This window comes from Eucyclogobius newberryi, unplaced genomic scaffold (assembly GCF_026437365.1).
Source record: "Eucyclogobius newberryi isolate DKJ021-1_F unplaced genomic scaffold, fEucNew1.0.hap1 SCAF_12, whole genome shotgun sequence".
NCBI lineage: Eukaryota > Metazoa > Chordata > Actinopteri > Gobiiformes > Gobiidae > Eucyclogobius > Eucyclogobius newberryi.
This window is the reverse complement of record NW_027315746.1, coordinates 13847286-13907547: the sequence shown is the minus strand read 5'-3', so window position 1 is coordinate 13907547 and position 60262 is coordinate 13847286. Positions and strand designations below refer to the sequence as shown.

At 38.9% G+C, this 60262-nt stretch overlaps 5 protein-coding genes across 6 annotated transcripts; 2 read left to right on the top strand and 3 right to left on the bottom strand.

Annotated features, from left to right (window-relative positions):
• Nucleotides 1-257: 257 nt before the first annotated feature.
• On the bottom strand, nucleotides 258-4148 carry bcl10 (BCL10 immune signaling adaptor). Its single transcript, XM_072440874.1, has 3 exons — nucleotides 3882-4148; nucleotides 2653-2941; nucleotides 258-1890 (listed from the first exon to the last, which is right to left on the bottom strand). The coding sequence occupies exons 1-3, from the start codon at nucleotides 3933-3935 to the stop codon at nucleotides 1502-1504; spliced, it is 732 nt and encodes a 243-aa protein (XP_072296975.1). The 5' UTR covers nucleotides 3936-4148; the 3' UTR covers nucleotides 258-1501.
• A 4988-nt stretch (nucleotides 4149-9136) lies between these two features.
• On the top strand, nucleotides 9137-12590 carry LOC140355674 (CCN family member 1-like). The gene is made up of 5 exons (XM_072440333.1): nucleotides 9137-9376; nucleotides 9849-10062; nucleotides 10726-11046; nucleotides 11473-11675; nucleotides 12106-12590. Exons 1-5 carry the CDS (start codon nucleotides 9335-9337, stop codon nucleotides 12403-12405), a joined length of 1080 nt encoding a protein of 359 aa, XP_072296434.1. The 5' UTR covers nucleotides 9137-9334; the 3' UTR covers nucleotides 12406-12590.
• A 4899-nt stretch (nucleotides 12591-17489) lies between these two features.
• Nucleotides 17490-26772, bottom strand: LOC140356119 (protein BCAP-like). The gene is made up of 14 exons (XM_072440869.1): nucleotides 26669-26772; nucleotides 26471-26599; nucleotides 26232-26306; nucleotides 26091-26162; nucleotides 25892-26008; nucleotides 25226-25411; nucleotides 24231-24340; nucleotides 23787-23922; nucleotides 22556-22666; nucleotides 22047-22151; nucleotides 19208-19308; nucleotides 18070-18232; nucleotides 17807-17932; nucleotides 17490-17679 (listed from the first exon to the last, which is right to left on the bottom strand). Exons 1-14 carry the CDS (start codon nucleotides 26750-26752, stop codon nucleotides 17506-17508), a joined length of 1689 nt encoding a protein of 562 aa, XP_072296970.1. The 5' UTR covers nucleotides 26753-26772; the 3' UTR covers nucleotides 17490-17505.
• A 1707-nt stretch (nucleotides 26773-28479) lies between these two features.
• Nucleotides 28480-31109, top strand: ift22 (intraflagellar transport 22 homolog (Chlamydomonas)). Of its 2 annotated transcripts, none has more exons than XM_072440870.1 (5): nucleotides 28480-28732; nucleotides 29235-29317; nucleotides 29394-29480; nucleotides 30556-30758; nucleotides 30838-31109. In XM_072440870.1, exons 1-5 carry the CDS (start codon nucleotides 28697-28699, stop codon nucleotides 30984-30986), a joined length of 558 nt encoding a protein of 185 aa, XP_072296971.1. In that variant the 5' UTR covers nucleotides 28480-28696; the 3' UTR covers nucleotides 30987-31109. The 2 variants fall into 2 exon arrangements, with proteins under 2 accessions (XP_072296971.1, XP_072296972.1); XM_072440871.1 differs by having other exon boundaries at nucleotides 28487-28732; nucleotides 29235-29312.
• Nucleotides 31036-32716, bottom strand: LOC140356122 (ATP synthase subunit g, mitochondrial-like). The gene is made up of 3 exons (XM_072440872.1): nucleotides 32604-32716; nucleotides 31862-32022; nucleotides 31036-31234 (listed from the first exon to the last, which is right to left on the bottom strand). Exons 1-3 carry the CDS (start codon nucleotides 32653-32655, stop codon nucleotides 31136-31138), a joined length of 312 nt encoding a protein of 103 aa, XP_072296973.1. The 5' UTR covers nucleotides 32656-32716; the 3' UTR covers nucleotides 31036-31135.
• Nucleotides 32717-60262: the final 27546 nt, after the last annotated feature.

The window sequence follows — 60262 nt, the reverse complement described above, 5'->3', positions numbered from 1 at the left end:
CTTTTCATTGAAATGTTGATTGTGTACAATGTATTTGTATTTTTCTTCATCTATTTGTTTTATTTCTGTGTCTAGTTTTTCATTGCTGTGTTTATTATTACGGTTGTGTGTTTTTTTTAAAAGTGCAATAGAAATAAAGTTGGATTGGATTGGCTCTATACCTTCAAAGATATTTTACACTTTTTTTTTTATCAAGCTCTAACTTTTCTTCAAATCAGTCAGAATAATCTAAAACATATGGACAAAACAAACAGACATTTACAAAACAGAGTATATTGAGTGTGTCCACAGCACTAGACACAACCATCCTTTACATGTATCACACAATGAGGCTACTTTATCTAACCCTTAGTATTGCCAAAAATGTGGGTTGACACATAAATACATACACATGGCAATTCATCAAAATAGATAATTTTGACAGTATATCGCAAACATCAAATACAGTAGTTTGAAAACAAATAATATCCAGTAGTAGTAGAAAACTCATACACCTCGGAGAACTTGTGATATTGGTATAATGATATGAATCTGTGTAACGTTCACGTACAGGCAGCAGAATCGAGCAGCGTCAGGTGTTGAAGTTCCATTTCAAGCAGAACTAGTCTGAACCCTGGAAATAGGGAAGAGTTTGTATATGATGTATGTGAGGAGAGGAAATCGTCGTCACAATACAGAGTACCATAATAGGGCAGCTTTGGTAAAATACATACAAGTGCATATGACAGGTTGGACTGCACATTTCAGTAAAACGTAGTGAACATGATAATATTTAAGATTTTACGGAACATTTTAACCATTTCCCCCCATGAGTTGACAATTTGGTGACGTTTCTAATGCTACTTCATGGTTGGACATGAGCAGCAGATGTGACAGACACAAGAGGTCATTCCACAACTGTTACCTAGCAACCATATTGTAAACAAGAGCCAAAATCCCCCATAAATTACACAATAGTTACGATTTTATGAATTAATAATGCCTCATAGCACCTTTAGCTTGTTAAATGATTGTTTGAACTGTCATAAAATGGTTTGGGTTGAGTGTTACTTCACTTACTGTCGCTTATTGATGACATCACAGAAAGATTCACGTTTTTTTAAACTCAACTTCCGGACATTTTCGACTTTTATTTTTAGATTTTTCTTCACAAACTGCAACCTGACAGACATAAAAGGGACTGTCCCACCCAACCAAGTAATTAGAAAATTAGAAAAGCATGCAAACCTGTCATATGCACTTTAAATAAAGAAGAGACAATAAAAAGTACAACAATTATATTATTTTCTGGACTCTTAAGAACACCGATATGATTGCTGTTGTCAAACTTAATTCCCTTGGATTTATAGATAATATATATACTTTCTCCGCTAAAATCAGACTGAACGAACCCCTTAAGACTCAGAGTTAGTTGAACCTGAAATAGCGCAGGTGTCTCTATATGTCTCTATGTGTTTAGCTGTCTATTCATTTCATTGGTCTCTATAGCGCCCCTCGGAGCTTAAAAGAGGCTCCTGTTTGCATTGGGGGTGATAGAGCGTGATCGTAGCGGGTGGAAGTTGGGGTCTCCTCCGGTGCTCGAACATCCCGGGGAGGCAGCGTCTACATTTGAGGGGGACACGACCAGCATTTCCTCCGGCAGAGGTGGGGCCCCGGGGTCTCCTGGTTTGGGGAGACTGGAGGAGGTGGAGGGCAGATTGGCACAGGCCACGGAGCTCAACTCTGCCCCCTTCTGGACATGCATGAGGTCGAGAGACGCTCCCAAATCTGAAGTGGAGGGGCTCTTCTCTCCGTCCGGGTGGAACAGCATCGTGGAGGTATTCGAGAAGGAGAGGTCTGAGGTGGATGTAGTGGCAGGTGAAGTCACGTCAGATGAACTGGAGGCCAAGGCTAAGAGAGAAGCGGAGAAACGTTCATCAGGGCAGTGCAATAAAATGAATGTGAATCGAGATGGAGAGTCAGTCTTTTCTTATTATCAATGTTTGAGCAGAGTGTAGACTTACATTTGGGGATACATTTGACATTTTTGTGTGTTAATGGCAAGGATTACAAGTTAAACTAGAGGAAAACTAATTGTAATTTGTTTTTTTTGTCATATCACCCGGGCCTGTATGTTCATAAATGCGCTGTAGTCAACCCCAGATATGCTCACAATTACAAATAACTGAACAGTGTAGGAGGTTACCAGAAGTGAGAAAATATTTAACCTATATGTCGTACAATGCCATTCGAACGATGTGCATTTAAAACAGGGTAACTATATAAATCCATTATAACTACGGTATCAGATGGCCTACAAACTTTTACAAACCAAGACCCTTTATAACCTGATGAGGTAACGTTCTATCATCGAACAATCTCTGAAAATTTGGTATTGAGAATAAATAAAAGTTAGCTGGAGATATAGGAGTGAATTTTAAATCTTCCTTTAAACAGATAAATACACTGATTACTAATAAGCTTTTGAATAAAATGTGCTTTTGGGCAAACTCCTATGATACATGGTCACACCAGCGAGATGATTGTTTTTAAGAGTTTTGCCAGCACCATTTGTCGTCTCCTTTTAGCACATTGTCTATGTGACTACAATTTCTGGCCCTGTTGAACACACCCAGTTTCTTTATACCGCTGACACGTGATTGCTCTGCTCACCTCTTAGAGACTCAATCTTCTCATTCTTGGCTTTCTGCAGTTCGTCTGTAACTTTGGTGATGATGAAGTTCTGTGAGCGCATTTCCCTGATGGAGTCCAGCAGTGAGTCCAGTCCGTGGGGGTTGTCCATCAGAAAGTCCAGTAGCAGCGCTGTCCTCTTCCTCTGGGTGGTCCTGCAGCTGATCTCCTCCGCATCGTCTCGGGACAAGATCCTCCGAGACCTCAGGAAGTCCAAGTGACGCTCCGCACGGATTGTCTCGCACAGGTAGTGCCACATTCGGATCAAGACCTAAGATCCAAACGATAACGACGACGGTGTTACAAAACTATTACACTTTTTTTTAAGGATTTTTGTGATTTGCGTTTGCACTTGATTCTGATATAGACCAGTTTTATATTTTATTATTTATTTATTTATTTATATTTTTATCTTTATTTATTTTTCCTCTCCATCCCTTGTTGGGAAATGGGAGGTTTTGTCTATAGGAGTCTTTGTTTGAGAGTGTTTTTCAAACTTTTTTCAAACTTCCTATAAGTTATCTGTTCTTTTCCTCTGTATCTAACTGCGTTGCAACAATTAAATTTCCCCATGTGTGGACAATAAAGGATTATCTTATCTTTAGTCCTGGTCTAGCCCTGGTCTGGTACATGTTTAGCTCCAAGTTTTATTTTTACGTGGTGTTATTTGGTAAACACCTGCTGTATAGACCCCTTTGTGTCTGTTCATGTATATTGTTTTATTTCTGATATATTGCAGAAAAAAAAAGTATTATACTACATTTATTTAACTTTTGTGTGCACAAACAGCAGGGGAAGACAAATATCTTCTTTTTACTTCTTCTTTTCCTCCTCCCATCATCATCCCCAGAATAAATAGATGAATAAATAAACTAATACATAAATAAATAACAGAATAAAAATAGGAAAGGGTTTGGTAAAAGCCAGAAGATGTAAATACTGGTGCACTGCACATCAATCTCTCAAGACTGGAGCAAAACTATTTTATCCCCCAAAGCACTCAAGTATATTTCACAGTTTTAATACGTGTAAAAGTGAGAAGTGTGTAGTTAATGTGGTCACAGTGTGGGTGTGGAGGGGATTTCCTCATTTACACAGGCCTAACAGAAGGTCCGATCTGCGGCATGTACAAAGGTGATTATGCATATCATTCAACACCTTTATTCGGCTATTTTCAAGATCCAAGCCTGTTAAAGTCTCTTAAAACTCACGTCTTTTTTAATCTCAGTCATCTCCTCTTCCGTCAGGCAAGGACCCTCCATCATTTGCCCCCAAAAAAGTAAATCCAGGTGCTCAGAGAGGAAGAAATGGCGACTAGAAAAAACGTAAACTATGTATTACCAAAGTTATGGCTCACTTAGACGCACCGGGAGTCGAGTGAGGGCTGGCAAAAGTACGGGATCATGGTAGAAAAAGTTAAACGAGGACAGATCCACGGTTCATTTACGTTTCAAGAGCCCGGAATATTACAAATCCCGGACTTCCTTATTGAAGAAGTTTGTTTTACATTGACGCTCTCGCAGCCGAGAAGTGACGTGCTGACATGATACGTCACAGGTAATGCTAACGAGGCTAATGCTAAAAACATTAGCCCACATGCAGGGGAAATATGAACGAAATAGAATCGTTTTCCGGTTTGAACGGGAAAGTTATCGTGTTAAAGTTATGTTGTTGAATAAGACAAGGGGAAAAGTTGACTAAATACGTCCAGTAGATGGCAGTGTTAAACTACACTTTATCTTATCTTATCTTAACTTATTTTCTTATTTATAAAGCATGACTCTTTTTATTGGATTAGGATGAGATATTGTAACCTAAGGGGAAGGTTATTCAGGACATAGGCCGATCAGTATGTTATATAATGCATCTAAATCCCCAGGCCTATACTGCATCAGGTCTATAATGATGGCAAAATGCAGCACAGGGAAAAGTTTAAACATTTCAGAATAATAATATTCATGTATTTCAGCGTCATGTTATCAGCAACAATTTGGGGACTTTCCACCATTCAAAAGATAGATGTTGTTTTACATTGTTAATCGCTTTGGCAATGGTTTTAATTTTGCATCATTCTGAATTCCATGGATAGTTAAATGACCACCCTATAATATATACATTAGCCTTAATAAAGCAAAAGCAACAAGGTCATAGATAATAATTCAATATTAGCAACTGCTTTGAATTAAGTAGTTACAGCCTGAATCATTCTTAGTAATAAAATATTTGTTAATTATGAATGAAGACTTTATTTGTGCTTGATTCAGGCTAATAAAAAGATTATGATCCTATTGTGTGGAGCTTGATTGTTTTTAATAGCCAAGCTAAGGTCAGTTATACCTACCTGGCATCAGAAAGTCTTATGGATTGTTTCTGGTTATGTAACACGTCTTCTCATCACTAAATCTTGGCATGTGCAGCAAAAAAAAGGGACAGGTTTTAACCATGTAAAATACAAATTAATAAAACTGATAAATGTTTGTCCAAAACAGGCTTGGACAAGAACATTAAATGGGAAGTCATCTACATCCTAACAATCTCAAGGTGTAAATACCTGTCTGTGACTCCAAAAGAGTTTACTTGTGTGACAAATACCTCTAAATATTCAAGTAATACTGACATTTTACTCATTGGAAATATCAGTCTGCTTAAAGGTTCATTATTTAACTTTTCTGGTCTGCCACTTTCTTGTCTCTGTGGAGATGTTAATGCTCTGTCTGGAATGTTCCACAATATGAAATTACATGTATCATAAACATATATTTCATTTCCGTTACGTTTGAAAACCAAACCCGGGCTGGATCAGGACTAAATAAGGACTAGAACAGGACCAAACCAAGTCCACTTCAGGACTAAAATTAGGACCAAATAATGACTAATGTGTGAATGTACTCTCAGTCAATAACAGTGTTTTCAGTGCTAAACATAGCAATTGGAGGATTCGTGTTACCGGCTTGTCCTCATTGAGACAGATCTTTAAAGCCAGACAGTGGAACATTCTGGGTAATCACATCCTCTGGAGACAAGCAGGTGGCGGCTCCTCAAATCGACAAGCAACTTACACCTTCAATTTATAGCTGGCCCGTGTAGATGTGTGGCATACGTATCCCGCTGCAATTACCTCTTGTTATTAATGTTATGTAATATCAATATTTTAATAGTTAGTTTGCACATTCATGAATGCATGAGAATAATGACACGATGTCCATGTGGAGATATCTCAGAGCCTGTCTGAGTGGAACATTTACAAACCGGTCAATTGAATGAAACTGGCCCGTGCTCTATGACATGTTCAGCTAATACTTTCCTAATCCTCCAGCTGTCTCTATCTCTCCCATTATTCTTCCTTACCTAACAATGTTCTGCAAATTCTTCTTATTACAGGCTAAAGTTTCCACTCCAAACCGCAAGAGTCAGCGTTTTCCAGACATCTGCCAGTGCCCTGAGCTCATCCTTCAACCGTCAACTGTCGAGGTTGGCATCCATTCAAAGTCCCCCTCATAACCACAGTTAGGTAAGACAGAGCCTTGTGCCAGTTCCCTTGTTATAATGAAAGGAGATGCCCTGCTAATGCCTATCGTTCTTTTATGTGCCGAGCTGGAGCTGGGTTTTACCCTGGCAACTGTTTCAAAGCAACCTGCAATTCTGATCCTGATAGGAATGTGGCTCGAGGCATTGCTCAAGTTGAAATTTGTTTCATTTTATTTTATATTTCGTAAAGTCTTATTTGGTATCAGGAGGGATGGACAGTAATAGCGTTTAAAATGTTTTTGGAAGAAACTCTCTAAGCTTCTATGGATAGTGTACCTGCATAAGAGTATTAACAGTAGGAGAATATGTAGTTTTAGTACTAGTAGTAGTAGTAGAAGAACTTGTGGTAGTAGTAGTAATTAGGGCTGCAATCAATTATGGTCAAGATTCCGATTTCTAATTGTCAATGAACAGCTTGGGTTATTTTATTTATTCAACAGGTCCACACCCAATACTCTCTGAGTAAGCAAAAAAACAAATACATGTTTTTTCATTTTTGGTTGTTTTTAAAGCAGTGAAAATCATCTGGCCTCACTGTGAGTGGACTTGAGTCTTACTTGGCCTGGGGGAAGCCTCCACCTGCTTGTTTCCATGTTCCAAATGTTGTTGCTTTGGCTTTAATATTCCACAGAATGGCATCAAACTTATGTGTTTGAAGCATGGAAGCATACTGTGGCTTTAAAATGTAATTTTGGATAATATACAGTTTTTGTCATATTGTCACATTTGTTTTATTTCCTTTGATTGTAGTGATAAAAGTGGAAGTAGGACTTTTATTAATAGTACTCAGGCCAGATGACAACACTGACAAGCATAGAGTCAGTACAGGGTCAGTACAGGGTCAGTGCAGGGTCAGTACAGGGTCAGTACAGGGTCAGTGCAGGGTCAGTACAGGGTCAGTGCAGGGTCAGTACAGGGTCAGTACAGGGTCAGTGCAGGGTCAGTGCAGGGTCAGTACAGGGTCAGTACAGGGTCAGTGCAGGGTCAGTGCAGGGTCAGTACAGAGTCAGTGCAGGGTCAGTACAGGGTCAGTACAGGGTCAGTAGAGGGTCAGTGCAGGGTCAGTATAGGGTCAGTGCAGGGTCAGTGCAGGGTCAATACAGGGTCAATATAGGGTCAGTATAGGGTTAGTACAGGGTCATTGCTCTCTGTAATATAAAATGTATGAGGGCTCATTTAGGGAGAAAAGAGTTGACTCTAGAAGTTGCAGCAGAGAGATTTGGGGTGAGATCTTGGTTATGCTAAATTCACTCACACAGAAATAACCAGATGAATCACAATTGCCTCGCACAATGGAAGCATCAGAAAAAGAGATAAAAATAGATGAAAAATAACAGAATAATTCATCTATTTTTAAGAACCTCTTTCATTTGGTTCACCTTAGTTTGCGCACTGTTATTTTTCTGTAAGTGCAGTGCTTATGCCATCCCTGGAAATGGACAAAGGATACCAAGGTTCCCACATACCACAGGACTGCGATCATCTTTTCTCTGAAATACAATATTAAAGTCAAACAAACTGTAGCCGGTGTGCAGCCTCTCCATTGACGGACAGGAGTCTCATCTGTGACTTTAGCACTGTCCTGGGTCTTATTCCAGCAGTGATCTCAGTCTAAACACAGCTTCATGTGAGATACGAGTGCCGCGGTCAGAGAAATGTGAAGCTTCAATATTTACAGGAGAACGGCTGGTGTCCTTATGTTAGATCTCATGGGACGTCCCACGCAGGAGCTGATAATGAAGCCTGTCAGTTCCAGGGCGCAGGTGTCCCTCTGGATCTATGAGTGCATTTGTGACTGTCAATGAGTTTATGTGACCTGCTTGTCTCTGTGAAGATACAATTTCTTTCCCTAGAATGTTTCATAGTATGGCATTAAACTTACTTACATTAAACTTACTTACTTAGGTTACAGGTCAGATCTCTGGAGAGTAGGGCTGGCAAATTAATCAAAAAAATTGAGAGATTGAGATAGTCTAATTGTCACTGATTTGGTTTGGGTTTTTCAATCGAGAGATCCACATCGGTTATTTAGTGAAAACATGTGGTTTGGAACAGAAATCAATCTTTGGAGGAAGAAATATCATTTGTTTTTGTATTAAATAGGATAGTTTAATAGCCTGTATAGTTTATGTTCATTGTGTTTTTGAAAAGACTAAGGTAAATCAAATCAATCCAAAAATGAGATTGATTCATCAATACAAAACTTATTTTTTCTATATTGCCCACCCCTAGGGGAGAGTCAACCCTGTGATAATCAGAATCAGGAAAAGGTTTATTGCCATTGTCTGTGAACAAAATTCACAAACGAGGAACTTGCTTTGGTGAAGAGAATATCTCAAGTCTACGGCGACAAGCAGCCTTTTTAACATAAAAGTTAACTAGGACACTTTTAAAATATAATCTTGCAAAAACATCTATAACACTTTAGGGTAAAATACTTGATTTGTCTGCAAAATTTCTCACTCAGCACCTTTTTATCCAACACAAACGTTGAATGGATGATGAAACTGTACAATTTGTCTTGCACAAAAGTGACATTATAATAGCCATGTTGTTGTTGTTGTTGCTGTTGCTGTTGTTGTTGTTGTTGTTGTTGTTGTAGCCCTCTTACATTCATTTGTAATTATAATAGTTGTGCTTTAGCAAAAAGTTTGACTTTACTTCAAAGCAAAAACTCATGTACGTTTGAGTTTCAACTTCAGCAAAACATTTTCCAAGGCAAACAAATGCATACAACTGTAGTTAATCCAAAAAAGCTTATGCTGAATTTGAACGAAATACATCAGAATTTGACAAAACACACGGGAACATTTTGTCCCAGTCCCTCTTGTCCTGTAAAATAGTATGTTACATGTGTGCAAAGTGGAATCATGCACCTTCTATATACTGCGGTTGGATTTAAGTCACGCAGGGTGGTTTTTGGCTGGCATTTGTAAGAACTTTGAGGGGCCTGGCTTTCGGGCTCAGGGGGGAGAACGCGCCAAAGCATTCCTGTCATAGTTTCGGGACACCTCGTCGGGCCAAGTATACGTCAGGACTGCTAATATAAAAGGCGGAGGAACACCCCATTGTCAGACTATTCAACTACTACAAAGAAGCTCCGCAAAGATATAACAGCCAACATCTGCTGCTGGAGATGTGGACAGTTTTAGTCTTTGTCATCTTGGATTTTGCACTGGTAAGTTGACATCATTCATGCATTGACTGATTTAGTTGTTGTTGTTATTTACGTAACAATTAACAGCTTTGGGACATTATTTTTCCAAATAGGGATCAAAAGATTTTTCAGATAATTGGGATTATTCAGGTCACAATGTAATCGAAATAACTAAAAATAATATCATTTTAATCTTTTTAAAGGCAAAAATAAGTAATTTCAGGTCAATCGATACTCTAAAAAAGTCAACCTGAATGTAAATGGCTGTTTATGTTACCTTAAATATTAAATTATTAACTTTCACATTAAAAAACTGGAGGAATTGTAATCTATTAGATCATTTGAATGAGAAAATTAATGGTGTTACTTAATGACTGTTTTTAGGTGACTGTGTTTCTTCTCACAACATTCGTAACAGTAAAGTGTTATATTGTGACATCCCAACTCTCAGTCCACATAAATATCTTGTTTTTGGATTGTTTTTTAATCTTAGGCATCATCATCCTCATGCCAGAGGTGCCTTTGCCCACCTGAGCGACCTAAGTGTCCTGCGGGGGTCAGCATTGTCCAGGACGGTTGTGGATGTTGTAAAGTTTGTGCTGGACAGCTAAATGAAGACTGCAGCCGGACAGAGCCATGCGACCACATCAAAGGACTGGAGTGCAACTTTGGAGGACAATATGGAGCAGATAAAGGCATTTGTCGAGGTGTGTCTATGTGAGATTTGAAAGAAATGACCAGTGGTTGAAGGAGTACTCAATTTTGTTACTTAAGTAAAAGTACAGATATATGTGCAAATGAAATTACTCAAGTATATGTAAAAGTAACACATAAATACATAAAGTATCTGTTGAACTTTTAAAAGTTAAAGTATTTCACATGGATTTTAAGAACTGTCAAAGCGTTTCATTTAGTGATTTTGAACTTCTACAGCATTAATTCAAATCCTTGTCTTAATATTTCAAGATAAACACTAGTTGCTCAGAGCTGGGACGTTTCACAGAATGTCACCATGAACGTGCCAAAATAACCTCTCAAACGAAGAAAGAACAGATTCCTGCTCTCAAATGTCATGAAGCAAAAAGTTAAAATGACAAAATGTAAAGTAAATAAAGGCCAGTACTTTTACCAGTGGAAATCACATGCTCACACAAAATACTATGAAGAACTCTCTGCAATATGCTTATGCTCAATCCTTATAGTTTGTCAAGGGCAAAAATATATAATTTGGAATATTCTAACCGTCACTTTAATTCTTGATCGGAATTGTTTCATTTCAGTTTGGTTTAACTGCGCTCGACATCCTGGTTTTAGGTTGAATAATCACTGTTGTCTTGTTATTGCTAATTCTAGTATTGTAATCTCCGCAGCCAGTTCAGATGGCCAGACCTGTGAATACAGCAAGAAGATCTATCAGAACGGAGAGATCTTCCAGCCCGACTGTAAGCAGCAGTGCTCGTGTTTGGATGGAGCTGTAGGTTGTGTTTCTCTGTGTCCACCAGAGCTGCATCTGCCCAAAGAGAGGTGTCTCCATCCAAGAGTGGTCAAGGTCCCGGGACAATGCTGCGAACAACTCGTCTGCCCTGGAGAGATGAAGAAGATAAAGAAGTACAGGAGAAAGCAAAGGCTTTCTGATGATTTTGTCGCTGGTGAAAAGAATCTTGCGACTATGTGGACAGAGAGTTTATCGGGTGAGTTTCGTTATATTCTGTGTGATCTTTACAAGGGGTCTGAGGCTGTCTGATTAGTTTTATACTGCACTTTTCACCAGTAAACTCCCCGATGTTCTGCTGTTGGACCACACTCGTTAAACACTGACATCTTCAGACTTTACAAGCGGATTTATCCAGTAACTGTCAACTAAACTGTCCGAAAGTTTCTAAAAATACTAGACATACTTGTAGGAGATTTTAGCTGTGTTGGAGTTGTGTTTCGATTCATTCAAATACTTTACAGAAACTCATATTTGGCAGTATATTCTTGCCCACCACTGCTATATTGTACGTACACCAGCAAAGTAATCCATGATGCAGATGCCACAATGAAACTATAATCTGTGTCCATCTTTTGTGTCTGTTACGTAGCAGTCAAATGGATGTATTTTATTTTTCTTTCAGGTGTTCGGACTTATGCTTTGGAGAATACAGCTTCGTTCGACTGTGCACCGCAGACCTCAGACTGGTCCTCTTGTTCCAGATCGTGCGGCACCGGAGTCTCCACCAGGCGAGCAATTAGCAGAGAATCTCGATGCAAAATGGTGACAGAGACTCGCATATGTGAAATTCGACCGTGTGACCAGATAAAGGTGCAGAAATTAAAGGTACAATGATGACCCACGATGATCTATTTACTATAAAAAACGGTACACACCGGAAATAGTAGATTAATTTCACCAATAATACAATGTTATGTATTATACAGATTTAGGAAAGGCAGAGTTAAGATTTTTCAAGCACGTTTTATTATTACAGTTAATACAACATGAAATGATTTACAATTTCTGATGCAAACTGTTCCAATAAGATAAGATAATAAGATGAGCAAATCTCTTTACTGTCTCTTTTAGTAGAAATTTGTCTTAACACCGTATTCACATCCAACATACACCATTAAACAAATGTAAGACAACTGATAGATTATTAAATTGCTAAAAGAAATACACATTCATCTATGTAGCGCAATATAATAGACATTGGTGTGTGGAATATCTACAGTTTTAGCAGTCAGTTTTGTCTTTGTGTCCCAAACAGAGTGGACAGAAATGCCAGCAGATGCAAACTCCCTCCAGACCAGCGAGACTGTCCCTTGAAGGCTGCCGTAGTGTGAGGAGGTTGCCGGCTCGATTCTGCGGGAGCTGTGTGGACGGGCGCTGCTGCAGACCCCAGCGGACGCACACTGAACCTGTGCTTTTCACGTGCAAAGGCGGAAAGATTGTGAGTCGGCTGGTGATGAAGATCCAGTCCTGCAAGTGTGACTTTTACTGCTCGGACAGTCACAAGACAGCGTTGCAGTATCATGTCTTCAACGATGTTCACAAGCTCAGACATTAGAAAAGAGAGTGAACCGGTTGTAATTTATGCTTCAAGACAATGGAGCTTTACATTTTGCTTCTTATAAAAGCTGTAGCTGTTATTGCATCCTACTTATTTAATGCTATTTGTCAAATATTTTGTAGTATTTAAGGTTTCTTGACAAGACAGATCTCATCTCAGACTACTTCGGGCTGTTGCTTTTGTTGACAGTACATATAGACAAGTACTACATAGTTTATTTTTTGTAACATAACCATACACATATGTTTAAATAGTCAAATGAATTAATTGTGTATTAAAAATGTTAAACAAATGAGGTGTATTTGTTTTCTATTGGCATAAAAGAGTAATTAAGTGTTGAATAAGTATATGATTTGTTTTAAATGATACAAATTTGGGTACGTGTTACTAAAATAAAGACATTTGAAAACACAATCTTTATTTTCAAAGTCTGATGGTAGTTGGAAGTGGTTTCACTCAAGTTATTAACAAATTACTAGAGCATCTTTACTCGAAATAATCATTAAGTAATAGTACATTTTAAAAAAACTGCAATTTCTGCTCGTCGGGAGATGTAGTGGTTATGACCGTTTGCTGAATGTCTTTAACCTCTCCCCATTTTAATACTGCTAGTGTTCCTGTCAAATGTGATCCTTGGGCCAGAAAAACAACATTAGCAACAGTAACTCTGCAGTTTAATTAAATTTAAATTGCAGATGTTTGTACAGAGAAAAACAAAGCCAGGTGTCAGGAGCATTCAAGGACAAACAGCCTCATTAACAGACAATAAAGCTTTGTGTGAGAAACCCTGAAAATATCAAGTTCCATTGCTGCTAAAAGGCTTTAAAGAGTTAGAGTTTTAAAGGTTAAGGCCGCAGGGTGCACGGTGGCACAGCAGTTAGAGCTCTTATCTCCCAACATCACATGATCTCTTAGTGTTATCTTGGGTTCTCTCTGTGTTCTCCGGCTTCCTCCCACCGTCCAAAGACACAAATGCGTTAAATCTATTGACAACTCAAAATTGGCCCTAGAGAATGAATGACCGGCCTAAGGCTCAAAGTCACTGGGATAGGCTCTAGTCAACTGTGACCTCTAACGGATAAAGTGGTAGAAGATGAATGAAAAAAATGGTTAAGGCCCTCGATTCATAGCCATAAAGGTATAAAAGGCTAATCCAAATCAAGGCAATTATTTTACATGTAAAAATCTGTAGCACCAAAGTTGATTCACAGTGAGCACAAGTCTAAAAAACATTAAAGGTCCCATATCACGCAAAATTGACTTTTCAGAGCTTTTACGGACAATAAAGGATTATCTTATCTTATCTTAACCTTCTTACAGTGCTATTGGTGCCTCATATATATGCCAAAAGTGTTTTTTTTAATTGATTCCCGCAGTTTTTAGCGAGAGTACAGACTCTCTTCTTCTCCTCGGATGAGCAGACAAACGGGGGCTTCTCACATAGTCACTATTCCCTCCTTCCCCCTCTCCCTCCCCCGCCAAGGGGGAAAGGAGAGGGGGGGGTGAGAGGAGCCAAGGCGACTTTCGCAGAGACAGCGTGTACGCGGAAGAGAGCCGTCGCGGTGAAGTTAGTTTCACAGGACAGGAGAGCCCGGTCCACTGCGCTGTGAACCTTCGGACTTGTGGGGTGTTGTTGTTGTTGTTGTTGTTGTTTTATGGCGGTTGGCATCCGAGTGTTGCATTACTGCCAGACTTTATTCCTCAGACGTTTCGTAGTCCTCAGACTCTGTCGTAGTCCGTAAAAGTACTCCTCCCATTGCTTTGGCGTTACAAAGCCCATGAGGTCATGATGTGTTTTTGTGACTAGAATAGTTGTTGTGTCAGAGACCAACCAGCTTTATTCCAGGGAGACTCTTCTTCACCTTCCTCGCCCTCTTTGACGTTCGGTGCTTTGGAAGTACAAAGCCCATGAGATCATGGGACGTCTTTGTTGTTTTACAAAGCCCATGAGGTCATGGGACGTCTTTGTCGTTTTATCCTTTAGAAGTCCTTCTTCCATCACTTTGGCGTTTCTAGGCCCATGAAGTCCAAGCGCGTTAGAACATCCTCTTGCTCCTCATCCTCGGCTCAGTCTCCAACACCCCCCACCTCTATAAACGTTTACCCAGCCCTGTGCTACATAAGTAAGCAACCACAGCCTGACACAAACCCTGTGACTGGATCGCCAGAACGTTCCGCAGATTGAACTCCCGCCCATTATTCCGAAACCACAAGGCCAACCCGGCCCTTTCCCTATCATAAGCCTCACAGCAAATCAGCACATGCTCGACAGTCTCTGGCACCCGACAGTGACCACACAGACCGGTCGGATGTTTGCCTATCCTACTCATTGACCAATTGAGTCCAGTATGGCCAATCCTCATGCGGGCGAAGGCCCTTTCCTCCCACGCGTTCCTGCCCATAGACCCGCAAGGACCCACACTACCCTGTATGTGATAGAGATGCCGTCCAGTAACACAGTGGCTCCAAAATTCCTGCCAAAGGCCGACCACATGACTCTTGATAACGGGCTTGTTTTCAGACTTGCCCAACTCAACCGCCACATCAATTGATGGCCGCCGAAGGGAACGTTTAGCCAGTGCATCAGCCATTTCGTTACCATCCACCCCCACATGCGCAGGGACCCAAATGAAGGAAACCCTCACATCCTTCCTGGACAGGGAGAGCATCAGACAGAAGATGCCATTCAACACATCCTGTCTGCAATCCGATTTCCCAGATTTAATGCTTTGCAATGCAGAAAGGCTGTCAGAGGCCACCACAATGCCGCAACACTGCAAAGCAGATTCCGCCCATTCCAACGCCAACCGTATCGCTATAAGTTCCGACGTGAAAACAGAAAGGCGATCTGTCAACCTCTTCTTGACCGCTAGCCCCAGGTCAGGCACAAAATAAGCGGCGCCAGTACGCCCACTCTCAGGATCCCTAGACCCGTCGGTATAAATAAACACATCACCTGAGTGTTTATCGATGAGCGCTTGAACGGCAAACTGCGGTGCCCTCCCAGCGACTCCTCTAAGCTTGCCATGCAAGCTAACATCAACAGGAGCCGGGACAAACTTCCACGGAGCTATAGCAGACAAAGCCACCGACGGGCTCACACGCAAATCACCAACCCCCGCAAGCCGCGCCTTCGCATTTCCTACCTGGCTGAAAACCATACCGCCAGCCTCACTCTGCCCCCCATCAACCCTGAGAAAGTCCCTCACGGGGTGAGAGCTCGTATGACCTTGCACATTCACCCAGTAAGCCAACAGAAGTTCTAGCCTCCGGAGCCGTAACGGCAATTCCCCCAACTCAACCTGCAGCGCCGAGACAGGGGAGGTCCTAAAAGCCCTACAGCAGATGCGCAAGGCCTGGGCTTGCTCCACATCAAGCTTCTTTAAGTTAGTCTCAGCCGCAGACATGTAGGCTATACAGCTATAATCAATAGCCGCCCTCATGACGGCCCGATAAATACCCAGGAGCGACCTTCTGCTGGCCCCCCAGTCCTGGCCGGATAGACAACGAAGCAAGTTATTCACCCTTTTGCATTTACCACTGACCTCATCAATGTGCCGACGCCAACTAAGCCTCTCGTCAAAGGTGACCCCCAAGAACCTCACCTCCCTGACCTGTTCGAGCACCTGCCCATGCAGTCGAAGGGAGATGTCCCTATACCCATTGAAGAAACAGATCACTTGAGACTTCCGTACGGACAGTTTAAACCCCCACTTCAGGGTCCACTGCTCCACCTGCTGTATTGCCCTTTGCAGTTTCGCCTCGTAAAACCGGAGATTCCTCCCTCTCACCCATAGAGCGCCATCGTCAGCATAAAGGCTCCTCCCAACAGACCCATCCACGTCGTCAAAGATGTCCTTAATCATAACATTGAACAAGATAGGGCTACACACACTCCCCTGCGGGATCCCATTCTCCACCCCATAGACCCCAGAGTAAGCAGCGCCCACTCTGGTTTGGATACGCCGGCTTGTGGGGTGGAACCTACAACTAAGTTACATTTGAGTTGCCTGACCCGCTAGCCCCGCCCACATTCTGTTCGAATGCGTAAGGGTCTGGACTCGGAGTCATAGCCAATGAGATCGTCGGTAATCCATCTACCTCTCCAATCCCAGGCGGAGGTTTTATCGCGTCACACTGCGATACGGAAGTAGCTCTTCACCCCAGTTCCAAAACTTTCAAGATGGCGGACCCGGCTCGTGACCGAGTGTTTACTTCTGCCCTCGCTTCGGTTTGAACAATCAGGAAAGTCCGCTCTACTTGCCGTGATGAACGTGCGTTAGATGCGGTTATGCGATTAAGGAGACATTTTCTGCGTTCGGGGACGGATACCACGGAACACGCCTTGTTGACACGTAAGCCTATGTAATATCCGGTTAAGCGTGTCGCGTTTTTTGCTGGGTTTATGTGATTGGTTCTGTCTCTGCTCTAAACTCCGCCCTAGAAATTGAACCGCAGCGGTCGAGCCCCAGACCCACACAGTTTTGAGAAGTAGTTTGCCAAAACATGTTGGGAATGGCTGGTCAGGCAAACATTTGAGTGCGGGCGCTATTCCCACGATAAAGACGATGGTGCGCGAGAGCTGTAAGTACTAAAGCTACATGTACATGTGCGACTTCCTGACGAGGCGTTTGTTATTACATTGTTTTGTGATGTCTTTCATTTATTATGATGACTGTGCAAGTGCTTGAAATGTGATTATTGCTTTTATTCTTTGATAACTTAGCATTGCCGTGTGCCGCTGTGTAGCAAGCCTCGGCCTGTGTTTACATACACCGTCTCACGTGTGGGCTGGGGACACACGCTCTTGCTGAGACTACGTCACCGGTTGGGCGGGGGAGCCAGATCGCTCTTCGCAAGGGTGGGGGCGAATATCAAACCAAGCAGTTTGCATTTCCGGGTTGGTGAGGGGGTCCAAGGTCTGGGTGATATTTCTTAACTATTATGTTAAGGGTGTTGCACAACTATTATTATTATCAATTATACACTTAGGATAGACTACGAGACATGAAAAATAGCATCATATGGGATCTTTAAGTTCACTTTCTCTTACACTTCTTCACATCTAATCAAGTAAGTAAGAGAAATTCAGGTATGTCATTTTAGAAAATAAGATGAAGTAAAGCATGTTGCTTGCAGTCCTTCATCAAACATTGTTGTGTAAGAGTTTTTTAGGAAGTCCACATAGTTTTGAATGCTCTGTTTGTTGCTCTCAGACTGGTCCAAACTCAACTGGAGATCTTTGAGACGAACTTCAAACTGCTTCTCTGCCTGTTGATACAGATATGAAGAGCAATGACTTGATAAATCAATTAAAAATAATATAATGATTAAGTAACAATGCCAATTTTAAACAAACAGTTTTATAAGGCCATCCTCTCAATGTGGCTTTACTTACTGTTTTCTTGCTCTGTTGCAATAGACAGAGCTCTTTGTCTCTTCTACATATTTGTGCCTCAAGCTCCAAAATTTTGGTCTGAAGAGCCTGTTCCTGAGAAGTAGTTTGGTTTTTAACATTGTTGACCTGAAAAATACCAAACAAATTAATAGAAATTAATATAGTAGTAAGCAAATCACAAAATCCATAAAGCTGCCATGTGTCTGGGGGTGGCTCATGTTTCCTATAATAAAAGTGTTAATATGTGTCAGTGTTGCTATAACCTGCTGTTTGACGTCAGACAGGGCGAGGTCGAGCTGGCGGCTGAGGGCGTGGCACTCGGACGAGCGCTGGTCCAGTTGTCTGTTACTGAAGGCCACGGCCTCCTCCTGACGCCCGAGTCTCTGGACCAGCTCGGCGTTCTCCTGCTGCAGACTGTCCATCGCCCTACAGAGATTTCACTACAGTCAGGCGACGAAAACAGCGAGGAAACTGCTACTTCCAGCTCCTTTAAGCTTTTTGTAAGATAATCTGACAAGTAAATTGTTGTCTACAAGAGTTGTTTTTTAGAGTAAATCTACTGGCAAAAATCTGCAAATTGAATTGATTCAGAAGCACAATGGTTTAGATTTCAAAACAACGCTATTGCTGGGTAAAAATGCAGATTTTGGTTGTCATTTTTCTAACTGAAATGATCAGGCTCAACATATTTCCTGACGTTAAAGCAGAAACCAAAGTTTAGAACATTCTCCATGGAGTTTTGTGATGTTCTTTGAAATGTTAGAGGAAATGTAAGAAAATCTCTATGGAGGCAAGCAGGAGGCAGATCCTCCACCGGAAAAGTTACAAGTCAAGTCAAGAAACTAGGCCCTGGAAGGCAAGAGAGTATGTTTTTCAAGTACTATAAAAGCATGTGTAACCAAGTAATTGCAGATATTCACCGGTAAGTCTATTTTTGGCTGAAATCTCAGACAAATTATGCAAAGATATGTGATATACAACCTTTTTTGATTTGCGGCACACTTGTATTTGTTTGAAATGTTTTCGACACAGCGTCTACTGAAACATTACCAAATCACAGCGTCACAAAAAGTGCTAACCAATTGTGGCAAATAATGTCCATATCACTGTCTGGTTCTTTAAATTTGATGAAAAATTTTTCTTTTTTTGCACAGAGATTTGCTCAGGACTCACCAAAATGGTAACTTAATCTATTAAATCCATGTGTGAATTTGTCATGCACCCCTGACACTACCTCAGGGCGCGCTAGAGTTAAACATCAAGGGTAAATACTGCATTGGAAAGACACAGATTAACTGGAGAAAATATGTTTGAAGTAAAAAAGGCTCTAGCTGCAGACTGTATGATGTATGTACAGCTCAGTTTGAGGTCCAGGAAAGGATAAAAGATGCGAGGTCTTACATTTGCAGTGACTGAACTCTTTCGTGCAGCTTTGAATTGGCCTCGTGGATGGACTCTTTCATCTCAGTGGATGAGCTCAGCTGCTTCCTCTGACTCTCAATCTGTCCAAAAGGCAGAGTTAAGAATTTAAATTCCGTATGAAGCACAAGTTTAAAAGGAGGAGAGCAGTAAGGGGAATTTCAAATGGCCTGTGGGGTTTCAGGCTCATGGTGGGTTGTATTGTACTTCTTAAAACGCCTTGGCTTTTAAAACACAACTATAACTACAATGCTACTACTTACTGTTGCCCATCAAGTAGTAGTTTAGTTTCAGACACACCATTTTACACTTCTATACAAATAAATTCTCAAAATGCAATGATTACAGCCAAACTCCTGGATACTTGTGTGACACCAAATATTCTTTCTTTATCCCACAATTTTCACAATTTCATGTCAGAATGTTAAATGTTTATCTACTTTTTGGGCAACCATAAGCATTTTAAACAATGTTAGCAACTTAGCACAGCAAGTATTTATCTGCATTATCCAGTTTCACTCTTACCAAAATAGCAGCAGATAAAAACTCAGCACACTACAAAGAAAAAGTGTATTCCTTGAAGAAAGTGTGAGGGAAATGTTGCAAAAGAATTCAAGATTTCCTTCAGCTCTTAACACCTCTCAGCGCATCACTGCAAACTCTCACGAAAGCTTCAAATCCAAACGCATGCCCACACGGGATGATAAAACCACTTCAGATAATATTTCACACGAGATGACAGGCCATGAGGGAAAATCATTCTCTACTATTTTCACTGCAGAGACCAGAAGGTATAGTAGTATTTTCTCTGAATACAGGAGCTGATGAAAGCTCTTCAAATCACATGAAATACTCCAGGGTTTTAAAGCTCTATAATACTACGGTATTTTGTACGAGAAGAGCTGACACACACTCGCACGCGTCATCTTTCTTTGGGTGGACATTATATTACTTACATTCAACTCCTGGAAACTAGGAACTTCACGATGTCAAATGTTTGTGTTACATCACGATTTAACAATTATTCACGATTATTGCGACTGTTACTGTTCATATTGTCTAACATGTGACTACTATTCCTTAAGTTTGTGACCAGGTTTATGAAATTAAACTTTTTAGAAAGACAAAATAAAGTTGAATTTGACAGATAAAAGGGCCGGATAAAAAAAAAAATTATTGACATTTTTTTGGACTATAGATTGAACTAAAAAGTCTTAATTTTGCTTCTAAAAATTGTCACGATAATCATTATTTTTTGGTTCTTACGATTGTATTGTGACTTGAATAATCACGACTATCTAACCTGATAATCGTGACATCCCACAGAAGAGTGATCCTAAACTTAACCATCGTCACTACTCACTAACCCGACCCCAAACCTTAACCAAGTTAACCCATAGCTGAACTTTAAATCAAGTTTTTGATCTAAAGAATTTACATGTCCTGAGTGGACATGCGCAAAATGGGATTTTTTGGGAATTTTTCCTTAAAAGAGCAGATTTAAATGAAATAAAGGAAAGAGACTTGAAGTTGGAGGAAATAAGGCGCACTATGTAAATTCTCTGGTTGCGGATGAGCCTCGTGCTCGTCTCTGTGGAGATGTCTTTGCTTTGCTTGGAATGTTCCACAGTACTATCCATCACCATGGAGACAAGCAGGAGGTGCCAGTTTTTGGGAAGAATTGAATAAAATGCCTAAATTGATCACTTTAATGCCAAACAGAGAAACATTTCAGGCAAAGTAATAACACCTCCATGGAGACAAAACTGGTTGCAAACACCAGAAAAGTTGCATCGTGCACCTTCATTTCAGACAGTGGGAATCAAAAAGAAGACATTCTCAGGTAGTTTCCCAGTGAAATATGAAGGAGCACCGAAGCACACGTCGTAAATAACGATAATGTTTCCACGGCAATCCAAACCACAGCAATCTCACAGCTAAGCGCACACGGGGGAGGTCACTGCGGTCTAGTGGTCAGATGGATTGCACTCATTTTTCAACCTTGGCCTGAAGTTGTTCGATGGACTCCGACTTTTCCGCGCAAGTAATTTGGCAACGCCGCAGCCTCTCCTCGCAGCGACGGAGACTGCGCTCGGCTGAACTCAGAGACTGCGGGTACCACTTCAGGCCGTCGATACGAACCTGCAGCTCCCGCCTCCGCTGTGCCCATGAGCAAGGCACCAGAGGGACGCGTGTGTGTGGGAGTGGACAAGAGTTATAAGAGACATTGAAAAACGAACCGTCTCCTGGGTTTGAATGTGGACATGTGTTTTGAAAAACAATAAAATCAAATTACTTTTTCCATTTAGATAAATCATACATAGGGGTTGAAGTATCCTGATAATGATATTTGAACGATATTATGACAATTAGAAATGCGTAAAAAAAAGTATTTAAACGTATTAGTTCCGGTTTAAATGAATTAAATTGAAATGTCTGTCAAATTTAACACAAAAGTGCAAAAACATCATCATATAACGTTATTTCACTCGACTCTTTTCACTTTTATTTGTAATCAGTTCCTTTTCTAGCACTTTTTACTATAAACGATATACGCAATATTCAAAACATTCACAATATTATCTAAATGTGGATATATTTTTTTCAAATCATACATCATTTGTGCTGTAATAAACCCATATGATAGCAGCACAGTTTTGTTCAATACAGTAAATAAAAAAAAAATTAAAAAATGTGTAACCATGACAGTTTATGCTAATATACAGTAAATGTTATGGTTTTAACAGCCGCCGGATATTAGTATCATAAACATAAACACAGATGAATATTGCAAATGACGAGACATTACATTAAACAATACCTTTTCAACTTGTGTGTCTCCCCCTTCTTGAATGTTTTCGATGTGCTTTACAACCTCAGCATGCTGCATTCGTGTTTGAGCCATTTCAGCTTTAAGATCCTCCACCTGTGAACCACAAACCAGAAGTGGATTAATCTGGCACAACCAAAATGAAGACAAACTCGTATACAACAGCTGGTCACTTAGCGGTTCAACCATGCATAAATGTGATTGTTTTTCATTAGGACGGAACAATGAGCCGTGTGAAATGGGGGTAAATTATTGGAGCCAGGAAAACAACATCACACAACACTGTTCGGCACGACCTGCTAAGTCATAGTACAACGTGTTACTGCAGAAGAACACATGCACTTTCAAGCAAAGTACAAGTTATATTTCTAACATCGCGTTCAATCACACGCGACAAAATTGTCTTCTGGCTCTCTAAAATAAGTGTTTACTGCGTCTTGTTAGTTAGTGTCTCATACATTCTGCTGTGACATCTTCAGTCAGGTGGCAGCGCTAACTACCTGTCGTTGTAATTGCTTGGCTTCGTGGTTTTTCTCCTGAGACACAATCTTCTCTTCCTCCAGAGCTGCCTCGCAACCTGCCACCAGCGCCTCCAACTGAGCAACAGATGTCTGGGAAACGCAAAGAAACAGATTTATGTCGTAAACAAGCGCATTTTAAAACTAGAAAAAAAACTAAAAAACACAGAGGAGAAAGCGGAGGCTAAAAAAACCCCCCTTTCATACTAAATACAACCCTTATTTACACTGGTACATTCCTACAAAAAAAGTAGTTAGTAGTTTTTGGACGGAGTGCTTTTATTCCTAAAAACGTAATATTTAGTCTGAAGTAACAGTACTTTACCAGTACTATACCATTGTTATTATTAGTATTATTTGTCTTATGCCAGCTATTTTTATTATTATTATTTTATTTTATCTTTTTTTTTCTATTTCATCTTACTCTTCCCTCCATTCCTTATTAAGATATGAGAGGACCTTTCTACAGGAGTTTTGTTAATAAGAGATTTTGTTTTTGAGAGTTTTTTTTTATTAAGAGTGTTTTTTAAAACTTCCCATAAGTTATCTGTCCTTTTCCTTCTGTATCTACTGTGTTGTAACACCAACATTTCCCCATGTGTGGACAATAAAGGCTATCTTATCTTACTCTACTTGAGTAAAGGTTTTGGTTTCTCTTGGCACTATGAGTAAATCTACAAGAGACATTTGTGTTTCTTGCACCGCTCCTTCAGACAGGATTTAGTCTTTCTTAATTTGGTGTTGTCCATCCTTTAAAAAATTAAAAAATGCATTATTTAAAAGTTTCGTCCTTACAATTAAATCAATAAATAATGAATGAAATGCTAGATCCAGGCAGCTCTTACTTTCCAAATACATTTCCCGGTACTTGAGTAATTTCTTGGACCACCACTACACTTTCACTCGAGTAAAATTTTTTGGCAACTCTAACCTCTTCTGCTCTTTAAAAAATGTCTAAAAAACTTAAGTCACAGCTTGTATTGTGGATCTGCAGCCGTTCTGTACAAGCCCTGTCCCTCATACTGTAAATCTGCTTTGTGAAAGAAGCCAGGACATGAACTGCACAGACCAGAGCTGCACAAAGGTTTGCTGCACCACATTTCCAAAAGCACTGGTCACAAAGTCAAGCTAAAATTGACGTTAATTTTAAATGAGGGCGCAGCATACGTTACAGTGGCTCCCTTTCAGGCGGCTGTCAGACACGTTGTCGTACCTTGAGCATTGCATTATTGAAGCTCATGTCTCCGTTTTCAGCGATGAGTTTTTGGACTTGTAGCATCACACTTTCATTGGCAGTAGTGAGGTCATCTCTTTCCTTCTGCAGTCTTGCATTTAGCTCTACGATTTGGCTGGACAAAAAAGTAACGCATGTGGAAATAAGAGTTTCAGTCTTTGTTTCTGTGGATTAGCATTATCAGCCTAAGCAAAATCAAACTTAACACTTCTCTTGAGATTAGGAGTGATTTTGCTTAAATTAAGCACATCTAATGCATGTTCCAGCAGAAAAAAACATTCCCACTTTAATGTTTTAAAACACTTTAAAACTATGAAATGAAGGTTTGTAAATATACTTAATCGAATATTTTATTTCAAGTTTGACAACGTGGACACAAGGAATGAAATGATTTGAGCAATAGGCAGTTTTATTCCCACCCACCTCTTTAAAAAGGTTATCTGAGAAACAAGTTTGTCTTTCTCGTCCGTCATTAGTTCTTTTTGTTGTGTCTTTGAGTCTCTTTGTCGACGGGCGTCGGCCAGCTCTGCATCCTACAACGAAAGCGAATGAATCAACCAACAGCAAGTGCACGGATTTATAAAACACATAAGAATACAGAGCAAAACAGTGCAGTATTCAAATATCTCCTGTGCGATTATTACATTTGGATGGACGACTTAGTGTTATCATTCACCAAAACGTGACAAAATCTCATAAAATGTGAATATTGTCTGTAATATTCTCTTCATAATAAGTCATTTGAAAAAACGCTCAATACTAATATGTGCAAGAAATAAAAATATGCCACGTTATTTGATGAAAAGAAGGGTCACAAAAAGAGACCATCCCAGAGTGGCAGGGTGGTCCATTCTGATCAAACCTTTTCACAGCTCCAAATTGTGTTCGGCGCATTGTATTTCCTCCCTGATCTGGACCCGGAGTGTCACCGAGCTCCTGGGCTAAAACATAATGTCCCAGAGGTGTTCTATTGGATCAGGACGTTGGAGCATGAAGGTTAGGTCATTTTCAGAGGGGCTTGGACCGCCTGTTCCACCTTTGTGCAGTACAGCTTTGACGCAACTAGTAATGGTGGTGAGCTAACATCCGTCTCCATTCATAATTTGGGATTTGTCCGATTGTTGCTCCTAGTTCGCCCCTTGTTTATTTCAGTAACAAGAAAACAGAAGCTGAAGCTCTTGTCTCACCTCATCAGCTCCTGAACAGACAAGAACTATGCTCCAGACGTTTTATTGATTTGATGCAAAGCTCAACATAAAAAAGAAAGTCTTTGAAATGGCGCCCCTAACCCATGAATACGGGTTGAATTAAAATGATAGACTCATGGATCAACTGCAATGATTATACCTCTACGGAATGTCAATAAACTGCACATTTTTTTCATTTATTACATTCTGTTTTCCACTTCCACATATTACCTTTTCCTTCAACTGTGCATAACACTTTTCCACCGCTGCCTCAAAGCGCTCAGCTCTGTGTTTCTGTGCCCGGGTGGCCTTCTTCAGCGCTTCTTTATCTAGCGCTGCTTTTTCTCTAAACGTGGTGAACGACGCTTTTAAATCTTCCATCTCCAACCTCTGCTGAGTCATCGTCCGCTCCAACGTCTATAATCAGACCACAAAAGGACAGGACTTAAAATATATATAGAGAGAATATCTAGACTTGGTTAAGATTCAGCAAAATACAGCTGGATTTTAGTCTCAGTAGGTTTTTAATTGCTCATATGAAATTGTTTTGTGACATTTTTTACTGGAACAAATAAGAAAGCACTCTCAACATTCATGTACATTATCTTTAAGACGTAACCAAAGCCAACTGCTGCTTCTGAAAGTTCACACTTCGCTGTGATTGGTTACATCCGCCTGTCACTCTCTCACAGAGGAGGATTATGAGCATAGAGCAGCATGATTTGTCAATATCACCTAAATCGCATATCAACACAGCTTAGATCTGATCACAATTACATTTGTATCATCATATTGCCCAGCCCTACTCCATGACTGACAAATATGTAATTAAGTAATAAGTAAACAAGTCATTTGAACTAATCTTGATATCGCTTGTTGCCGTGTGTTGTTTTGTACCCGCAGTTGCACAGTCAGGCGGTTGTTTTCTGCCTCTTTACTCCGCAGCTGACTCTGGAGGTGAGCACGTGTCGCCTCAACAGATTTGGTCAAATGGACTGCACTTTTTGTGAAATTCTGAAGGGAATAAAAGAATAAAATATTTCAACAAAGCAGTGACAGATTCAAAGACAAAAATTGAAAGCTGTAAAAGATCTACCTGCTCCTCTTTTCTCTGATCCTTCATCTCTTCAACTCTTTTCCCCATTTCATGCAGGTCCTTTTTTAAAGCCTCCAAGAAGAAAACACAACATGGTTTGTTTGTTGCTAAAGTATATCACAAAAAAACTCAAAAGTGTACCTCATTTTCATTTTCAGCCATTGAAATCCTTGTCAGTAGATTGTGAACTTGTTTGTCTGCATCCACTTGCTCAGCCTAAAAGAAACAAAAATGTTGTGCAATACCATTAGATCGTACTTATAATGTAATATAATGCATATTTTATTTCATATGCATTAAAAACTGTTGGGACTGTTAAAATACATTCACTTTCCAGAACATTTGCATTCATTTTGAATCACTTGTATCATATTACAAACCTCTACATTTTGGAGTTGCTTCAGTGTCTGACGAACAGATTTATTGATCTGTTTGAAGTCCTCCAGTTTGTCCAATAGAAGCCCTCTCTGTCTGGTGATTCTGCTCTTTTGTGATGCCGGTCTGGAGGTCTGAAAGAAACACATTATATATACCACTACCTTTTAACTAAGCGGCTAAATTACGTGTCTGGAGCTTACAGATGTTTCATTGTCAAGAGCATCTTTGAAAGAGACGAGTTGAGCAGCAGCAGCGTTGGCGGCTGATTCAGCGTCCATCAGCATTTGGAGATAATCGCTCTCTTCATGACTTAATTAGAAAAGATAAATGTATATAACATAATGTATAATCTTAATGTTTTTCTTTGATTTACAGTTTTTGCATAGTTCCGACATACTTTCTTCCATTAAACCAATGGCAACTTTGATAAATGTGTATATCTTCCAAATAATCTCATCCCTATAGAATAGAATAGCTTTAATGTCTACTAAGGTAGAAGTTAATACATAACTGCTATATTTTGCGGACCATATAATTGTTTTGCTTTGCTGACCGCATTTTAGTAGATAACTAATAGAAAAATGCCTAAAACTGCTTAATTACTGGTGCATAATTTGAACAATTTGTATTTTTCTTTTTTTGTTTATGGACAACTTTTATTAGTATTCAACCATTAACAATTTTCCTTTCAATTAATTATCTTAGATAATGTTCATAAGCATGATTACAGTAATAAGCAGTTTTATACACAAGCATTTGTATGTGTTTTATGAACACTAACAGCTGAAAACCACTCCGCATATCAATTACCACTTATTAGTGATTAAAATGTTGTCCTAAGCTAGTTATGTTTTACCTTTTTATCAGAATTAAAGGGTTAGGCGAACCCCTTTCCATTCATTTCCTGGACTTGGTACCACTTTGCAATAACTACACCTTAATTAGCCTTAATAAACCTAATTCACAATGAAAAAATAGTTTATTATGAATGAAAGGAGTTATGTTATTAATCAAGTACTTACTAGGGCTGAATCATTCTTAAAAAAACAATTTGTTTTTAAATAATTAAATCTTTGTTCATGCTTTATTAAAGTAGTATAGGAGTTTTTGTTTATAAGAGTTTTGTTTATAAGAGTTCTTCTATTAAGAGTGTTTTGAACTTCCTATAAGTTATCTGTCCTTTTCCTCTGTATCTTCCTGCGTTGCAACAATGAAATTTCCCCATGTGTGGACAATAAAGGAATATCTTATCTTATCTTATATCTTATCTAAAAGAGTAGTTTGAATAAAGTGTTACCCTTGACTTTTCCTATTGACTTGTCACTAAATCAGTAGTGCACTTTCCCCTTGAACCACTCTTACCAGGCTGCGTTCATCCCCCTGGAGCGGAGGCTGGAGGACGCGTTTAGATCCCTGCAGTTTAGGGGGGCGTCTTCCCCCACACCAAGGGAGGGACTGAGGCGACCCCCCTGGGCCATAACTGCGGTGGTTACTACAAACAAACACAAACATGAAATGCATTAGCACGGGGAATGGCCAGACTTTAATCTGACTAAATTTGACATTGGAGGACACGAGCGTCACCGGTCTAGGATCAAGTACGCGTGGGCAAACCTTGGCAACAGAGTGAAGTAGGAGACATTTTCGCATTATTGTCATGCTAAACGCAAAGCAAATCCGTCTACAATAGCAAGCAAAGTGTGATATGTGCAAGTATCTTTGAACGGTGGATTTTATTCATTGGACAATGCCATTAAAACTGCATTACTTACGTTTACACCTCCGTCCGGGTCGATTGTTGCGGACACAAAACTCAAGAGCACTTGGATTGGTAGCTTTCGTTTTTAAATGAATGAACCCGATTGGCTGGGACCGTAAGCGTGTGTATATTTACTTGTAGCTGATTGGCTCCGGGTTGTCAAAAAGGCGGGGATAACTTGATTGGCGTTTCCACTCGCCAATGAGAAAGCGAGCTTGAAAAGCCCCCGATTGAAACCATAGAAACGACCAGGAAGTTTACTGCGATGCTACGGAAACAGCGCTTTTCACAACTCTTTTCCCCATTTCACACAATTTAACCCCGTTCACGTCTATTCAACAAGTGCCGTTATGGTATAAGATTACGCTACTCGTGATTACATAATGAAAAACTAGTTATTCTTTATTTTATCGCGTTTAAAGGTGGTTACGCCGATTTGCTACTAGAAATCTACGGTCCCTGGCAAGAAATGCAAGTCAAAATACTCTTCATTGGCCCGACTGAGGTAAATTACCGATCTAATAAGTGTCTCCATGTTCTATTGTGTGTATTTGGTTATTATTCATCGAAACAATTGTTCGTTATTTTTCAAAGTGTGACAGTTTTTTTTTAATTCTTTGTGTAGTAGTCTGACCTTCACATTGTACATTTAGTACTTAACGTTGTGGGTAAATACGGATGAGTAGAATAATCAGTTGAGAACCGAATATGGTCAAAACCAGATGGTGACATGAGTCGGTTAATCAATGTATTCTGAGAGTAACCGTTGTATTAAGAAACAGTAAAATGATTGTTAAGAATAACTCACATTCTCTCTTTCATGTTTGTCTTTGCCACATTTGTTTTTGCAATAATAACATTCCAAATCAATATTCCTTGTCAAAACATACAGGGTTGCGAACAATCAGAAACACATCAGATTACTCACATCAGATGTCTTCAAAAATGTGATGATTGTTCACTTATTTTCTATGCCACCCGAGTGACGTGTATATTCTGTTTTTCAGAGTGGCAAAACAGTTCTTGCTAACTTCCTTTCAGACATATCAGAAAATGTGGGAGGCGAATACAAACCTACAATAGGAGTAAGGTAAATTAGCATATAATTACAGTTTTACATTAGTTACTAGGATTCCATTCATTATGCTGTATGCCTTTCCCATCAGGATCCTGGAGTTTGAGTCTCACTTAGAAGCAGGTGGTGAAAACAGAAGCTGCAAGGTTGAGCTCTGGGACTGTTCTGGAAATTTCAAGTAGGTTGTAGTGACTAAATATAATCAAAAATACATCTAGAAGCTGCGAGTGACTGCGTAATGCATGGCCATATCCTGTATAGTTGCCATGACCCTTCTTCTTTGGTGTTTTATGGCGGTTGGTATCTAAGTGTTACATTATTGCCAGACTTTAGTCTTTTCCCACACAGGCTTGAATGACAAAAAAACTGCATATACTACAAATACTAGACCTACAAAGTAGATCTAGAACTACAAGTACTAGAACTACAAAGTAGAACTACAAAGTGCCACCTCTGGAAGTGTAACTGAAATTCCGCCACTCTAAAAGGAAAAAAGATTTGACAACAAATCCCGAAAAAACGACAAGACCAAGGAATCCCAAAAGGAACAGCAAGAATCACACAAATAATATCTACAATAAGAACCTTGAATGACAAAAATCAGACAAGAAATGCGACCCGTGAAAATGTTTCAAGGATAGTAAAGAAACACAGGAACAACTACTCAATTAAGTTAAGTAGAAAGTACTGCAACCACTGTCTTCAAATTACTTTTACACTACTGGCTACTACCACTGCTTTTCACTAGTTACTACTGTTACACTGTTATTACTGCTAATAGCATTACTACTACTACAGCCACTTACAGTACATTTCAGAACATACTCGGACAGATGTGTTTATCACTAAATTCCAAAACATTAGGGCTGCACAAATTGATGAAAATACCTACAAATATTGTATTTGCAATTAGATTAGTGATTTAAGTTTTAAAAGTAAGATTCTGATCAGATTGCACATTGTTAACAACTCCGGGAGTTTTAACATTTGAGGGAAGAAATATGAGCTGGTAAACTAATAGAAGAATCCCATGCATTTCAGAATTAGTTAACAGTCTCTAACTACAGGTACAACAATATTTTTCTTACAAAAGACAGGATATTTTGTATTTTTGACATTCTGTTATTTAAATCGTTGAAATCTTGCAGAAACTGAAATTGCTATTTAGATTTATTGTGATATGTTGCGCAGCTCCCGTTTACATGTCTGGTCTTTTTCTCTCAGATTTGCAATTATTTCTTCTTATTCCATAGATTTGAGTCGTGCTGGCCCACACTCATGAAAGATTGCAACGGCGTGGCGATTGTGTTCAACCCTGACGTCCCAAGCCACCTAAAGGAAATCGAAACGTGGCATTCGATGTTCATCTCCACCCAGAGTTTACATGAAAACCAGTGCCTGCTCATCGCTCACAACAAACCAGGCAGTGCGACGAAGGAGGGGCACATTTCCTTAGGTGACATTATCGGCTATTTTCTGAGTCTTTGGATGAAAGATATCTATCTTTACTGACCCTCAACCTCTCTCTAATGCAGCCTCGCCTTTGAACAGACTTCCACAGATACAGTCCAATTTGGAGGAAGAGCCAGAAGATGTAAGAAAAGCCTTTGTCGGATATATTGGAAATGTTGTGAAAGCTATGTCAGAGAGTCGAGAGCGGGAAGAGATGTCAATTATTATGTAAAGCAATGGCTAATATCTGCAATCTGTAACTAACCATTAATAGTCCTGTGTGTTTTCAAGTAAACATTTTATTTTGAAATTAAGAAATGCTCTCAATGTACAATAAACATTTCCATGAAATGTATTGTTTGTGTACAATCAGCGTTTGATTCAGACGTCATATCCGACCAGCCCTCCTTTGCCGATGCACTCGCCAATATAGAACCACATCAGCACTTCAGTCGTGACAAGTCCATTCCTCAGAGCATCCTAGAAAACACAGACAAATGTTAACACTATGGAGAAAATATGCAAAACCTGGCATGATGGTTTAAGGACAACATTATGCACAGAATGTGTTTAATATCCATTTCTTTGACAGCATTTTTAATAAGATAAGATAATCCTTTATTGTCCACACATGGGGAAATTTTGGTGTTACAACGCAATAGATACAGAGGGAAAGGACAGATAACTTATAGGAAGTTTGAAAAAAACACTTAATAGAAGAACTCTTAGAAACAAAACAAAAACTCCTCTCATATCTTCATAGGGAATATAAAGATAAAAATAGAATAATAATAAAAAATAAAATAATAATAAAGTAAAGTAAAAATAGTAAATAAAGTAAATAATGTGCTACATAGTGCACATTATTTACTTTATTTACTATTTTTGTTGGAGGGCTTTTCATCTGTTTGGGTTTACCATCTTATTCCTGATTTAATCTAATTTTAAACCAAGTTTAGTCTTGTTTCAGACCTGGTTTATTTGTTTTTTGAGGTGGCAAATGTGAAAAGTTTAAGAACCACACAAATGCCTTTCACATGGGCATACGGTAGAGGCATTGTGATTTCCTTCCCATTTCCACAATCTAACACTAATGATTAAACTCACTCTGACTGTAGTTTGCCCCATGCGTCCCGTCTTGTAACTGTGGACGAGGCCCTTCGCTGCCTCGATGGCTTTGGGGATTTCAGCAGGAGACGGAGGCACCAGCTCCACTCGGGCGTAGTGCCAGAACGTCACCAGCCGAGGTTTAGCATACGTCACTGCACCTGTAATGCAAGATACAAACTTAATGAGACATTAGAATTTCATATGCTCACCATGAATAGTAAAGTGATATATGCAATTTAAAACAGATCAAATGCCATCCATCCAAAACAAATCCATACCTGCCTATTTAATTTCTACTTCCTAGGTTTTATTTGACAAAACCTGGTGAAGATAAAAATATTAAAAACAACATTGTCAGCTTATATTTGGACTGGCTGTTATTGTTTGGAGTCTGGACCAATATTTGTGGACATTTATTAGTAATACATGTCCACAAATATCGGTCCAGACATGCATCCTCTTGGAAAAATGAGAGAAACAGTAAACATGACATAGATCAAAAAAAGCTAATCTTGTCATCAAAGTATCATGCCATATTTGCAACTATTCAGACTTCTTTATCCAAGCCAAATATCTGAATTTATAACAGTATCTTCTTCATTTCACTAAATCAATGGAATGGAGAATCGACCTGCTTCACCTGAGTAGAGGTCAAACAGGATGTAACATTGATTGTAGGAGCCAGCCAAGTTAAATATGTTTTTGAATTCCTTGATACACACATGTATTGGCATCTTACCACTGACCAGTCCGGGGACTTTGCTGACCAGTTTTTGCACAGCCTGCGCCATCGTGAGCAGTTTCAAAGCTGGACGTCACCGCCGTGGAACCAAAAACGAAAGTAAAAAAGGAGTTTCCGGTTTGTTGTTTTCAAAGTAATAGCCGAGATCACGTAGGAATGGAAAAAAGGAAACGTTTAAAATGGCTTTCTAAGGAAAACAACGTCAATGAAACACAACAATTCTTCAAATACACAGCCCTCTTATTAGGTAGTCTAATTATATTCTATCAAAGTTTAAACTCGTCTTATCTTGACGGCTAGGGGGCGCTCACGCAACTTGTCAAAACTGCCCTGCTCATTAAGGACCACCATAAGAACATGGAGGAATAAAATACTTTTCCTTTTTTTTAGTAGGACAAAGGTATACATGCTTTAAGTGAATATGTGTGACGGACAATTTGGGTGACATTAGTTTACAAAGTCTTACTATATGTTGGTTGGAGACTGAATTCTACATGTTATTTAGTGATTGTTACTGGTGGATAATTTAGTAATTACCAGTATTCAATAGCTATCCTACTTTTAATATATTTGTTTCTTATAAATAATCAAATATATCTGTGAAACCCTTAGTTTTATTAACAAAGATAGGCCATCACAGATTCATTTTTAGGGCTTTCTTGCCCAGATCAGACAGACTTCCCTGCTGAGCATTGTTCGCTAATCATTTTAATCACCGTGCCCATAGCCCACCACTTGGATGACTAACTCAGACGCCTCTGACTCACCAGAGACGTAGAAAAACATCTCAAATAAGCACAGAATTTGATTGATTTGAACATCCAGCCCTAATAACACCAGCAATTTCGCCCAAAATATTTTACCAATAACATTGCTTACGCTTTGTCCTCATCCTTTTGCAGCTTTGTTTTGCCCAAAGATCGTTTATTTGAGTCAGTATAATGAGCCCTCTGCCCACGTACAAACATTAGTCTTTTACATTGTGCAGGAGTAGATAATAAACTTTGGAGTCCAACATCTGCGGCTCCGCTGAGACCACTGGCGATAAATTACACTTCATATACTAATCACTAGAGGGCGCACTTTAATGGTCTTCATTATTAAACAGACTGCTCTTTGCTCCTGACATTTATTACAAAAACAATTTTAAATCACCAGTCTAGTGCTGATAGTTTGCTCTTTGATATTGCCATAATCATTTAAACTCTCCCTTAAGGATGAATGGGGAAGTTTTGGTAACTGCATTCAGTCTTAATTGTGTCATTAAAGAGCATCATTGCAGGTACAAAAACAACTTCAAAAGGTTGTTTTTCTTTGAAGTAACATGCCTTTATGTGAAGCACCAACTTAATCGTATTACAGTCAACGTCGTAATGCAGGAACATTAAATTGAATTGAATAACATTAAAATACAAAAGTGGGTTATGTTTCTGCTCAGATAAGAGGTTTTGGGTTCACTTCCCAAAACTCCAGATTAAAACAGCCACTGCCTTTTAAACTGTGCAGCTGCATCAGTGTGGAGTTAAAATAGTTGTGTTTGTGGCAGGGCATCTGAAATTAAATCTATGCCAAAGTACTCGTGGATAGTTCATTGTGGAAAGATATCAACTGAATCTGATGTTAAAACGTGAGTTGCCATAGTGATTCTAGCTCGTGCAGGTTCCCCACCATGGAAGAAAGTTAAAACATCCCATGTTTCTACCCATAGACAACACGGTCTATGGTTCTACTAGATGTCTCCGGTCTCCGGTCATTCGGGTACTTTTTGGCTAGCGCTGCTGCCACACTCCCTTTTGGGTGAAAACAGAAAGGCGGGAGTTACAAATTGTTAAAATGTTATCGTTTTGCTCAAAAATATAAAAAAAAATGGATACTGTCGACACAGCAGCCATGGATGGAGAAGTTGGTGAATATTTAAATTCAATTACGATATCCGATTGGGATCGAAAAAACTGCCCAAACTACGAGTCAAAAGATGTCCGTTTAGCGTACCATAGTCCTTTTGGCAAAATGACCCCAAACACCTAAAATAAGAAATTACCGTGTGTCACAACTACATTCTTCTGAAATATATCCAAATAATCCAGTTTTCCCCTCACATCTACTGCTGAAGCTTGGCTGACGTCACAGTGTACTTTAGTGGCCCAGCGGCCTGCAATACTGCGCGGGAAGCATGATTCTGCTGTGACCGTGTTCAGAGGCCCGTTCATGGTCCGCTCTCCAACATGAGCAGCTTCTTAGAGGTCTGGGCTCTGAGTACAACACATCCATGCTCAAACCACGCTGAATAAACCTGTGTGGACCTGAGATGTTTGCTGGTTTTACCCAAACTGCACATGTGCAGAGGAGAAGCAAAGTTTCAACAAACTGACTTAAAAACTGTCTTTTAGAAACAAGTCTTTGTTCGTATGATTAGACGTTAGTTAGAATTACAGGCAGTTATTTAACAACATGTTATTAATTTGTTGGTGAAGTGAGTGTATTTAATCCATTCAGCACTCCAAGCAGGTATTGGAGTTCAGCTCTATAGAATACGTGTTTGTCCTTCACCAGGGAGACAGGGATTCAACGCCTCCTCTTGCATATTAAATGTTTTATTTTTATTGTTGTGTTATCCACCTAATATTGAACACCTCAAGTCTGCTTGCCCATCCATAACAGTCACTGAACGCTACTGGATTGATATGACACTAAATGATCTGAATCTGCTGCTTTAAAAGGACATTAGTATTCAGAATGCTGCTCTCACACCAGTCATATTAGTCTAAGTATAAGGCTAAGAGACGGGACGGGCTTTGCAAGGCCGTGTCCCGCTGATGTGCTCGTTCCACTTGGTTGGATCCAGCAATACAAATGACTGACCTCAACATCTGCAAAGGCAGGCAAGTCCGTATAATATCTCCCATCTCCCCCTCTCTTTATATGAATGCAGATGAGGTTAAAACAAATGACTTTTCTCAGGCTACTTTAATAGATAAGAGTAGCCATTAATAACTTCTTAGAGAGGTTATGACATCAAAGTCTGGCTAATAGGGTAATTTCATATTTAAAAACGGCACAACATTATTGCTTTTTGCGTTCTTTAATTGCTGTCTTATCTGTATCTCTTGGAAGGAAAAGGCTGTTGACGTCATCTTACTTTGTGCCTCGCTAGTTCTTGACTTGAGATGTCTAAATGCAAGTGGTGATTAGATTTGGAAGGAAAAGAAGCGACAAGGACTTCTGCTGTTGAAGCCTGCTGCTCACAAATGAGGAACAAAATAGGGCTAAAATATGTGCAGAAATATAATTGAAGAACACTGTAAATGGGAAAGATTTGGAAACTTAACAGTGAAGAAAAGTAACTCCATCTTCATTTTTGTACTTAGAACACACCCGTTATCTTTAGCATTTATGGAAGTAGTGGGGTTTTGGTAGCGTTTTTGTGTATTTGTAAGAGAGCTTTTTTGGTTACTTGTAGGTTGTTGTTTTTGCCTATAGGGAGCTAGTGCATGTATTGAGGCAGTTGGTGCCATACTAAAGCTGAAAATGACCTAAATATGTATTTTATAGTGATGATTTGGGCAGTTAATGCATGCTTCCTTTAGCGTTTACATTTGTTTACATTATCAATATAACGGCAAGTGTCCTTTATGTCACAGGCCTTGGAAAAAAAAGATACAATTGGACAGAAGACTTTAAAAAACAAACAAATGTAAAACTGCAGCAGATACAGAATGAAAAGGTTTGTACATTTTTAACAAAACTAAAATGTAATGGCCAAGGACAGGTTAGTTTCAGCTTGCTTTTGATTAGATCCCACAAAGAAGAAATTTGACATGAGCAGACTGACACCAAAAAAATACAAACTGGTGTGTCTTGTATATTCAATGTCAATGATCTTTGCACACACTCTTGTAAAATGCTCTATTGCTTTTCCAATTGAAAAAAAAATTGAAGGAGAATTTCAAATCACAGAAATTCAATAGCAAAAGGAATTCAAATACTAGACATTACAATGATATTCCTCATCTAATCTGTAGATGGAAAACTGCCCAAAATAGAAATGTGTTTTGTTTAGTCATGTTTATCTTCATGATCTTCTGATGTAATAACCTTGTTGTTTTGTTCTTCATCTTGTGCCTTCATAACTTTTGACAAATCAAATATCGCTCGTCGCCTCTGTCCTGATGATTTGCCCCATGTGTTTATCCAGTGTTTCAGAAAGGTGGATCTCTCTCTCTCTCTGTGTAAATGGCTCTGTTAACCTGCTGTGAAAAGTACAGAGGCCACTTTGACATAAACAAGAAAAAGTCTTAATTATTAAATATGACTTCATATTTATCAGGAGCGAAAACATTTGCAAGTTCAAATTCTGTGAACCTGTGCGCTCACTAATTAGTCGTGTCTGAAGGTTTCCATTATACTGCACATAACAAAACCACAATAGGAAACTCTCAGAGGATAATCATTATTTTTCTTTGAGGCAATAGTTCCCTCAATTATGTTCTGACTATTGTGAAAAGTTTTCTAATAACTTGAATTACTTGCTGTCTCCGTAGTCGCAGAGACGTAATGTACTGGAAGATAATGACAATGAGTACAAACATTTTCCCATTTTTATGGATAATTGGACTTGATAATTCATCTAGAGTAGCTAGAACTACCTTTTAAGTATTGAACCAGCTTTCCGACATCACTGTCTTCAATGCAAAACAAAACAATCCTCACAAATCAGTGTATATACATGAGTAATATAGGGGGGAAATTACTATTGAAATAAAGATAAGTGTTTTTTATTCATTCACAGTCTAAGACGTCCTTTAGTCTGTTCAATAACGTCTCCTTCTTACCTCGTTTACACATCTTTCCTTTGCTTTTCCATGACAAGCTTGTCTGACCTGCCTTGGACCGCTTAGTCACACCTTAATTCTTCAATAACATTTTCTCCTCTTCAGACCTCAACACAAGCCCAAATACAAGCACTAAAGCGACGAGAAAGGAACAAACCAACCAACATCGAAAACCCACTTGAAAAACAATGAAGTCCTTCTGTTTACAAGTGCAAAGATGCAAGCTCCTGGAAGCTCCTGGAAGCTCCACTCAGCACACTGGAACCAATTAGTGTAACATTTCCACCAACTGCAAACCTAACCAAATGGGTAAAAAATAGATAATATACTCCAAAGCCTTGTAAACATCCATTATGCTCAAACGTAAGGCTCCTAAGACATTTTGTAGAACAGTGTAGCTCGTCTCTCTTTATAATTAAAGTCAGAAATGTTTAAAGGGCTGGGCAATAGTGACAAAAATGAATCTCTAGATATTTATTCAGCTATCCCTAATGCCCATCTTCCGACAATATTATGTCAGTTCAGCAACATTGTGCTGTAAATGTTTCAGCTGAGGTTCAGGGTTTGCAAAAAACATTGAACAAAGGTGCAGAAATATCTTAATATGCAAGTTTGACGGAATGTATTTCAAGTTTCACGCTTTTATTGCTATATTTAAAAATAGTTTTCATTATAAATGATGTGCAAGACATTGTAATTTTGCCCTATCTCAAAAACAATGATATCAATTTTATACATTTTTGATATATCTCTCAGCTCTAATGACACTATACCAAAAATATTTACCAGAGCAAACAAACTCATTTATTTCATTTTAATCTGTTTTACGCATGACAGACTATAGCTACTAAGCATAAATAATTTGTATTCATTGTCAAAAATATTGCATGTACCGGTAATGTAAACTGTCACATTTTATCTGTTCGTTAATTGCCAAAAATAAAGTTGCATGACAAGGAAATTGGAAAACTGGATGCAAATATAGTGATTTCTCAACAAAAAGAAAAGTCTAAGGTTGAAATGATTTTTAATGAAGATAAGTTTGTTATCTTGAGTTCAGGATCAGGACCACGCCCCTTCCTGCGGCTACACTATTTAAGCATCCAGATCACATGGTTTTCTGGAGTTTAGATCAACCCCCGAAAGTCAGAATTCCAATATGGCGGCGACAACATGGCGACAACCGAGAACAATAGTTATAGAGCAATAGTTTTCTCTCTTGGATCCAAATCCGCTCTCTTGTCCCTGACCCAGTGTCTGAAGCGTATCGAGGACCGCCATAGAATGATTGTGTTTTTGGGCCGCCACGAGGGCCGCCATATTGGAGCAAATTCGGACTATCGTGAGTTAACAGGGGTTGATCTAATACTGACCCAGATGACATACACCTGTGTTCATGACGTCGTGCCCCTCCCTCCCACCCTCTTTTTCATTGTTCTAATGATTCTAATTGATCTCCTAGACGGGGAGCCTACAGCCCTCATTGCTAGAAGCCCCAAAACATCCCTTTCTGTACATTTGTGTTCATGTTTCTCCTTTGCCAATAAACACTTTGCATCGTAGCTGGGGTTGTGGGAACATGGGGGTTATTGTGGATTGAAGACAGACTCGCAGCTGCTCTGTGGATAATCTGGTGTCACCCAACTCAACACATTTTAGTCGAAGTGAATGAGATCCATGCATGAGATCACTGGCACTATTGTGTACATTGTAGATATGGCATATAAATGGTTAAATTCGTCTTATTGTCACTCACATTTATTTCTATTTCTATTTTCTATTATAGCAATGTGAAAACTGAGGGTTCAACGCTTCAACTCAAGTAGCGAAAAGTCATTCTACATCTCATCAGGTAAATCAATGTATATTATATTAAAATCATCTTGAGAGTCTGTTTATCGCTTTATCATTTTGCTAAAAAAAGAATTGTCTGCCAACCAAGTCAAATGTCGTGTGGTTTTCCCTCTCAGCTGCCAAAAGTCATCGCTAACACATTTTCATATTCTAATTGGCATAATTCATTGTTATTCTTCCTGTGGGATCCGGTCGCATAAACCAAACATTGTACTTGCTGCACGACACAGATAAGAGAATTCCCTCGTTTCTGATATTTGCCATAGACCATTGCTGTGTATCAAGCTGCGAAATCACTTTTATAGACCTTGGATTTTAATATTAATTGAAGGACAAGAGAATGTTATAATAAACTTTTTACATTATGACACACACACACACACACAAAAGGAAGAAACATATTTGACCAGTGAAGAGTGAAATATATTACACATTTTATTATTTTTTTTACATGTAATAAAGTAAAATCTGCATAACTGCAATAGAGGTAACGCTTTAGATTACTCGTTACTGATCAAAAATAAAGCTGCCGGTAACGCCTTTATACGGAAATGCCATAATTCCCAACATTGATTAACAGTACAGTACAATTTCTTTGTGATTTTAATGCATTTTTCCTGTTGTGTGAAGCACTTTGAATTGCCTTGTGTATGAAATGTGCTCAACAAACAAACTTGCCTTGCCTCGCCTTACAAATGATTGTCATTTAAGGTATTTCGATCAATAAAAACACTGGAATAAATGCAAAATGATACAGTCTAGGAAATGACTCATGAACACGTCACCATGATTGAATCACTCACTGCCGTTCACTTTCTGCACTACATATGTCAATTCAACTGTACATTTTGTGTAAATAGTAAGCCTATTTTTATTTTATAAAGCAGATTTAAATTGTTTTTCTTTTTGACTTATCATTTTATCATTGTTCATTGTTTTATGTTGCACCGTATCACCAAAGCAAGTTCCTATGTTTGTGAATTGATCATTGACGATGGCAATAAACCTTTTCTGATATCGATTCTGACAAGACGACATGTACATCAGAACTCAACTCACACAATGTCAGATAACCCTATGCCCTGTGTGGTATGTGCGTCCTAATTCATCAGAGCATTGTATTTCCAGCCTTGTATCCATATGGTCTGCTATGCTTTTAGTCGTACAGAGACACTGCACAACAACACATTGACTAAGGCTTTTGAGCGAGTGTTGCAATTTCTTGGTGTAACAATTTGTACATCAAAAAGTATGCACAAAATACAGTAACTGGATTGATACTTAAATGCCATTCATGATTCGCATTAAAATAAATCACACTTAAAACAAATGCCATTACATAATTTACTCAGTTTAAGTAAGTAAGTGCTAGAATCAAAGAAGAATTATGCAGACATTTGTTTTGTATTTTGAATGAAATGCAAAAACATAAAAAAATCAGTTGTCTTCTTGAAAACTCGAGTCATTTTGAAGAGAGTTGAACAGGAAAAACTCTGCCCCTGTGATCTTTTATCAACACCAAACCAACAGAGGCAGATTTCCTCCATTTTAAAGACTCCAGGAAGTTCACAAAAACAAGAAACTCGCTCTAATTAAGCCATTTATTTTACAGTGCGGCTTTCCTTTGAAGCTTTGGGCGGATGCAATTCAGACGCCGCTGAGAGTTGAACTGTTGCTTTTGTTTCTAGAAGGCCCAACTCCGGTTCCTGCTGAACTGAGCCAGTGCCTGTTACAAGTCCAACTGTTATCAGCTCAGTAGGCACAGGAGGGTGAGCCCAGCCACGTGCAGTACCACAGGCCCGACTGGAGGGGGCGCAAACAATACCCGAAGTCAACCATTATTGTGTACAGTTGAGGAAATAAACAATGGAAACATGAGCTTATTTACAGTGATGTCATAAAGCTTTGTATGAGTTCGTTCAGCTGTCTGCACCGACACAAAAGAACCAGTAGGGGCAGCACATAACATACTACAACTTCAAAACACAATGTACTGTACAGTGAAAGAAAAACAGAAAGAAAACACTTTATAATGTACACTTTAAAAAGCCTTATAAAAGAATTAACACATAATTAATATCTAATCAACACATATTTTGTTGAGAATGATTCACAACTTAATTAATACCCTAACCTTTAAGTATTTTAGTAGTAGTAATGCTTGAATCACACTTAATAAACAAACTCATTATGAATGAAATCTGTTTTCATGATTTGTTAAAGGCTAATTATGAGGATGATGACCAGAAAAGGTGTAGTCAATGCATGGGATGATAACAACCACAAATTTAAGCCTTATTAAATCAATAATTTACAAATATGTAGACAACAAGACAAATATTCATCTAATTTTACATTTGCTAAAAAATATATAAATGAATAAAACAATGGAAAGACAAGACCAACTGCAGTAAAAACAGAAAAGAAAAAAGAGTTTGCACTGAAGTCACTCAGAATGTTTCTTTAGCCTTGACCGACACAAAGTCAGACAAGACAAAAAAAACAATCGTGTTTACTCTTTCGTGCTGTTGGATCAAATGGTTTGGTTAAGGACGCCTCCACTCAGTTAGCGCTGTGAGCTTTTAGTGGATTAATCGGTCAGTGGCATCTCAGTTGACCAAAATGTATTTCGGCTATTATTATTTCAAATCGATCATAAGTAGTAGGATTGGGAGTGAATCATGAGTTTAATTTACCTTTTTCCTAGCACTTTTCTGCATCAATTGTTTTGTTGTCCTTTCAGGGATACTAAATAGTTTCTTCTTGGAATTTCTTAGTCAACTCCAGCTCTACACGCCATATACATACACAGTTTGGATGAATATGGAAACTTTTAAGTGTAGCTCAAATACATTTCTCCAGTATTAGCGGAAGAACTTGAATAACTTCATAAATTGGCAAGTCTCATGAGCCTGTTAGGATTACGTTTCACAGGGCGTTGGACAGTAATATGCACCGTTAAGGAATAGTTTAACAATATTACATTACATAACCTTCTTCGTTAATCCCAGTGGTTTACAGACTATTCCTCCCCTGCAGCAGAAGTCAGGCTAACTGCATGTTTACTCTGTTGTCTCCGAGGACCACCCAGACAGAAGAAATGAGCCCACGATTCACAATCACACTGCTGCCACTTGTTTTCCCGATGGGACATTTCCTGTACTTCCTTCCTGTATGAGTAACCTGCACCCCCCATGTGCTCCTCATCCTCCCCTTCACTCGTGATGCTGTTTGGACCAACCACGCGTCATTGGCAGCTTCCTCCACCACTTCATCCTGCCAACACAAAAACAAGAAATTAGAAATGCAACATTTAGCCTACTTAAGGTTAAAACTAGTTTGAAATATACATTATATTTTTGGAATTAACGCCCCCGCATGTAACGTTTTCGCCAAAGAATATAAAAGCATGTGTTTTGTTTTGTTTATAGCATCAAAACTGTATAAAACCTGTGAGCGACCTTGTTTCCATGGACATGTTGTTCCCTTAGTATAATATTCCAGAGTGTGGCATAAAACGTGTCTATCTTTATGAAGAATGTTCCAAAGTATGGTTTTAACTTCCCATGGAATCACGTCGGTAACTTTCCACCTCAAGATTGGTAATGCAACAATTGGATGCCAACCGCCATAAAACAACAACAACAACAACAACAACAACAACAACAACAACAACAACAACACCTCAAGATTTAATGGGGGAAATATAATGTACCCCACCAAACTGTGTGTTTTACTAAACATTTAAACAAAAATTGCACCGTGAAAAAAACTGGATTTTGGTTTTGTAGTGTTTTTGTTTTAGGCAACGCATGTGTTTTATTATTTATGAAACTTGTTTTAAAGTTGATTGTTTCTGTCCTTGATTGCAAGTGGGCAACACATAAACATGTAGGTAACATCTGGGAATGCTGTGTTGAAGATGCGTATGCAAGAAAAATGCTACAAATAGAGCTGAGTAAAAATAAAAATGAAAAGTTATATAAAACCTTTAAAATACAGATTTATAGAAATTTTAAAAACATTTTACATTTGTCTGGTGTTTAAATATGTTTGACACATTTCTGTTGGATTTACAAAATAAAGTCCAACTATCGTTTTTGGTTTACTCAAAATAACAAAAAACAGATATTAATAGTAGTCAATGTCACCCATCGCTATTCTCTACATGTTGACGTTTTTGTAGAGATTTTTTTTGTTTTGTTTGACGTGTCTTTTTGAGGCGGCTTTGTCACAATTGCAGGGATGTATTTTCCACCACTGTGAGGACTTTTCTCTTGTCATATTGAGTCCCCAGGGGTCCTTTGTGTTTGGCGTTGGAGTTATATTAAAAATGTACCGTGCACATACAGTATATGTTATATTGACATTTGCTGCAGTTGTTTGTAAGAAGCGGAACTTAGCCACTGTGAACACTCAAGACTTCACTGTTCACGAAGCAAGCTAAGTCCTGCTCCTCACTCAAACACAGGTCATAGGTTAAGAATGAACTTATTAGACACTGGTTCTAAGTTGTTCACACAAATGTATCATGGCATCTGGACATAGTCTTGAGAACTATAGAACTATTACTGTCTATTCTCGGCTCACATTTAACAACCTTTTTTATGAACCAATAAAGGACAAATATGCATTATTTGCATTATTTTTTTTCCTTTTCTTGAGTACCTTGGCATCTCATGTTTTAGAAAAAAAACAACAACAACAACATTACATCATCAACATACTAAGATACTAATGGAGCCACAGTACACAGTACTTGATGGCAGTGTGAAATATAGCGATGATTTATGGACTTCTTCTTCTATGACGTTTTATGTTGTTGTTGTTGTTGTTTTATGGCGGTTGGCATCCAATTGTTGCATTACCGCCAGACTCTATTCCTCAGACTTTTCGTAGTTGTTGTTGTTGTTGTTGTTGTTGTTTTATGGCGGTTGACATCCGAGTGTTGCATTACCGCCAGACTTTATTCCTTAGACTTTGTCGTAGTCCTAAAAGTTGTTGTTGTTGTTTTATGGCGGCTGGAATCCAAGTTGTTACGTTAACAAACTTTATTCTTTAGACTTCTTCTTCTTTAGACTTTATCCCTTAGACTTAATTCTTCAGTTCAAAGCACATGAGTTCCTCTTCTTCTTCCTCCTCCTCGTCTCTCCACAGCGGTCGGCGTCCAAGTGCCACACCACCGCCACCCAGATGGGGTTTATGGACATAAAAGCAGCGTGGAAGATCATAAGGCGAGCTTTATGATGACACAAAACTGGAAAATTCAGAATGGAATGTTTTTGACAGTCGGGGGGAGAGGACATTTGCAACAGGATTAATAAAACTAGTGTGAATGAAGCTAAATGCAACTCCAGGTATGTTTTTTGAACATTTAACATGGTTAAAAGCTCAAAAATGTAAATTTAGCATAATATGTGTCCTTGAAAATACTTCAAAAAGAAGAAACAATAAAAGGCCCTACATGATTGTTCATTTATTTATTTATTCTCTATTTTGCAATATTGATGTGGGACTTTTCTAACTATGATTACTTGTAATATAAATAATAAGGCTTTATTACTCTTTAGACTACCTTGCATCCCCTTAGTTTGCATGACTACAGAAGACAAAGAGGTTTAATTTCCTTAAAAAAGTAGCGTGTGGCTAGTGATTGATGATTATTACAAAAGACTGCATTTTTCTACATGTTTGAATCCAGTTAGAACTCTTCAAACCTTTGCATCAATGCTAGTCAAAGTTTTATTGAAGTTTTACATAAATCTCAAGCATGTGAACTTTCTGCAGCTTCGTGACTTCGGAGACACAGGTCTTCTGGGTTCAGTAAGAGGTCCTTTTAGGTGCAGGATGACTTTTTGACCGTAAATCCTTCAGGCAGCTCGCTGTTTGGCAGACGTCAGGTAGATTTCAGCTGTGGCTTGTTGGAAATCCCTGGCAATGTGATTTCTATTACATCATAAACCAAATCACTCTGCCAGGAATCCTTCCAGCCACAGCACCTCCCTGAAGGCAGAAGCCCCAAACCTGCAACACAACAGTGAAGTACCAAACTGTGTACACAAGCCAAAGCAGTGAAAAACTCTTTTAAAATGCCTACAGTGTCACCCATTTGTCCCTCAGCCTGTTGGTAAGTAATAACATTTGAAAACACAGCTTAGTTTCAAATTGGCAGATTGAAAGTTGATACTGCTGCTGCCATTCTACTATTTGAGCTAAAACAAATGAAACAACAGGCCAGCAGGAAAAAGCTGATATTTTGCACATTTAACCAACTCTCTCGCTACTATCTGTATTTGTTCAATTACTTCCAGTTCCAAAATACTTCTAGTTTTTCCTAATTTCCATGTTTCAAAACAAAACTTCAGGCACTTCTTAAAATAATATCCTTCCACAAAAAGATAATTTTAATTGACTTGGCCCAAAACATTTAAAACGTTACAAGAATCATAGACCTCTAGCAACAATATGCAAATTCACAATCATTTGAGCACATTACCATTGCAAATTGTATTAACATTAATACGGAAAAGTGATCCAGTTTCCGTGACACACTGGGAGCGGCCGACGTGTCAAGTTCAATTCAGGAAGTGCCCAAAGACGTGTTCATATAATGACGACAGGGGGTCACACTCGGCCCACCCCCAAACAGTTTATGGGGCAATTCCTCCTTCAGCACCATTTAATCGGGGGTAAATGCTCCCCAGTGCAGGTAATGGCCCTGCTTGGCTGTCCCCTGCACACCTGGGTAAACACTGGCAGTTTTTATGGATCGAGTTTGAGGGCGAGTTGTAAAGCTCAATAGCTTGTGATCAATCAAGTCAATGTGTGCGCAGTAGACAGGCGGACAGGGCGGCATTGTGGGTGCAGAAAACACTGATGCAAAAGCGCTCATTTAAACCAGAGACTATTCAAATGATGCTGATTTGTAACATGTAAAAGATATGCACATGGGAGGGGTATTAAATCTTGAGCTCTTTTAAGTTTTATCTGGGATTTTGTGGGTAATTATGACAAGCGGTCACAGATAATCAAGTGTAATTTAGAGCTATTGTACTGGACAATTATGAAAATGTCAAGAGTTTTGTCTCACATTTTTGTGAAGCTAAACTAAATTAAAATGCAAATTTTATTCTCTTGTGAAAGTAATTCAAAGCTTAATAAGCCCAGTGTCAAGATTCTGTACTTACAAAACTCGATTGCAAATGAGATTTCTCTCTTCTGCGATAACAACACTGAAATTCCCAAAGAGCACTGGCAAAATGAAGAAAAAATGGGCAAAATAATGAGTAGTTATTGCTTATGCCTCAAACCTATCACACATGTCATTCGTCATAATGACAGCTATTATTGTCCAAAACGAGATTCAGGATTGGTGGTGATTTAACAAGTTTCATTTATGTATCTGTCCTCTTTGGGAGAACTATGGACAACTATAACCACACTGCATTCACTCGCCCTCATATCTGTGACAAACGCAGACATCAAGATCTGTGACTTGTTTTGGTTACAATTCCAAGCAGAGTAATTAATTCCAATCATGGTAAAAATGTAGATTAGATTGCTTCGTGATTCTGAGGGAAATTCTTGTTTTCGGACGCTTAATTAGAAACAGGCCGATGACGTGCATTGTTAATAAATACAACAACAATATCTACTGAAGCACAGACATATACGTCTATATTTATTTTAATGAAGCCAAAATATTACGTGACATACAAGTAAATGTACAATCAGAGTTACAGCTTACTTTAAATAGTACTGACAACCAACAACAGTACCCAATATTACAACGACTTAAAAATACTATTGTTTTTCCAACTACAATGAATCACTACTAAAGGAGTCACTGGTCACTCCTAAAAGGACTCATTTGTTCCACATTGCTTATCATTGCTTAAAACAATATTTAATTCAAGTGAACATGCAGTTACTATAAATGTTGAAGTATAAAACATCAACTACTATAGAAATGACTGAAAAAACAATAATTTACACTCTAATTTCTCACCAAAATGATGAATGACTGAAGTATACAGTCACAGTAAGTGTAATAACTCACACTTATTTATCATTCATGACATTTCCAAAGGGTCCAGATTGACAGAAAAAACATTCAGTCCAAACATCGGTTACAGGAAGATGCAGGTTCACGGGGAAAATTGACTCACGTTTCCTGCTCTATCAATAAACGGCCTTGAAATAAATATTTGCCGATGCCAGGCACATGCGCGCTTAGACTTCGTCAAAGAAAATCTCGCAAATGTTGAATCATGAGCCAGTTCAAAACCAAGTACCTGAAAAAAACACAATATGTCTCCTTTATAATGCGTACAACTCTTGTATTGAGCTGAAATTGATTTTAAAAAATGTGTTTTGATGTGTTTTTGACTCTTGTAAAAGGATTGTCGGGCCCTGGATTTACTCGGCTGCTCCCACTGTGTTTGACAAGGGCATATTTCAGTGAGGAAGTGGTTCATAATTTGGGTGTCGTGCAGAGTAATGGAAGTCCTTTCTCTTAATCACGCCGCAGCAGATGTTCCCGTCACTGAAGCTCAGTCAAGTGCGGCATTATACAAGGAAATTTACTGCTAAATCAGAGAATAATACTCGAGAAATAAGGAAGCTGTGAATATAACACTCTCTGACTTTGTGTCATAGAAAGAATGTAACTTATAACTTAGAATATTAATATTGGATTATTATTTACTGTAGGATGAGCAAGTGTTTATCAAACGCTTTTGGCGATATGATCATTTTTTGACAATTCCCATTACTTTTAATGTCATTCAAGGCCTAGGTAAAAGAAAGAAGTAAGTCTTGTTGTGTTACTTTGAAGCTCAACAGTTAATGTCCACGACGAGCTTCCAAAATCTTTCATGAGACTATGAGAAGTTTGAAAGCTTGATGGTGGCTACTCAGTGGAAACAAATTATTACAAGGCGTATCATTTTATTTCAAATAATTTTTTGAAACTGTATAAACAGCAAAGTAAACAGAACATTTTGCCAAATGTTTTTGTGAACTAAAAACAATCGTGTTATGGACAGTAGTTACCACCAGAGAGCGGATTAGCCTCTGTTGTCTTTAAACCTTTCATATTTGAAAAGTATTTGGCAGAAATAAAAACTTGGAGGACTTTGACTGTTGAGTTCCACTATTCTGATTATAATTTTTTTATGATGATGATGATGATGATGATGATGATGATGATAATAATGATGATTATGTCAAAGACTGCAGTAGCTTTAGCATAACAACATATGACAGTCTCAATAATAACAGTATAAGCTGCAGCTGCATCAGGCTCAAACTACTTTCATATATTTCAATGTTATGACGCTGTGAGTGGTTCAATGTTCCACAAAAGCAAAAAGACTAAACAGCTGTTCTATTTTATAAGTGAAGACTGGGATCAAAACAATAATCAAGAAGCATCATTTTCTCTTCATATCATGTCTAATTTGTTATTGTGCTGTTTTAATGAGGCACAAAAGTAGTAAAAAAAAGTACAAAAGTACAGGCGATTTGCAGAGACAATCTCTATGTTTTATCCACCAACCTGAGGGGAATGTATCACCTGCTATAACCACTGCAGCAGCTACAGTAATGTTCTGTTATAGTCACAGTGCTAACGTTTATAGCTTTGAACCTGATCTGTTTCTAAGTTGCTTTTGCTGTATGATTTATTTAGTCCGAGTAGTGTGGAATGAAGGTAAAGAGACATTCAGAGAGAGAGAGACAGAGAGAGAGACATTCAGCAAATTGTCGGAGCTGGGAATCGATGCAACAACACTGAGGTATGATCTGCTGCCGATATATTTCAATTCTCCACTTTGTCCCTTCTCACGCACTGATGTGGAATCGTGACAAAGAAACTACTGTCTGGGAAAATCATGCGAGGTTGTCGTAATGTTCGCAGTTTTTAATGTCTTTGATGGTCAAAAGTATAGAAAATCAGACTAATTGATGGCAAAACTAGTATCAAAACTAATCTCATTGGCGCTAGTCTTGATACTGAACAAAAATTGCATAAACAGGACTAAATCTGACCTTTTCTGTACATTTTAGCACTTGTATAAGCCCACATGATAACATTAAGACATTCATTTAGATCTATGTATATATTTTTCATTGTGGTTTTCATCCTATTCCTTCGTATCAAAATCAAGTTTGATTTTTGTTTTGTTTTGGGACAATACCAGTCTGTGTTTGATCAAATTGTTTCTTCCTGGTAGTTGCTTCCTTATGACTGTGATCCAATGAAGTGCTCCTTTTAAATGTACGAACAATACCTCCCACTGTTTCAGTGAACTGTGGGGAGTAGAAACTGTTCAATAATTCAAGCTAATGTATCTGCTATTGTTCAATGTTCAAATCACACTAGAAAAAAACCCTCCTTAAACTGGCAATAACTTTGGATCAAACGATAGGAAAATAAACGTTGTTGTTGTACTCAAAAAATGTACTCAAAGATTAACATTCATATCTTTCTTATCCCAGTGTCCGCAGTTCAATCCGAGTAAAACTAAACCGTTTCAATCCCAAAAAACAACACGCTCCCTCTAATTTTAGGATTTGAACCACAAGCGCTTGATCACCAGTCTTTAAAAACATACTCTTGTGACACCTTTACAATGAGGCATACATTTGGCTGCAGTGGGAGGGGTGCGCTGTTCGCCCGTGGGTGCCTCCGGTTTGACAGCTAAATGAGACACAATTGTCCTGGCTGCGCTCCATTCGGTAACAGCAGGAAGTGGCTCATGACTCAGACTCGGGCGGCCAGCACGGTGTCGGCTGCAACCAGTCTGGAGCATAATTACCACTGAAAGAAAGTACACTCTGGTGAAAATCAATATGTGAACGGTCAAACCCAAACTGACGCATTCAAAAACAGTTTATTCAATTGTCATGATTCAGAAAACTCTGGATTGGCAGAATAGAACCAAGTTGTCTTGCTCAAATGTGGGTCTTTATTGACTACATTGTCTTTTTTATTGGTTGTAGGATGGTTAGCAATGAGGTTTCACATGCGTTTTGATAAATAGTGAACTGAAATGTGTTTGTTTTGTTGTTGTTGTGAACTGGACTACCACATTGTCCTTATTTTTGGATTAAAAAAACAAAGATGAGCATTTAAACACACTTTAGACACTTAAGATCGGGGTGCATTGTGCAAGACCGCTAACAGTTGCCTGCATATTTTAGGACTGGCTTGGTTGTAATTGTAGTCTCACTTACATACGTTTGAATCCACTGACGGATCCTGTGAGCTCGTAATTCGAACCGCCTCGTGTTACTTTACACGGCGATATCGTCAGTCACGCTACAGCAAATTCATTTCATCTCTTTACTCTCTGGAATAGAAATGGTTGGTGGCTGGTAGAGAGATGCCACAAGAGTTTGTAAGAGAAAAGATTGTGCACACGTGGAGAATTAACTAGATTTTCTTCCCGTACGTTCAAATTTGGCTGGCACAGAGTCAAATGTTTAAGCAGCAATAGAACAGAATAGTACACGACTGTGAGAAGCCTTCATGCAACAAAAGCAGGGCCACAGCGACAGAAAAAAAATTATGCAAATATTGAGGCCTAACGTGTTTTGTTTTGTCTTGTGTGAAGCGTGTCTCGTCCCGTCCGTAGTGGCTGGAATATTCAAAAAGGGGGCATAAAGTTCGACGTGGCACACAGTAGACAGCAATTTACATTAATCCGGGGCATTTTAGAGTCTCTAATTCAAGCAGCAGATTTAGTCGGAGGGAGCAGACAGAACACACAGACTCCTCTCGCGGCCTGGGGAGAGTGGCAAAATACACATTCAAAAATTGGCTTGTGATTCCCGCACTTTATGAGTCACGATTGGTGATGAGTCATAGCCGGGATATTGTTTCATAACTTTCACAATAGCTAACGTCCAGAGTAGCATTCGCAGCTATGATCGGAAATCTGTCAAGAAGTTGAGGTTGGTTTGGTTTAATGTTTTTTAAATGTCATTTTTACTTTCTTTTGAAAAATGTTTTGGATGGATCAGCGCCTGGGGCTTTTCAGCGCGGCCCTCTCAGCACAAATAAAGACAGAATCCTTATATTCACAAGTGTGGGCACGTCCTTTTGAAACACAGTAATAGGGTGTGTGGTTGCCCGCCTTGTATTGCAGCTGTGGACACATTTGAAAGAGAAATACGTTTCAGCACAAATATAATCTCCCCTTCAGACTAATGTATTTGTCAAGAAAATACATGTTTTTAGAGCCCTAACAATATGAGCTACTCCTGCATTTACTTATTCACAAAAAACTCTCTTGTTTGACACAAGAAAGACTATAACTTTAGGAAACCCAACAATCCTGTAGCAAAGTATTTCTAAACGCACCACTTTTTTCAGATGAAATGTAGAAGAGTGAAGAAGGTTTTTGTGAAATTGCTTCATGGATTTCAGTTTCCTGTTTTATGCAACTTTTTAAGGATTTTTGCCCCATTTAAAATATATTTTGTTAATGTGGCAACAGTCCTCATTTTGCATGATTCTTAAACTCATGAATTATTGTAGCACGATGTAACTTTTGATGCACATGCTTGTTCACCCTGGACATGTTATTGCTTTGCTTGGAATGTTCCGCAGTATGGCATTTTACAAACATTTATCTCCATGGAGACAATCAGGTGTTGCCAATCGGTCAAGGTACAGGTCAGATCTTGGGAGAGGTGAGCCCGCTCACTTTGAGTGTGCATGTTTTTAAGCAATACATTTTATTTTTTGCAATGAAGACACCTACAATTGAAAAAATAACATCTCCATGGAGACAAGCTGGTGGCAGACCTCCACCAGCAACGTGACAAAATGCTCCTTTAAGAATTGTATGTCTTGTGTGTAAAGGGTTACCTAACTTTACTCATGAAGGTTATGAAAGCACTCAACACTCACAAACCAAAAACATGAGTCAAATCCTGTTATTTTTTAGTGTCACCAAAGAAAAAAGCCTCGTGATGACCCTGTGCTTTTGACGCACACACACACACACACACACACACACTCACACACTCACACACACACACACACACACACACACACAGCGCATTATTATTAACCTCATTTATCCTTCACCTGCAGGCGCTGTTTGAAAGCACTGAGCTGGGCGTAAGACAGATGACCTCTCCACCGCTCCAGACACAGGCCAGGTGCAAACATACATAAAGGAAGCGTGTTTGAATGGAAATATGTAACAGTAAAAGTGACATTTAGCTCCATTTAGTTGTAAAACACCGTAATAGAGTCAAAATATTTTTACCAAACTGTGCTGTTGGACGTATTGACTATGTCATTAACGTCAGATGGCGCTTTGTGAGATTGTGGAGAGGCACGTTGTTTGAAAAAAATGACAAAAACAAGACAGGAGCACGCCAGAAATGTTCTCTCACTTGCTGATAGTTTCAGTTGCCAACAGTGACAAAAACTAGCCAAACTGCGACAGGTCAAAGTTTAAATACATTTTTGTAATTTTTGTGTTTACAGTTTGCTCTGTAGGGACTTTTTGGCAGACAGGAAGAGGAAGCGATAGGCAGCAGACAAACAGCGCAGAGGGCCAGACGTGACGTGCACGAGTCAGCGTAGCCGTCCGACTCGACGCTCAGGAGCGTTACAGACACTGACACTGCCCCGGGACACTGCGCCACAGCTGAGCGGCAACAAGCGCCACAATGAGCGCGACAATGAGCAGGCCGAGAAACCAATACACCAAAATGTTAAGTGTGAGGAGATATTTACCGTTCCAATCACTGCTGCGTTTGTTACATCTGAAAACGGTCACAAAAACAACTTTTAACATTTTGTGTCGCTGTAGTAAAAAAACGCAGTCTCCAAATTTGGCACGATATGCTTTATTTCTTTGTGCTGAATGCTCTTCTTAATCCTGCAAATGTGTACCGTATTTTCCGGACTATAAGGCGCACTTAAAAGCCTTTAATTTGATCAAAAAGCGCTTCATAATCCAGTGCGCCTTATAGTGCGGAAAATACGGTAATCTTTTTCCTGACGTCTTTAGTTTGTGGTTCGATCTGTGGCTGTAAAGTAAAAAAAAACTATTTAAAGCAATATAAAAACTACTCATTTTTTGAAATATTCAGATCAAATACTTTGAACGCACAGCCAAACATAGCTAATATAAATTATACCCAATTGTCAACATGTGTGCAGCTGGAGTTATATAAAAAAAGCTCCAAATTACAAGTTATTGAAGGGGTTTGCATTTCCCTGTGAAATAAATCAGGCGGGATAATACGGTTGGGGTTTTGGCTTGTTCTTGCCTTAAACTAAATTTGTGCCAGACCCAATGAATCTAAGGCGTATTTCCCTCACAATATGAGACTAAAAGAGTTCTATTTAAGGCTTTGGCCGGAGTGTGGTGGAACAGGGCAGGGCTGGAAAAATGTATGAATGTTCCCCATGTTTAAAAAAGTACTATGTTATGAAATATCACATGTAGCTCCAATTTAGCCCGTGATGAGTTGTTTGATCTGTTTTTCTGCTTTGCTAAAGTTCCCATGCCGTAAGTTATTTTCATCTCAATAGTGGATAAAAGCGTACAATAGACTCGAAACAGCAAGAGTTGAAGCAAAAGTAGCAGCAGCAATCATCGTTTCCCACACATAAATGTAGGTATACAGGGTTTACGGCGGTGCGGAAAAATGCAATAAAAAGGCTTTCTGTGAATGCAGCCATGTGTGCGAGTTTAAAGGAGCTTCCTGTAAACAAGAGTGTGGAGAACAAATGCTCTCTCACTGCAGCGCTCTGCTCCTCGTTTGCTCTTTCCGTTTCACTGACTTTTTGTCATCAATTTGACACCAGTTTTCCATTGATTTTCCCTTTGATTTGTCCTTGAAATGCCTTACTTTTTCTGTTTCTACAATTTGGTAAAAGTATCTATAGAAGTGGTCGGTACTTTAATAAGCTCAAGTACAAGCGTGAAGCAACAAATTCTGCTTTATTTTGAAGTTAATTTATTTTATGTTGCTATACAATAAAAATCATGACATTTCTATGGAAGTTCATTTGTTTCATTTTCGCTGACAGTTTTTAACCCAAAAAGATAAATTTACCTTTCAAATATTAGATTTTGAAGCCCTTAAATTCAGAGTGTAAAATTCAAAAAATGCTAAAAAGAATTAAGCAGAGCAAGCTTTGGCAATCAATCCAATCTTAGCCTCCTCTTACTCTGTACCGAAAGTTTTCACTGTGGAAAAAAGTCTGTTGAATTTGAGGGCTTGAAAAACTCTGAATATTTAAAAGGCACTGTTTCCTTTTGAATTTCTACCTGGGAAAAATACATAGAAAATGTTAAACAGCGAAATTCAGCAACTGAAATTCAGAATGAAAAACTTTTGAAACATGTTTTTTCAAAGTTATGGAAACTCAAATTCAAAGTTTGACACACAAAAAAAAAGATCTTCCATATGTTAGACAGCTCCCAGTTCCCTCTAACTCGAAATCCGACATTTTGTGTCCTCACCATTGTTTGTATTTTACTACACTTGGCCACGGGGCATGTAAACAGCCCAATAAGCTAAAGTGCTTGTGAAAAATCACATTTAAAGCCTGGTTTCCACTGAGCACTACATAAGAAGCTCTATAAAGTGTCTCTGTGTCTTTTACACTCATTGGACCCTTTTAAACAACAAGCAAAAAGAGCTTCACAACACGACATTGTGTCAAATCAATTGGTAAAGTTCAGAGTAATATCTTATAGTTCCATCTTATTCATTTTACTGTTTTATGCAACATTTTGAGGACTTTTTCCCCATCAAAAGATATAATGTCTTGGTTTAATTTGTTAATTGCTATGGCAACTGTTTTAATTCCTCAAAATACAAAACAAGAATATATTAGTAAATGCGAACTGAAAAAATATATTTAAAATTGTTGAAAATGTTTATATTTCAATGCCTTTGACTTGTAATGTAATAAATACAGTAGTAATACATTTATTAAATTAATTAAAGTAAATACATTTGCTTGAATGAAATGTATGTACAATAAATTTCCTTTTCTTTACGTTGCAATTAAAAATGCATTAATATTCTATCACTGCTCTATAGTAAAAATAAACATGATTATTTTCAACAATAATTAAAAAAATACCTTTATGATGAAAGAATAGGTTTAAATGTTACGCATCATCAAAGTTATTCCAATGCAACACCATCGATTTTACTTTTACCATTTATTTCAAGCCCAAATTGACACAAATAAATAAATAAAGTGATCTCTGTCTTCAGGTAATTTGTCATGTGGACGTGTTATTGAGTTAGCGGCCCTTTGTCGGGCGAGTTGAAGTGACCTCTGCTCTTCCTCAGCTCAACAGCCCAGAGCAGGTGTGCTTTTTCAGCCTCGGAGCGCCACGTGTGTTTCTGAGCAGCAGCCGAGCTCTGGACAGGATCCAGGCCAGCGCAGACGGAGCAGCTCGTCAGTGGCCTTTTGTCAAGTCAAGGGGGAATGTCTGGGTCAAAGTTAAAAATGTGCCAGGACAAAAGGCGGCTGGTTACAACAAGCACGGATATGACACACGCTTAAGACTGGAGCGATTGTGCAGCTATATCTCTTTCTATAGAAGTCTGTCATGATAATCACTGTTATATCCACTTCCATAAATAATAACCATATTTTTCGAATTTTTTTTGCATGTGTTGGGATATTTTTGTAATTTTTTTGGGGTAGTATAAGATTTGAGCGTCATAGGATTGAAAAAGTAACTTTTACACTGCAAAATAAGTTACAATACATTTGTTACAATGACTTAATCTAAAGTTAAATAATTTTGATTAATTAAGACGTATTTACTTGATGGACCTACATTATTTGACCTGTTTAAAGGTGCTTCTGACTTTTTTCAATATAATTCTTCTTATTTCAAGCGACCTGTCAGAAATATTTAGAAACCAGTGAAATATTCTACGTCACATAATTAAATCTAATCTGGTCAACTACTCAAATTAAGATTAATATTCTGAATTTAGGTTATTTTCAGCAAGGCTAGTTTTTTTGTTTTGCTGTGCGTGACTAATTACTACATAAGAGGTTCATTTAGCTTTTGATTTATTGCCGTTCGTGTTTTTAAACAATATTCTACATAGATTTTTCTTTTACTGGGATTATCCTGCTTTAGGGTTATTGTGTCAGTAGCACAAAGTTGTTATTTATCATGACATATTTCTATGGCAACAGGATTTGTTATTGTGACAGACCTTCAACACTGGAACTTTATAATTATAGTTCAGTTATGAATTTTTCAATGAGCGGCTTTAAAAATAAATAAATTGTAATGTTGGGATCGTGTGCTTGACTTTTACCTGAGTAATCTGCATTTTATTTTGTTTATTGCAATGTTTTAAATAGTTTGTGTGTGCATTTTTCGTGGAAGAAGCGTAAATGCACAGAAGACGGCTTATCAAGTAAAAGTTAAGCTTGTGCAAAGAGAAGTACAATAAGCTGTGGTGCGTTTAGAGACTGGGAGTGTTGGTATCATTGCAGGCCAAAGTGAATTCACCTTTATCTGCGTTTACTTTCTATGCTGCAACATACTCTGCAACATACTCTTAGACACAAAAATATTAAACATACAGACATTTTTTTGCTCTTAAATGTAGGGCGTGTTCACACTTCACTACATCAAAGGTGGAACTCAACTCGGACTAAACCCAAAACTAGGGCTGGGCAATTGATCTAATTTGACTCAAGATTGAGATTCAGTCATGTCTAATCGTCAGTAATATACTTATAGTTTTTTAGTCGAGAGGCATTTAGCGTTCTAGTTCGGACTTGGAAGTAGAAGTCTGAGTTTCTCAACTTTATCTTAATGAAATCAGTAAATTAAAGCCAGTTTTCTTTTGATGAGAAAAAGTTTAAACAAAAGTTGAGTTCATTTTGCCCTGCTCTAAACAAAATGAAACTTTGACTAGATCAGGACTAAGCAAAGACTAGAACAGGACCAAACCAAGTCCACATAAGAACTAAAACAGACTAAATTTAGGACCAAATAATAACAATTTTGAAAAGCAACCAAACATTTCCCAATTTTGCACCAAACTGATTTATAACTTGAGAGTGAGCGAAGAGTGAACGTACAGATCCGTGCCATTGATTTGAGTACAAACTTCACAGCATTTGTTGGCGCTCAATCGAAGTACCTGACGCACAATGCACTCGAGAAGCCCAAAACAAGCTTTATTTCCTAAACATTTGAAGAAAAAGACAACCAATCAGTAAAGATCGACATAGCTTGACATAAAGTTTGCAACAATAGAAGCGCTAATGCAATTTACGCTGAATAAACACTGAGTTTGCCATGGAGCTGCAGCGTCCGCCATATTACTGTGAAACTACGTCAAGAAGAAAACGCTTAAACGAATTACAGTAATGAACAGTGGAAGCAAAGCGAGCAGAAGTATCCGCTCATTATGAAAACGAGCCTCATTTTACGCCACAACCGAGGAAACGCCACCGAAACGACACAACGGATGTATCAAAATGGCGGCCGTTCCCTTTTCTGCTCGTTATCGTTTTTGCAATTTGCGCCTTCACTTAACGTTGGCGAGCAAACTGTAAAAGTCAACTCCGGTGCATTTATCTTGATGGAGATAAGCGTTGTCCTCGTGCAAATATTTACGTCGTGGCGAAGTGTGATTTATCAAACGCTAAATTGAAGTCGATCCTTTACAGAGACATGTGTTTCCTGTTATTTCCAGAGTAGGAAGGATCAAGCCTGGGAGCTGCTGCTGGGCATATGGCACTTCTTGATGTTATTATTACAATATGTTTCAATTTGTGACTAACGGCTAAAAACGTAATGTGGATTGACAAAGCGGCATGTTTCATATTCAGCGCGTGTCTGTTTTCGTGTAATGGGCTTTGTACAGTTTCAGATAACGTGCAATGTCAACGAGTGTTAGGCTACTTTTAAACGTGATGTCACGGGTAAGATTTGTTACGCTCGTGCTCTCCGATATCTTACACGAGGACAACAAAATGCAACGTTAAAAACATGATCGCTTCCTGTGGAGTGTTTCCGATACGGTTCCACTTTGAAGTCTCAATTGGCAGTTGGTCAATGTCGCCGTGCCGTTAACAACCCGAAACTCTACAATACATTTGATTTTTAAGCTTAATTAATAATCAAAATCGCACTTGTAAGTCCACTCACCTCTTGAAAGTTTTCTCGTGTAGAGGAAATTGCAAACACTCGCAATGGGAAAGTCCATTTGCAAACCCCAAAAGAGCCAACCGGGACCGGCGAAAACACGAGGGCGCAGTGGCAGTTCTCTAGTCCAAGTTGAAATGTTTGTGCTGGCGGCTACTCTCCACCTCCTGGAGTCAGCCGTCTTCAAGTTTTTAGGGTGTGGACCAAGACTGAGCGCTACAACTATGAGAGGCCCACATCATTCACTGTTTGAAAGCCACACCCAGAGGAATGGAGAGAGGGAGAAGGGTGAGAGAGGGGAGCGGGGAGAGGCAGGGCGGCCGGGAAACACTCACACAAGGCTGTCCCGAGTGAAAACAGAAGAGCTTTACTACTGCTACTACTACTGCAACTACCAGTGAAAGAGAACAGATGATTAAGTAAATGAAGTACCGTCTGTCACCAAAAATTGTACCTAATTAAAAGTAAAAAGTAGACTTCTCAACGTACAAGTTAATAGCACCTTTCTTTGTATAATTTTTGCTCAGTTTTTTGAGTAATTAAACCATTTAAAGCTGAATTAAGCTGTTAAAAGTGCAGTCTGCGTATTCTCAGAGCTCTGGCCAATCAGAGCAGGCGATGCTGTTAAGTGTGTTTTTATGAAATTTCCCCATGTGGGACAATAAAGGAATATCTTATCTTATCTTATCTTAAGTAAAGAAATCAGCAGCTACAGCGGTGGCAGTCTGCAATGTATACTCAGTAACTGCTATGATTTTAAATACTCAAAAAGTAACACAAAAAACTACCCATTCACAAAAATGCAACAGTATTTAGCTACTTTCCACCCCTGACTACTACTACAACTAAGTACTATTAGACTACTTCTGAAGGTGGGGAGAGGCACTATACAGTTTGCATCCTACAAGTTGCCTCAAAATGATATAATGACAATAAGTAAACATAATGTAAAGTGAACGTGATGTTAAAATGACTTAAGTTCCGATTAATTGGATGTAACTTCTCATGTATAAGTTTAAGCTTACTCAGGTGTGTTGGGTTTCAGAATGATGTAACGTTAGGACCGTTGCCAGAACATTTCAAAACAAAATTGTATATCTTTTGAATCGTTCACCGTCCTAAGAAATGACACGGGAAGCTGACACCCACGAGCAGGGTGAGTTCACATACATACACGTCAAAACTGGGACTAAACCTGGGACAGAACCTGGGACTGAACCTGGGACTGAACCTGGGACTGAACCTGGGACTGAACCTGGGACTAAACCTGGGACAAAACCTGGGACTATACCTGGGACTGAACCTGGGACTGAACCTGGGACTAAACCTGGGACAAAACCTGGGACTATACCTGGGACTAAACCTGGGACTGAACCTGGGACTAAACCTGGGACTGAACCTGGGACTGAACCTGGGACTGAACCTGGGACTGAACCTGGGACTAAACCTGGGACAAAACCTGGGACTATACCTGGGACTGAACCTGGGACTAAACCTGGGACTAAACCTGGGACTGAACCTGGGACTGAACCTGGGACTGAACCTGGGACTGAACCTGGGACTGAACCTGGGACTAAACCTGGGACTAAACCTGGGACTGAACCTGGGACTGAACCTGGGACTGAACCTGGGACTGAACCTGGGACTAAACCTGGGACTAAACCAGAGACTAAACCTGGGACTGAACCTGGGACTAAACCTGGGACTGAACCTGGGACTGAATCTGGGACTGAACCTGGGACTGAACCTGGGACTGAACCTGGGACTGAACCTGGGACTGAACCTG

Coding starts and splice junctions, on each gene's coding strand:
- bcl10 (XM_072440874.1), bottom strand. CDS start 3,935: ATGATGGAGGGTCCTTGCCTGACGGAAGAGGAGATGACTGAGATTAAA. Junction 2,942..3,881: donor TGACTGAGATTAAAAAAGAC/GTGAGTTTTAAG, acceptor TTTGGATCTTAG/GTCTTGATCCGAATGTGGCA. Junction 1,891..2,652: donor GAAGATTGAGTCTCTAAGAG/GTGAGCAGAGCA, acceptor CTTCTCTCTTAG/CCTTGGCCTCCAGTTCATCT.
- LOC140355674 (XM_072440333.1), top strand. CDS start 9,335: ATGTGGACAGTTTTAGTCTTTGTCATCTTGGATTTTGCACTG. Junction 9,377..9,848: donor TCATCTTGGATTTTGCACTG/GTAAGTTGACAT, acceptor TTTTAATCTTAG/GCATCATCATCCTCATGCCA. Junction 11,676..12,105: donor TAAAGGTGCAGAAATTAAAG/GTACAATGATGA, acceptor TGTCCCAAACAG/AGTGGACAGAAATGCCAGCA.
- LOC140356119 (XM_072440869.1), bottom strand. CDS start 26,752: ATGCTGATGGACGCTGAATCAGCCGCCAACGCTGCTGCTGCTCAACTC. Junction 26,163..26,231: donor TGGCTGAAAATGAAAATGAG/GTACACTTTTGA, acceptor TTCTTCTTGGAG/GCTTTAAAAAAGGACCTGCA. Junction 22,152..22,555: donor CCAAGCAATTACAACGACAG/GTAGTTAGCGCT, acceptor TGTGGTTCACAG/GTGGAGGATCTTAAAGCTGA.
- ift22 (XM_072440870.1), top strand. CDS start 28,697: ATGCAAGTCAAAATACTCTTCATTGGCCCGACTGAG. Junction 29,481..30,555: donor GACTGTTCTGGAAATTTCAA/GTAGGTTGTAGT, acceptor CTTATTCCATAG/ATTTGAGTCGTGCTGGCCCA. Junction 30,759..30,837: donor GGAGGGGCACATTTCCTTAG/GTGACATTATCG, acceptor TCTCTAATGCAG/CCTCGCCTTTGAACAGACTT.
- LOC140356122 (XM_072440872.1), bottom strand. CDS start 32,655: ATGGCGCAGGCTGTGCAAAAACTGGTCAGCAAAGTCCCCGGACTGGTC. Junction 32,023..32,603: donor AGTCCCCGGACTGGTCAGTG/GTAAGATGCCAA, acceptor CTTGCATTACAG/GTGCAGTGACGTATGCTAAA. Junction 31,235..31,861: donor TGGGGCAAACTACAGTCAGA/GTGAGTTTAATC, acceptor TGTGTTTTCTAG/GATGCTCTGAGGAATGGACT.